This window comes from Apus apus, chromosome 12, assembly GCF_020740795.1.
Source record: "Apus apus isolate bApuApu2 chromosome 12, bApuApu2.pri.cur, whole genome shotgun sequence".
Taxonomy (NCBI): domain Eukaryota; kingdom Metazoa; phylum Chordata; class Aves; order Apodiformes; family Apodidae; genus Apus; species Apus apus.
This window is the reverse complement of record NC_067293.1, coordinates 18,731,495-18,801,506: the sequence shown is the minus strand read 5'-3', so window position 1 is coordinate 18,801,506 and position 70,012 is coordinate 18,731,495. Positions and strand designations below refer to the sequence as shown.

The window sequence follows — 70,012 nt, the reverse complement described above, 5'->3', positions numbered from 1 at the left end:
CAGGTATTTAACAGGGTTTTACACAGGATGCAGTTGCATTATAAAAATGCTCTTTACTGTAGAAAAAAATTAAGCAAAGACACTAAACACCACCTAGAGGAACCTTTCATCAAGCCATTTTTACATTTAATTTTGGCAAAATAACCTGAAAACTTGTATGTTAGAATAAAGACACCAAGCTTTTAGCAGTTACAGACTATGCCCAAGCATGTGCTGCCTGTGCCATCTACTGGTGCAAAGGATTCCTCTCTCCTGCTTCCTACAGACCAGCTGACTCAGGGGTTGCTGAAAAGGACAGCCAGCCTTAGAAGATCCTGGGAATACTGTCTGTTTTCATGGAAACAACCTTAAATCTGTAGTCCTTTGACCCGAATGCCTGCCCCAGCACAAAATTATTTAGGCCAGTTCACAAGCCTGGCACGTGCACACGAGACTCCAGCTCCTTCCTCAACGCAAGAGCACTAAGCAGGTAGGAACAATCTGTTCCTCTCAGTACTCTGGCTCTGTGCCCAGAACATCTTACAGTGTCTTAAGGCACTGACTTAATTTCTTCTAAAACCTTTACCAGACAAAGGTAAGGGAAGCTGTTCCAGGCAATCTGGAAGCAGGTCTGCCATTCCTGGTAGGTACCTGCAGGGAGCCAGCAGGTCATGGCTGCTCAGAGCTGGGAGGAACCATTTCCATTTCTTGTTTCCAGTAAAGGCAAACCTCAAGGCTGCAAGCAGCTGCTTCTTGCTCTTTGCAACCAACACATTTCTAAACCCTTCCACTCGAGACTACCAAAACCAACTAGACAGCAAACCCACCCTCCTTATCCTCTCAGACAACTTGGGGGAAGAGGATGAAATCACCACAGCACTAACTTGCCCAAGCACATGGCAAGTCAGTAGCAGAAACTTGTCAGTGCAGGTGCTTCCCCCCGAACCCCTTACTTGCTCCAAGAAAGCATTCCTAACTCCCAGTGACAAGAACTGGAGCTTTCCACAGCATTCTATTGCAGTAAAGTATAACATGAAATACTCTCCTACATTTACTCTTTTAGAGTCAAGCAGACCAAAGCTCTAGTTTTGGGGCATGTCCTCTGCACTGCATCACTGTACACCCTGGAAGAGATGCCTTGGTTTCCAAGACAAGGGAGCAGAATTCCCTGCTGCCCAGGAGCTGGGCTCTACTCCCGACTGAGAGCAGCTACTCCTATAGACACTTCTCACTCCCTAGTTCTTAGTGCAGAAAGCCTGTTTTACTTCCAGTTGTGTAACTTTCCAGGAAAGCCAGGAGGGCTCAGGACATCCTCCAGCTCTTTGAGCAGCCAGTCACAAATGCCCCCACAGCACTTTGACAGCCTGGAGCCCAGAGCACAGCTCATGGGGGAGTGCTGAAAGGTGTTACAATTACCTGTGGGTCTGCCCTCTGCTGTCCTGGTGCTTTATGATACGCTACAAAGACTCCTCCTTAACACTGCCAGAAGCACACAAAGACAAGCACATCTCTCATCCACACCAAGACTGAAATGGAAGAATGGCAGAACACATCCTTCCTCTGCCACACCACAACAGACAGGAACTGCCACCTGCCAGAACTCTGCTCCATGGCTTCAGCTACAGCACTGATCATCACTGCCCCTTCAGGGATCATTTGCAGCCAGGTGTCTCTTCCTCCCTCTGCTCCCCAAGCTTGTTTCGCACCACACAGCATTTCTACAGCAGCAGGAAGAGGGATTTCAGCTTCACAAGCTGGAAAAGAGGGGAGGGTAAGAGGGCAGAGGGCTGCATGCTGCCCCAGGCCCACAGCCATCACATTCCCCCATGTACCAGAGCACTGCACTCTGACCTCTGAGCTCCATCGAGTGACACAAACACCAAAGTTTTAGAGAAACATTTATTATAGGGTTGCAGAATTTATGCCAATATAAAGTCCCTTAATAAAACTCTCAAGTTCATCAACTGCAGGACGCTAACTCTTCTTTGTCTTTATACTGCAGCTGTCAAAAAAAAACAACAACAAAACAAACAAGGAGCAATGCTCTGACTGCAGCAGTAGTGCTACTTGCTCATAAAAAGTTGATCTAAAAAGTTTATATAAGCCAGAGTAGTTTAAGTTTACAACTACAGTCACATTCACAAGTGAGCTATACCAGAAGAGATTCTTGAAATAGGAAGTTACAGGATAAACCAATTCATAACCAAAAATACTGACAAGCTTTAAGAGCAACTCTATCTGAATCTAACAACTAAATACCACAAAACCAAGGTAGAAGAATTAAACACGAGCTCAGGGAAGGTTCCAAATATACATACGAATTCAATACAGTAATTGCACAAAATGAAGGAGGGTAGTGTTAAGAGGTTTATGATCACTGAGGTTGGATTTTACATGCTTCACACATGGTAGTTAAAATAAACCTTTAGTGATACCAATCAGAAGGTATTTTTTAGTCAGGATACGGAGTGCAGAGCTATTCTACAGAACTACACAAGTTGTGCAAACCACAGATTATTAATATTAATCATTCTGTGAAAGTTAAGGTGAAGAGAACTGGTTCCAGCCAAGGAATTGATTAACATTTTTATATATATATATTTTTCTGCCATTCCCAGATTACACTAAATCAAACACATTCAACAGATAAACTGATATTAACCTTCTAAAAAAACCTTACTCAAATATAAGTTTTACATGAGACAACTAAAAAGTTATACCAAGGATCAAAGAAAGCTGAAATGGTGACTTTGTCTTTTGAAATACAAGCAATACACAGAAAATGCATAAGGCTTTTGATTATCACTGCACATTTTAATTTAAGAAGTCGATGTCTAATGCTCAGACTTCTCAATGAAGGTGTGAACTAGTCACCTCCCATCCAACACCTTTTACTGCTGGCAGATCTTTGTTTCAACAACGAAAGAGTTTTCAAAGTGTCTGATGGAATGACAGTTCTCCACTGAACGCTTCTGCAGACCTGGGGAGGAGAGAAGAGCAGAGTCTGAGTGAAGTAGCTCCAGAATCCAGAAGAACATTTCTTGGGTTTGCACCCTTATGAGCAACAGCAAGACAAAATCATTCAGGACAGTGTTTCTACAGCCAGAAACTTGCCACCAGAGCATGGCATCAGTTTGTTTCCTCTCAGAAAATCTCCCCATTTTCAGAGTGGTCACAACAGAAGAGGAGGCCACAAAAAACACAGGGATAAAACAAGCAGGCACTTCTTTCCTAGTATCCTCACCATCATTTTAGTGATGGAAGAGACAACACTAAATAGATCATTTATGGCAAAGTTTCTCATAGCCCTTCCTAACCACAAAGAGAAGGGAAAGAAAAGCAGATTGAAATTACAAGGAAAGACTTGAAAAACTTAAAGGAGCAGAAAAAACCAACCCACTTCCTTATCAGCACTTTCCCCCACCTAGTATGTACTAACAGAGTGTGCTTCTGCAGAGCAGTTTTCACCTTGATGAGCACCCTGTGAGGATTTGCCACAGAGCACATGATCTTACTGAAGTTTTCCTAACACTATTAAAGTGATTTTCTCTATTCTGGGACATGCCAGCATTGGATCTGACACAGGCAGTTTACCTGTATCAGCTGTGAACCTTCACTAGGAGACACAAACATAGTAGGTCCTGCCACCAAAGACCAGCTGCTCAACTACAGCAGCTTTTATCTAGAGCCACTAGAGAAGAAAGACTTCTAGCTTGTTTAATAAGCAGAGAATTGTTCAGGTGAGCAAGAGAGGCTGCCAGCCAAGTCAAGAAGCTCTTCAACCAAACCCAGCAGAGCACTGCTTTAGTGTATAAACAAAAGGTAAGGCTGTCCTTCAATTCATCTCAGTCTTAATGCCCATTTCTTGTGTGACACCTCCAGGGAACTGCTGCAGAGCATGAGGTCAGCTTGACCTAACAGATGAACTCATGAACTCTACCAAATGTGAGAGCCAATGCAGCACCAGCTAAATGAGAAGACTTCTCCTCACAAGTTACAGGAGTTAATCCATTTTAGTCTAATTATTTACATGTGCATGGCTTGTATACAGAGAGGCGTGCTAGGAATCTGATCTGCGAGGCAAGACAAGCCTTGTCCCTGAGCAGCTCTCTCCTTAGCAGCAGTCTTCCATTTCACTAGATTTCCCACCCCAACCCTCAAGGGCAAACAAGGTTAGTTCCAGAACAAAAACTGCACCAAGAGGCATTATTCATTTACTAAACTCCTTTTGTGCAAGTATGCTGGACAAGTCTTTTACTGTGAAGCAAAGAGGTCAACAAATGCTCTAGTGAGATGATTTAACCAATACCATAAACACTCTGCAGTACTGTCTGCAGACCAGCCTTTCAGTCACAGCAGCAATCAATTCAGACTTTTCACAAAAGCATCTTTACAACAGTCAAGAGGCACATGTCTCTCCCTCCCACAAAGGCAACATTTGCTGTTCCTGCTTGTGCCCTACACTGTCAGTTACACAGGACCCCTGTTATGCTCCCACAGGCAGAGCCTTCCACCTAATGACAGCAGATGTGGCTCCTGATGCTGCAAGCTGTAACTGGGCTGAGGAAACTCCTGCCCAAGAGCTTGGCAGGAAAACCAGGGCACAGAGTTCTGACAAACCAACACTTGCATCCTAAAAGGCTCTATGTGACAAAGGATTAGTTCCCTGTGTGTTTGGTGAGAGCAGCCAACTATGAAATGCTTTAAGAACTACAGTGAACTAAAACTCTTTGCATCAGATTTCTGTACTCCAGGCCTCCTCCAAATCAATCCTGTTCACAGAATGGCAGGGGGGTGGTGTGAAAAGACAGGCCATAAAGAAACAGGGCTCAGAAGTTCCCATGGTGTGTTCTTCCTCTTTCAGAGAGGAAGTTTGGGATGTCCAGAGCTACTTGTTTAATTTTTAATTTATTTTCAGAGTAAGTGAATCAGAAGATAATTCTTTTACTTGGTGCTTCTGTAACCCAATCCTGGATAGGACAGTGACAGACTAAGCTGCACCTACAGACTCACCTTATCAGAGATTATGAGTTCTGGGGCCAAACTAAGTTACACCTCCAACCAGAAGATGGAACAGAAACATGCTTAAGTGCAAACCTGGTTTGTGCATGTAAGCTCTAATTCCATAACTGAAACTCTCTGTGTTCAAAAGGGAACTTCAGATTTTTTCCCTTACTTTGAAAGTAAGGGAAAATACCCATTAGTTCTAGGAGTAGTTTCAGCTCATGTTGAACAGATGTTCAAGTCTAAAAACTCCGAAGGTTTAAGTATTTACCCTTTCTCTGTTCCAGGAATAGCTTTATTTCTCACTGCAGGGAACTTACCCGTGATCTGGTCTCTGCGCTGCAGCCTGAAGGTCTCTTTTCCAACACAGAGCTGGTAGATGAAGATGCCCAGATCAGACACATTCTCTATCTCCTCAGTAACCACCATCTCTTCACGGACTAGGTAGGTCTGAGGCAAGTAAGAGCCAGTCTAGAAAAGAAAAAACCCTCAAGATACAGTACTCTGCTAACAATGAACAAACATCATCACACTTCACTCTCTTGCTTTGGAAAGGCTTCAAGCACTAGATTCCAGCTTTCCTTCCTTTTAACCCCAAAATATACTAGTGGTGAAGAGCTGCATACCAGAGAAGTTAAAAACGGATAAAGGCTAGTTCAAACATCTGCAGTGACATCCAAACAAAGTGCAGTTAGCCTTAACATGGCTGGCCTCACATGGAGCAAACATAAACCTGTTTCAAGTTTATTCGTATACAACAGGAAGTTTGAAGTTAAGAGGAAAGTTTCCATGTTTGAGGCAATATATTTCTAATACCAAAAAAGCAGTGTGACCTCCACAAGTTAAGTCTTCACCAGAAGCTCACAGCACTATGGGAACAACTTCCCACTCCTCTTTACCAACTAAAAAACAGGGGCAGGAAGACACACTTGGAGTTGTGTATTCATGAAGCTGAAGTAAAATGAAACAAGCCAAGCTAAACCAGGTGGCCTCCAGCACTACGGGTAGAGGAGTCATTGACTTTTTTGACAGGTACTTTTGACACACAGTAGTTCAGCATTGCATTTAATTTGAAAGTAGCAGCAAGCTCTATCAACCTGACCCATAAGTCTTCTTGGAAAAATACCAGTTCTAGTCACTGAAGAGTCAAAGTGTTTGTGGGGAGTTCCTAACAACAGTGCTAACAGAAGTACCAGTAAGCATTGTGCTTTTCATCAAAATTCTCAGGGGGCAAGCCAGCTTTCTGGTAGCAACTTGCAGGTTTAGACTTTTAATGATATTTGGAGCTTTCTCAAATTCCTTTATAATAGCTAAATTTAGCCTTATTTGCTAGTTGCTTTCAACTTTCATAAAGCTAGGTATTAATAGGAGCACTAAGCATGAATCTGCTCAACATAATACACACTGACAGCTGGCCTTAACTCCAGTACAGTGACTGAGCCAGGGGATTATGCACTCTGATGGCAGGAGGACTGTTCTAGCAAGAGACTGTAGCTCAGGAGCAACACCCAGCACTCAAAAGGGATCCTGTCAGCATAATTAACCAGGGGGGTTTCCACGTACCGCCAGCTTTGCGAAGAGATCCATCAGATTTCTTGGTGGCATAACTATGGATGTGTTCAGTGGAATCACGTAGCAGTTCCCCAGTTGCAAGTCAAGATAGGCTGTCAAAAGCTGTTTTGAAAATAAGCTTTCAGTTAATCGAGTGTGACCTTTGATGGCTAGAACACAGTTCTACAAGGACTAAGAAGGAAGCTCGACAAGCTGGAGATCATGCACAGATAGTGTCAAAGTGATGCATTCAGTGCCAGAACTCAGCTATTCCCACTTTTGCAAACAAAGTGGTTATAGCTATGGCTTACAAAACAACTTGTACAGCCATCTCATTTCTGTGCAAAAGTGGTTTAAATCATAATTCTAAATCAGTACAGTTCTGTATAAACACAGAGAAAGTACTTGGGAACATGCTCTCGTAACTGAAGAAGTCCAATTAAACACAGTACAGACAAAAGGTATCCAGCTGCTGAAGACCAAACATTCCCTGTAAATAGTTCTTCAGAAAAAGTATTAGTCTCTAGAAAATCCCATCAGCATTATGACTGAGTGCAAGAGCTGCAGACACTAAAATTATGAAGAGATCTACTTGTTTTAGTATGACTTTGCATAGCACTGAGCCAGAATCAACTGAGCTTCTTAAGTTGCCTGAATCCTTTAAGCTACAGCCAAGATTCTGTAGAGACAACACAGATAAAAGCTGCAAATCCTGTGATCACAGGTAGCACAGCATTCCAGGCTGCTGCTGGAGACAGCATGCACAGAGGTCAGTGTCTTCACCATGATTCTATCTGCACTGCCAGGGTTTGCTTTCCAAACACCCTAGGAGAGCTTCCACAGCTGACTAAGGACAACTGTTAATACTATCAACGCAGCTTTAATAAAAAAGGCAAATTAAAACCATCCCCTCATCTTTGCTTTAAAGAAACTACATGCAACTACTAACACAGCATGTTCAACTTCTAGATTTCAGCCACTTTAAGTGATTTTGCAAATCACTTATGCAAGAAGGAGCCACCCACTTTTTTTTTTTTTTAAATTCTACATTTTCCTGTAACAAACTCTGGCAGAATCTTAGACCAAATCCTCAGTTTCCCTGTTTCTTAACTCATGTTTCCTATGTTCTCCTACTCTCAACTTCATTTACATGGGACCAAAGAACCAAGTGTCACTTCCAGATATCCAATGGGCAACAATATTTAAAGCACCCACTTAAGAGTCCCTGTGGGTATGAGCTCCTCTAACACTCTTGTACCACTCCTCCCTGCAGAAGTTAAGCCTACTGCTGAGAGTTAAAAGGATCAGATTTCCTACACTTAAACCCAAAGAGAAGCCTGCACTGGCAGTAAGCATTAAAGGTCTCAAGAATGAAAACCCAGGAGCTGGTATGATTAGCAGGTTCTCCAGTCTCCCCGTGAGCAGCATGGTGAGCTGTTCCTCAGAGCTTCACATGTACTCACCCTGTCAAAGTCATGAACGATGGCTGCGGGATCGCTGTCCGAGAACTTGGGGACGGGCACATCGATGATGGCAATGTTGTCATCCTCTCGAATGTCAGCTTCCTCAGCAATGGGGAGGAAGTAAGGTTCTGCTGCACGGTCACGATTCTCATTTTCAAAGTAACACATCTCACCACGGTACACCTTGTGCTGAAAGGGAAGAGCAAGGCTGGTTATTTTTCCGGAGAACGTTGCTTTCAAACTGCGTTTCCAACACAAAGCTCAGGTTTGTCACCTGGAGCTTCTGTAAAGCACTCAGTCTCCATGTCCCAGTTACTGAAGGTTTGCTATCATAGAGGCAGTCCGTTTTAAATTGCACTTTTTTTGATTCAGTGTGGCTTAAAGAAAAATAACTTTCACATTACCTTAGGCATGAAATACTTGTAGATGCAGGCTCCACCAACAACAACTCCTGCCAAGATGAATGCTAGACCCAGCAGAGTCAACAGACATCTTCCAGATGAGTTTTCACCTCTGTGTGTGGCAACTTCTGGATCCTTTAAACAAAGAGGGATGAGAACTCAGAAAATGTAGCTGCTTTAAATTTAAAGCAAGCTGTTATCTACTGCTTCACTTTGATCCATCATCTTCTGTGTCTTCTATGTGTGCAGTGAGAAATTTAAGTCAGGCACCACAGAATAAGAAAACACATGAAATATTACAGTACTCAAACAGCACTGAAAGAGGGTATTTTCTTAATTAGAGGATGCTTTCTAAACAAGCCTTTATGCAGAAACTATTGGAAGTGTGAGAAATTTAAATAACTGTAAAAGAAGTTATTGCTGCAGCCGCAATAGAGTACAAGGAAAGCAAGATTTGTAGAGCAAGGTCATTTTAAGGTACACAGGGTTTTCAGGCCTCTTCCCAAAAGCCTATTTCCTAACCTTCCTCTTGCTATCAGATGGAACAAGAGAACATAATTTCCCTTACAAAGCCTGACTAACAGAAAAAGCTAAGATGCAACTTTGTGTATTAGCTGGGGAACATCTGATACTCGAGTCAAACATTCAGGTTTCAGGAGTTGCAACACGCACAAGTGGACTCCACTATGACAGAGAAACCACTCATCAGCTTAAACACAACTTCAAATTATGCCAAATAACAAGAAGTCCCTGTGGCACATCCAACCCTGCAGCTTCAAGAACACTCTTTCTTCCTTCCAAGTCCCAAGGAAGTTTTGTTTATAGCAGCCTGCAACTTATCTCTCTAGTTCAAGGACATGTTTTCCCCCCCCCCCACGGTGTTCTCTCAAACAGGAGATGACTGGCATCCAGAGGAAACTACTTCACCATCTGTAGCAGGACACTGACATGGTGGTGAGTCCTACAATATCAGTTGAAAAGTTAGTGGTGGTGTCTAAATGGCAAGTTGCAACACTCAACATTTCTTTAAGTGCCTTTCCAGGCTTCCAGGTGAAAGGTTGGCACAAGTTGAGAAGTGAACAGCAGAAGTACTGTCAAATACTAAGCAATCAGAAGAAAGATTCCCTTTGGGCAAACACACACTGGTCTTGGGGTCTTAAAATAAGAAGTTTAAATTATATATTGGGTCAACTTTGTCCCCTTAATGATTCATGGCTCTGGTATTTAGCAGGTCACTTTCAAGACCTGCTCTTTGTACTTGTCAGGAAGAAAGGTTGGATTTCACAGGAAAAGGCCTTTTCCTTGGTCTTGCTCCTCAAGCCAGTAGCCAAGTTTAGCACAGCAGCTTTCATGGCCTTTCTTTATTTGGGCCCCACTATTTGCACCCCTCTACAGCACAACATATTTAAGTGACCTGCATCACAAGCCACCCAGTATTAGTACAAAGGCTGCACATTTCCATGCTCAGCAAGATACAGCAGTGTAAAAGTCAAACACATCAGTTATGCAAGTACAGAAACAAAACCCAAGCTGTTCTGCAGAAGTCAGTACTCCTACATTCCACTCTTGCACCCTCCAAACAGAAAAACGTTGGTTCAGCAAGACACGACCTGCCACAATTGGCTAAACATTTGTCAAAAAAAAAACGAATAATGCCACATTCATATCCCATTTTGTGAAAACCATCTTTTACAGTTAGCTTGCTTTTTAGAGCAAGACTAATTTTGTTCTCTTCATATTCTGCCACCTTCATTTACCACTCCCAATTAACTTACTCACCCAGCCTAGGACTTGGAACACTAGAGTCTGCAGCAGGCTTTGGCACCACAGCCACCCTTGTGCTTGGATGATGTCAACATGTAATTACCTACACTTGCACTATACATAACAAAGCAAAGGTATTTAGCATGTAAGAAGCATTGCAGGCAGCATGAATCCGAGCTGACAGAGCTGATAAGAGAACACAATAGCAAGACTTGGCTCTGGGAGGTTACCAAGCCTCTGCTCAAAATAAAAATAAAATACATCAAAAACCTGCAAAGAAAGCGCAGTTCTAAGCTGTGCAGCACCAAGCAAAGCAAACGAGGAGTAAGAGGGAAGAAGCAAAATCACTTGTGTTAAGATCTGCAGCTAGCTCAAGAGATACTGTTGACACAGTCAGCTCCAAAGAATCTGCAGGGAGTGTATTCTGCAAGCTCAAGTGTTTTGTGCAGATATTCTAGGAGACCTTCATTGTGCTGTTTCAGCCAACATTAGCCATTAAGCTTGTTTGCTCTGCACAAATATTTCAGCAAAAGGAGACATTAGCAAGCACTAAAGTAAGTTTATCTTGGAGTAAAACTGTGAACTTGAGATTTACATGCAACTCCAAGCTCTGAAGTCAGACTGAAGAGTTGTTAAAAAGCCATGTACACAAAGGTAAACACGGAGAATACTGTGACAGGGACGACAAAGCAGCACGTGTACCTCCTAAAATAAGAGCAGCTATCATGAGAAAAGAAGAAAGGGTCTAAGTGTTTATTAGACCGACTGTGCTCAGAATTTGCACAGTCTAGGGCCAGTAAGAGTATGTCTGCTGCCTCAAGCAGCATACAAGCTGCCTCACGAGTAGCTGATGAGTTTGTCCTACAAGAAACTAGCCAGACTAATGGCATTTTCAAAATGTAAATGAGTCCTCTTTCTACACTGCTTCCCTACTGCATCCCTCTCCTTTGGATGTTGTAATTCAGTGCCACTGTATTAACTGTGCACACACACATCCCCTCCAGCTCGGAAGAGTCCACTGAGACATAGCACTGCTCTGCTCCCCTTCCCCTTTTCAAGGGAGGCTATTTCAGGTGAGGCTCTGCAGGCTGGAAGGCAAGCTTTTTCCCGAATACAGCTTAAAACGGGAAGAAAAAAAAACACAAGAGACACTAGAGTCCAACCTCACCAGTTCTGCTGTTTGCTTTGCTTTTTTAAAATTTTCTTACTCCCCGAGGGCAAATAAACTCAGACCACCCGATATTCCTCCTCTGGAGCTCCTGATTTATTTACCAAGACACTGATCTTCCTCACCTGGCTGAAAAACACCAGCAGCTAAGCAAGACACCTTCAAAATAAAGTCTCCCACTCGAGACACGGCAAGGAAGGAAAAGCCAACCACAGAGTATTTGCGTGGGTTTCTATTTAAAACCCTTTATGGCTGGTTTCTTAATTTAAGCTAGACATACCAGCGGCCCAGGCAGCTTTACCGCAGAGCTGCTCTCCAGCTCGCTGCCTACCAGGGTTTCGGAGCAGCAAGAGGCAGAAGATGCGCCCGAACCTGAACAAGGAGGGAACCTGCTCTCTCCTGAGAGAGCTGAGCTGCAGCCGAGCCGACAGCACTTTCCCTGCGCCTCTCCCCAGAGCCCAGCCCCGAAGCTCGCCGGGGAGCAGGGCTCACCCGCCTGCGAGCTACGGAGGTTTTAAAAACCCCGTCGGGAAACCGAGCCCTGGCACGGGCCCAACTGCGAGATAAACAGCCGGGCCTGCCCCCGGCGTGCGGGCCCCAAGCTGCCCCGGCTCTGCCAGGCCAGCCCGCAGCTCGGCACCGCCCGGGGCTGGGGGGGGGGGGAAGATGGCCGAGCTGCGGGAGCCCGAACCGCAGCAGCAGCAGCAGCCCCGCACCGCCCGGGCCCGCAGCCCCGCACCGCCCGGGCCCGCAGCCCCGCACCGCCCGGCCTGCCCCCCGCAGCGGCCCTGAGGGGGCAGCCCCGGCCCCCACCGGCCCTCCCACCTCCGGGGCTGCCCTCCCAGCTCCCGCCGCCAGCCTGGAAGGCTGCCCCGGCGCCGGAGGGAGCGGCGGGGCGGCCGTGGGGGTCCCCGGGGCTGCCTCCCCCCGGGGCTGCCTCCCCCCGGGCCCGCCGCGGCCGCGAGAAGATGGCGGCGGCCGCCGCCTCCTGCCCCCCCCCCCCCCCCATCCCCCGTCTGCCCCTCGGCCCCGCGCCGCCCGCCGCCGCCCGGGGCCCCGCTCCCCGCCACCTGATCGGCCACCAGCGCCTCGGCCGCCTCCTTCTTGGGCTCGTCCTTCTGGGCGAAGGGGGAGTTGAAGGCGATCTTCACCATGGCGCTGCCGCTGCGCACCGCGTCCCCTCACAGCCAAGGGACGGCGGGGCGGGGCCTGCGCGCCTGGGCACGCCCCCTGCGCCGGGCCCCGCCCCCTGCAGCGGGATGGGGGGGGGTGGGAGTGGTTGGCGCCCCCTGGCGGCCCCGCGCGTCGCAGCGGCTGAGCCCGGGGTGAGCGGGGGCGCCGTGCGGGGGCTGCCCCGGGGTGCGGGTGGGAGGGACCTGAAAGGTCATCGAGATCCAACCTCTGCATGGGCAGGGACACCTCCCACCAGCCCAGGCTGCTCCAAGCCCCATCCAACCTGCCCTTCAACACTGCCAGGGATGGGGCAGCCACAGCTTCCCTGGGCAACCTGGGCCAGGCTCTCACCACCCTCACAGCAAAGAATTCCCTCCTCGTGTCTCACCTCAATCTCCCTCTTCCAGTTTTCATCCATCCCCCCTTGTCCTCTCCCTCCCTGCCCTTGTCCCAAGCCCCTCCCCAGCTTTCCTGGAGCCCCTTCAGGCCCTGGAAGCTGCTCTCAGGTCTCCCTGGAGCCTTCTCTTCTCCAGGCTGAACACCCCAACTCTCCCAGCCTGGCTCCAGAGCAGAGCTGCTCCAGCCCTGGGATCATCACCACGGTCCCTGTGGCAGAGATGTAAAGGGAGGTTGGAGCAACTTGCAGTTGTGAGAGCTCAGACTGTTCAGCAGTGCCTGGACAAGGGGTATGTGCAGCTGCTGACCTGGAGTGTGCAGTGAAGCCTGGTGGAAGGAGGAGATACTGCTGGTCAGGATGGTTTAGATACTGTCACTTGAGGTATCACAGAATCACAGAATGTCAGGGGTTGGAAGGGACCTTAAAGATCATCCAGATCCACCCCCTGCATGGGCAGGGACACCTCCCACCAGCCCAGGCTGCTCCAAGCCCCATCCAACCTGCCCTTCAACACTGCCAGGGATGGGGCAGCCACAGCTTCCCTGGGCAGCCTGGGCCAGGCTCTCACCACCCTCACAGCAAAGAATTCCCTCCTCATGTCTCACCTCAATCTCCCTCTGCCAGTTTTCATCCATCCCCCTTGTCCTCTCCCTCTCTGACCTCCAAAGTCCCTCCCCAGCTTTCCTGTAGATGCCATTCAAGTACTGGAAGTACTTGTTTAATTCTACTCAAGTTGGAATTGAGATACTAATTTTGTTATTTTGTGTTATGTTTGATGATGCTCTGAGCCACAAAAAATCTGATTAAATTCGTCACTGCTAGAAAACTGTTTTGTTTTATTATATATCCCTTCATTTTTTCTCCTCTTAACTGAAAAAACAAGCCCAAAACTAACCAGGTTTCAATGTTTCATACCCCCAGAGTTTTTCCTGAAGATTTTGTAACATAATCAGAGAAGAGTGTCTATCATAGATCAGCTTCTATCAAATATTAACTAGGCTTTCATGTCACAGGTAGTGAGATGAGGATGGCACCCTGCCTGAGGTGATCAGCTCCTTTATTGGGTATGGGATCTACCCACCTCCCTTCTCTCCTGAAAAACGGTCCAAGGGATCTTTAACAGCAAAGGAGACAGACATCACCACTCCTTTAATATTCCCAAAGGGGGAAAAGAATAAAAGACCTGATGCATTAAACTGTCTGAGATGATCTTCGCCTTCATACAGATGAAAGTCTCGGTTCGTCTCACCAGAACTTGACTTACAGCTCTAGGAAGAAGCCTGGATTGAATCTGGTGCCTACACCACTGGCCTCTTCCTCACAGACAGCTGTAATTAAACAGGACTGAACACTATGCAAATATTGCAATAAGTAATTCTTGTCAGTGTAAACAAAATGCACTGTGTGTTCCAGCATTCAAAGCGTGTTCCTGCTACTCTACAGATGCTTCATCACTGTTATTTCCTTTCAAGATCATAGGTTTGATACTGCTCCCTTTCATGTTAGTAAGAATTTTGACTTTGACTTCAGTCAGAGAAGAACAGAGTCTTTTATGTCTTTAACCTGACTTTGTCTAGTAACAAACACTTTTACTTTATTTCACCAAGAAAAAAAAAAATGAATCTTCATACTTCTTAGCTTTAGCTTGTAAAGAATAAGTTAATTCTCATCAAAGTCCCTGAAAACACAGATTTAAAATCAGATTAAGTAAGTTTCCTGTATGACCAATGCAGTATCTGTACTAGCAGTCTAGCAGTTTACCTCTTACATGAATCATTTTATCTAGTATAGTTACTTAATGCTTAAATGAATTGGCTTTATCTTCCAGTTGATCTTCCAATTACCCAATACCTTTACTTGAAAAAGAACACAGAAATAAAGCTGAAATAGACCTTTGCTCTTTATCCAGGCTGGTGTCTGTACATCCCAGCTTGCTCACAATGTTCTGGGCTGTGTTGCAAGGGATGGACACACCTTGAAACACTGTGCTCAGGTAAAAATGCCAAAATGTAAAGTGTCTTTAGACATTCATCTGAATTTGCAAAACTGAAACTCTCCTCAGATTTGTTGTGGGGTTGTTTGGGGTTTGTTTTTTTTTGGTGCAGTTCTACCTGTAGCATCCATGACAAACATTTACCGTGTTCAAAACCTACCTGAAATGTGCAGCATTCAGGGGAAAGTGATTCCAGTGTGATCAAACCATTTGTCCTGCTGTCACACACCCGATAGTCACTGTCAGTTCAGTCACTGCTCCTTCCAAATAAAGCTCCTCCTACAAGAATAGCCTGACTGTGTTTTGTGGAGCAGTTTGCTGTGGGAACTGTCAGGTCTGGGAAGACAAATTCCACCCCGAGATGCATAGACATAAGAAAACTCAGGGATTTTTACCATCCTGAAATTATCCAGCTGTTTGACTGAATAAATATTAGAGATCTCCATGGGTGACTCCACCACTTCACCAGTAAAACACTTTTGAATCAGCCTGACCCAGTTTCTTTTAAACTTGTGCCATGTTTGCTGCAATTTAGGCCTGGAAATCCCAAGAGCTCTAAACAAGTAATATCACTTATTCTTTTGAATTCCATAATATAGCTGATTTTTCTTTCTACTAAAATACCCCGGGTTTAGTTTACTGCTATTTATTCTGAGATCATCTTTATCACCTTGAAAGGCTAGAGATTATCCCCTTACCCTTAATTATCCTGTTAATCCTTCTGGCGTTTGTAATGTTAAAGCTTAAAAGTGGAACAACTATAGGCACTAGATTCTCTTAGAGACCAGAGGAATTTGGCCAAAAAAGAAGGAGGAACTGGCATGCCACAGGGGCTAGGAGCTCACTCACAAAGAGCAGTATTTCTTAAAAGTGACATTAAATCCAGACACCTCCCTGGGCAGTGGTAGGGATAATGTGAGCAGCCCAGACAGCCTAAGAATACTAAAGAAAAAGGTTTGTGAGGTGAGGTAGGATCTTTTATCAGACCAATCAGCAGATAACACCACTTGAAGCACCTTTTTGAGCAATCCTGCGTAGCACTAAACATTATTTTCACAGTGTAGGATTTTTTCCAGTGTTCTAAAGTCCTTTTTAAAAAAGACAAGACTTCAAAAGGCGCTCGCGTTTCCTCTCTCTCTCCTTCTCATGCCTGCCAGGAGAAGACTTCCTCACCTTTTGGGAACAGTGTGGTGTTGTGTTTGTCCTAGTTCATAAAGCATTCTCAGGCTTTGAAGTGGAGGGCACTAGGCAGGTGCACCATCCTCAGAGGTGTGTGTTGTTCTAGTTCAAACCAAGCCATGATCTGGAGAGCTACGCTCTGGCAGGACATGCAGGCTCGTGCTCTGCACTTCGATGGTCACTCACAGCTTCATGTCCAGCAGGTGCTCCAGATTTTTCTCAGACATAATCCACGTGCATGGTGAAGTGCTGGAGAGCACTTCATACCCTCCCTGCACACTGCACGGGTTGGCAGGCCCCTGGGCTGTCCCCTCTGCAGGGCGTTCCACGTGCACAGAGCCCAGCCCAGGCTCAGCACGGGCAGAGAAACAACAATTAATGCATGTCATTAATAATAGGTTTAAATACATGCTCTAGCTATCAAGTGTAATCTTCCAGGAGTAGCATCATTACTGAAAGAAGGCCAACAAAAGGTAAACAACAAGCAGGCCGCATAGGACTGTTAAAACTGAAACTACAAACTTTCTCCTTTCCAAAGGGAGACCTTCTACCAAAGCTGACGTTTCATGTTTTTCCAGGTGTCTGAAGTTCTACATTTTGCCTCCAGTCCTTTTTCCACCTCTCTTGCTCAGATGCCCTCCATCACCACCTTCCCAGCCTGTTTCTCCTCACTCCCCAGCCCTGATACTCACTTCTCTAGCCTGTGACCCTCCAACCTCTGCTGCAGTTCTACCTCCCTCTTTCTCACCAGGCTGCTCATAAGGAATCTCCCAGTATTTCAGCCTACCAAACTGTCACGCTGAGAGCTCACACTGTCAGCGTTGGTAAAGTTTTTCCCACTGGGGGAAACTCATCTCATTTGAGATGAATTTGGGCCCTGGACTGAGGATCTCAGTTTCCAGAGAGCGATCACTGCTCCACTTCCCTTACTGCCCGCCCTGCCTTTCTGTGCTGCAGCAGCATGAGATCAGTATCTGTGGCAAAGCAAGCACACATCACTCCTGCTGAGGGCCTCGTTACAAAAATACTGTAGCAGGAACACCAGTTAAATGGAAAACAGCCTATTTGCATTCAGGGGAAAGTGATGAGTCCGTTTTCTCTGCAGCGACAAACTGGAAGCGATGAGCAGAAAAGGGAGCTTGGAGGAGGCAGAGGAGAAGAGGTGACTACCAAGCAAGCAGCAACATCAAGAGCACATCCTCTAGTGGCAGTGCCCAGACTGATGTTGAAGACTCACTGCCCACACAGCCGTTGCCTCACAGAACAGAATTCCACATGAAATTCCAGTCCTCCGGAATATCTGCCGAGCAAGCAGCACGCCCAGAGTGATCAGCAGCCCAAAGGATTAAAGGGCCAAGTTTGGCTCTGGCGTGACTGCAGTGAGGCAAGCAGAGTGACACCAGGGATGCATGAGGAACCCAGAGCCCAGGCAGGTATAAAAAAAGCACTGCTGAGCACCACGATCAGAGGCACAACAACAAACACTCCGAACTCACGTCATTTCCTGCTGAACGGACCAAATAAGCATTTTTGGACACAGGTTAATGTTTACCTTGGCAGTGAGGGGTGTCATCTCGGGTTCCCCTTTTTTCCTTTCAGGGACACTTCTCCCAAAACCACCCTCCCAGAGAGCATGCCCCAGCAGGTCTCCCTCTGGCAAGGTGGGCTGGCAGAGGCTGAGCTGCTCGGCTCCTTGGTGGCACCGACCCCCGGGGCTGCGCCCGGGGAGGCCCCGGGTGAGCAAGCACTGTGGGCTGATCAGGGGCTGTTCCTTGATAGACACTCTAAATGGGAAAGCACCGGGGGTAACCCCACCCCTCCATGCCCAGCACTTTCTCTGTGTCCTGATCTCTGCTTGCTGGTGAGAATTCATAGAACCACAGAATGGTTTGGGTTGGAAGGGACCTTAAAGACCATCTAGATCCAACCCCCTGCATGGGCAGGGACACCTCCCACCAGCCCAGGCTGCTCCAAGCCCCATCCAACCTGCCCTTCAACACTGCCAGGGATGGGGCAGCCACAGCTTCCCTGGGCAACCTGGGCCAGAGTCTCACCACCCTCACAGCAAAGAATTTCCTCCTGATGTCCAACCTCAATCTCCCTCTTCCAGTTTTCATCCATCCCCCTTGTCCTCTCCCTCCCTGCCCTTGTCCCAAGCCCCTCCCCAGCTTTCCTGGAGCCCCTTCAGGCACTGGAAGGTGCTCTCAGGTCTCCCTGGAGCCTTCTCTCCTCCAGGCTGAACACCCCAACTCTCCCAGCCTAGGAGGGCTGCTCCAGCCCTCGGGTGACCTGAGGTGCTCCAGCCCCCTGAGTTGCAGGACGGTGTCTCCACCAGGAATGCAGGGCAGCAGTGGCAGAGCCCACACTGTCACCCTGCAGACATAACCACAAGGGCCACCCCTGTACCAACAGCAGCAGAACACCCCAGCACTGACCCTGCTTCTGACCACAGCTGCTGTGTGAACTCAGTTTGGCAGCGAGCACAGACACGGGTGCATCTGGTCTGGCTGTGCTGCCCCAAACCGTGCTGAGCTCAGGGTGTTTTCCTACCCGTGGGGTGAAGCCAGAGCTGTAGGTCTCCTGTGCCTGCCTGGAGATGTTCCCAGCTCACCAGAGCTGTGTTGGCAGAGCTCCCCAATGTGCTGTCACACTGTGCAGTGACTGGTGCAGCTTGTCTGACTCGTTGCCTGTGGGTTTGCTTTGCAACGTGGCGATAAGGCTGTGCAGGCAGGGGCAGCTCTTGTCTGGCACAGTGAAAATAGCACCTAGAGAGACCACAGGTACTCCTGAACTATGAAAATGATTGCTCTGCAGTCACACCACCAATTTAACATCAATTAAGGCTTTCAGTGAAGATGTAGTTCCAAAATAAGCCAAGGAAGTGAGAGCTCTGATTGTTTACATCCGTGTGTGTTGCACGCACACGATTTGCATATTGAGTAGCTCTGCCTGTTAATATGCCATTAATGAAGGATCTATAACTGGACAGCATTCCAGTGGCAGAGTTTTCTTGTTTACAGGATGATGTAATTAGGCACCCAGTTGGAGCACTGCACTAAGAGGCTATAAAATGTTTTGGAGCTGGGATACAAAATCACAGGGGAAGCTTTCAAGGGCTTTAGCAGAGCTTTGTCCATCGTGCAGAGATGTGTCAGACCTGGAACTTACAGTATCTAGTTAGTAAAAATCTACAACACGGCTACAGAGACACCTTTCCTGCAAATAACACCCTGCTTTCTGTCACCTTTCAATTTAAATAACAGCAAGTATACATTTTAGAGATCCTATCAATATAACCCACTGATCAGAACTTTAAAGAACAAAATATTTCATGATCTCTACTGAACTTTAGTCTATTAGTGCTAGCAAAAATCAGCCTCACACTCGCCAGCACATCGCTGAGTTTTGGAGCCAGTTGCACTGCCCTTTGGCTTTATTTTGCCTAATCAAATAGTATCAACTTCAGAAAAAGAAGCATCTATGTCAGATGAACCTGCCTGCACCCTCAGCTCCTCCTGTGGGCATTTTTTTTTAGAATACAGGTGTCTCTTTTCATCTGTGTGAAGCCTGTGCTGTCAAAAATAGAAATACCACCGAACACCTGCCCTGACAGAAGCTGGGAGCACAAACATTGTCACTGAAAGGGATTTGGTGGTTTCTTTTCTGCAGATTGTCAGTGAAGCTGTGCCAGGGGGTGCAGATTCTCCGTTACAGAGCAGCCCAGGTGATAGTGGCATCCTGTCATGGGCCTTATCTGTGGGCAAAGGGACGGGCAGCTCCGAGTGGTAAAGCCTCAACAAAGTTGTGGTGCCTGTTCCTGGGTGAAGATGAAAGCTGTGCTGTGAGACACTGGCTGTCGAGCCCGGCTTGTGCTTCCTCTTTGCAAGGCAGGGAGGAAGAAGCTCGTGATAGTAAACACACAAACACACACACACGAGTTTCCTCTTCACTGAGCGGAGAAGAAGCTTGATCCCACACATGCACTCTCATGCAGACACATGCACATACTTAACAAACCAAGTTTAATCCACATATGAAGTTGGTGAAGGGCCCAGAGAATCAATCTGATGAAGAAGGCTTGAGGGAGCTGGGAATGTTTAGGCTGAGGAAGAGGAGGCTGAGGGGAGACCTCATCAGTCTCTGCAACTGCCTGAAAGGTCATTGTAGAGGTTGGTGCTGGTCTCTTCTCACAGCTGATCAGTGACAGAACAAGAGGGAAGGGCTTCAAGCTGCACCAGGGCAGGGTCAGACTGGACATTAGGAAGGATTTTTTCACAGCAAGAGTGGTCAGACACTGGAACAGGCTGCCCAGGGAGCTGGTGGAGTCACCATCCCTGGATGTGTTGAAAGGTGGTTTGGATGTGGTGTTGGGGGATGTGGTTTAGGGGAGACCTTTGTAGAGCAGGGATGATGGTTGGACTGGGTGATCCCAAGGGGCTTCTCCAACCTGACTGGTTCTGTGATTCTATGATTCCATGAAATATTAGGTTGTCAGCACAGACCCCAACAAAATTCTTGCTTTTTAAAAACCATATAGATGAATGTCTCTTGGCTCAGGCCTGGCCCAGCAATCCTTTGAGGATGCTACCACAGACTGTGGTTTTGTTTTTCTATCCAGAATTAGAAGAGTCACAGAAGAAACTCGGCAGGGTTAAAGATGGTCAGTGATAGATCAGATCTTAGAAGCAACTTCTTCACTGGAAAAGTTATTCAATCTTCACTGGAAAAGTTATTCAACAGTGGCACAGGCTGCCCAGGGAGGGAGTTGAATCAGCATCCCTGGAGGTGTTTAAAAGATGTGTAGTTGTGGTGCTGAGGGACATGGTTTAAGCACTGGACTTGGTAGAGTTGGGTTAATGGTGGGTTGGGTTAGGTTATGGTTGGACTTGATGATCTTAAAGGTCTTTTCCACCCAGAATGGTTCTGTCATTCCGTGAGGAGATGGCTCTTGACTGCAAGGGAAAGCTACTACTTACACCATTTTTACAGACTACAAATTTAACTGCAGAAAGTGTTTTCTGTTCATGTGATAGATGAACATCATGGTACAGGAAATAACTTGCTGTAGTTGATTTTCCTGTTCCAAAAAACCTCAGCACACTGGGGAGACACCTGGTGATATCAGAAGTCTTTGATGGGACCTCCACGTGATGCTGGTTTTGAATGTGCTGGCTCTCCAGCAGACAGCACAGTAAATAACCTTTGTGTGATCATAGAATCATGGAATATGTTGAGTTGGAAGGGACCCATCAGGACCATCAAGTCCAACTCCTGCCCCTGTGTAGGGCACCCCAAGAGTCACCCCATGTGCCTGAGAGCATCATCCAAATGCTTCTGGAACTCAGGCAGGCTTGGTGCTGGGACCACTGCCCTGATGAAGAAGTGCAATTAATAGATCCCTAAAAAAATGGCAGTTTTCTTCTCTTGTACCTTTGTATCAAGCCCCAGAAAGAAAGTCTTCTTAGGGAAAGCAATTCAGGATATGTTGAAATCTCACCACATTAAGGTTAAAGACATGTGGAGTGGCCTGAATTTCAGATCACAGAAACATGGGGATGTTTCCTGGAAGAAAATTCTATTGTTTTTTAGCCCACCCTCCCACTCCAAGTAGGACCATCAGGAACATGAGATCATGTTTTGTGTAGCTGCATCTTGAAAAACCCTGAGGATGGAGGCTCCCCACCCTGCCTGGTTAACCTACTCCAGCTCTACCACTACCTTCCCACTGATTTTTTTTCCCCTGGTGTCCAACCTGTGTCTCTCAAGCCAGAAGCTGTGCCCGTTGCACCTCATTGTTTTCTCACAGAAGTTTGGTCCTAGTGTTTCTGTAACTGCCCTTCCTGTAGCTGTGGGTGGCTCTTGGGTCACCCTTTGGACTCTTCTTCTCCAGGCAACCAGCCCAGCTCCACCAGCTTCCCATTGAAGGTCAGGAGCTCTGGGCCCCTGACCATTTTGGTATCTCTTCACTGGGACCTCTCTGGTGTTTCTATGTCCTTGAGCTGCAGGAGGGCCCAGCACCTATTGCAGCAAAGCTGAATTGCAGCAAAGCTGAACAGGAGTGAGCTGGAGCAGCTCTGCTCTGGAGCCAGGCTGGCAGAGTTGGGGTGTTCAGCCTGGAGAAGAGAAGGCTCCAGGGAGACCTGAGAGCACCTTCCAGTGCCTGAAGGGGCTCCAGGAAAGCTGGGGAGGGACTTGGGACAAGGGCAGGGAGGGAGAGGACAAGGAGGAGTGGATTAAATCTGGAAGAGGGAGATTGAGGTGAGACATGAGGAGGAAATTCTTTGCTGTGAGGGTGGTGAGAGCCTGGCCCAGGTTTCCCAGGGAAGCTGTGGCTGCCCCATCCCTGGCAGTGTTGAAGGGCAGGTTGGATGGGGCTTGGAGCAGCCTGGGCTGGTGGGAGGTGTCCCTGCCCATGCAGGGGGGTTGGAACTGGATGATCTTGAAGGTCTCTTCCAACCGAAACCATTCTGTGGCTCTATGAGGAAATGCAGCCTCCAGGCCTCCCTGAATGGAAGGGGACAGTGGTTTCCCCTGTCCCAGTGTAGGATGGGGTCTGCCTGCCACGTGTTTCCTCCCCTTTCTCTGAGGGTTGCATCACAGAGAAACACAGTTCTCGACAGTTATGGTGCAACCTTTCATCTGCTGGCAGTGCTTGGGTAGAACAGGAACCAAACTATGTCCCAGCTTCATGCAAGAATCATCTCCACTTCCATGTGCTGGGAATTCACACGGGACAATTTTCCCAAAGGCCTGAAGACTCTTTGCAGACTCCTCTCTTGTGATTTTTTAATATTTTCCAAAGAAATCAGAGCTGCTTCCACTCTTCCCTGCCTGCTGGCCTTGCTGCCACGTGAAGTGACATCCCTGTGTCTGTCGTGCTCAGCAGGAAAATAGTCTCAGCACTACTTGAGTTCCCCGTGGGGCAGGCAGGAGAATGATGACCTTATTTCTAGGTTATTTTCTTCTACTTTTTCCCAAGTGAATATTCCCATTAGTGAAGGACATGGTGTCCCCTACTCTGTCCCCTTTACTCTGTGTCACATGCCAGAGGCCTGGAGATGGTACCATCCTAAATACAAATTGAACCCTGTGACAAGCAGGCATCAACACTCCTGAAATCCAGCTGCTTTGGGTGGTGTTTGCTGCTGTGAAAAGATGCCACTGAAATTAGAGGCAGCATTAGAAACCCTTCCACTTGTGTCCTGTATCACCTCCTGGGAATAATGGATCCATAGGATGCAACAAATACATCTGCCTTTGGAATTGCTTCAGTGTCTTGGATGAGCTACTTTTTCACCTTGATTAGCAGAACTGTGCCTGGTTCTTTTCAAGACAGTGAAAATTCAGATGAACTGAGGCCAGTTTTTCTTCAGTGCCCATACCAAGAGGATCAGGTGCAGCCTCCACCCTGGTTCCCATCCTGCAGACATTGGACACGGTCATTCCACCAAAGGTATTGCACAGGCTGTTGTTCTCACAGTGGAGTTGCTCACCAGGTTTTAATCAGATGGGAGGGGCTGGGAAAAAGTGCTGGGCATGGGAAAGAGCTGGAGAGGCAAGAGGAGCAAGTGGCAGGAGGGAGAGCTTGGTGCAGGGCAGCAGTAGGGACGGGGGGGAGGGAAGGAAGTCTTGCTGCAGTGTCAAATCCTGCTCTTTAAAAATATTCCCCCCCCCTGCCCCGACATCCGTTTGGATCCTTTGTGCAAGTCATGGCAGCCTTCCTGGGCTGAGGGCAGTTTCAGAGCCCTGTTTATGCCAAGGAAATGTCCTCAGTGTCCTCAAGCAGGTCACTGGCTCCTCAGGTCTCTGTCTTCCCTGACGTTTGCAACTAAGGGACAGAGAAAGGGAAAGGAATTCTTTACAAGGACAGTTTGGGTACAGGTACCACAGAGTTATTGTTTACAGGGTTTTTTTGGTGAAAAGGAGCTGGCAGAAGAAACCACAAGAAAGGGTGTTGGCTTTTTATCTAAAATAGACAAGCCCTCTCCGAGGGTGGAGCTCCTGGGACAGGGATTGCCCAATGCCAGGACCTGCTCAGTCCCTCTGCCTCCTCTTCCTCCTGCAGGCTCTCCAGCCCTTTCCCAGCTTCTCACAGCCTGGCCATGCTCTGGAGGCTGTGTCCTTGCCTTCCAACAGGCATGTTCCATATGGAAAGACTGGCTGGGCAGATTTGCCCCCTCCTGGGCAGGGCAGTGGTCACCCAGCAGCTCTGCTGACAGGGTGGCAGCTGGCTGAGCTGCAGGGTGCTGGGAAGGTTGGAGTGGTGCAACCCAGTATGGGCTTGGCCCTGGCAATGGGTGTGCAGGTCCAGCACCTCATTCTCTCCTCCTAAGCCCCAGAAAGCAGGTGGGGATCAGGCCTTTGCTGCTCTGCTCTGCTCGAGTGGTGCTAAGGGTGGAGTTGGAGGGGGAGACCATTCACAGAGTCATAAAACCACAGGTTGGGAGAGATCTCGAGGATCATCTGGTCCAGCTGTTCTAGATAGAAACACAGTTCAGATGAGATAGCCCAGCACCCTGTCAAGCTGAGTCTTAAAAAATGTCCAGTGTTGGGGAATCCACCACTTCCATGGGGACATTGTTCCAATGTCCAACTGTTCTCACAATGAAAAATTTCATTCTGATGTCCAACCGGGATCTCCCCAGGGTTCATTTGCACCTCTTACCCCTCTTCTTTTCTATGTCACCCCTGGTAAAAAGGGAGTCTGTCTTCTTGGTGGCCATTGATCCATCCCGTTCCACTGGGATCTGTACACAGGAGGAGGAGAGAGGAGACTGGGCAGAGGTGTGAGGCTAACAAGAGAGTCCACAGACCATTCAATATTGTCTGCTGTTGCCTGGGCTCTGGTGGATAAGCTCTGTGAGATGGTGGGCAGCCATGCCCTGATCCTGCTCACCTTTCTGAGGAGGACAGCAGCACTGCTCTCCACGGTGATCCAGGCAAGCCCTGGCTCCCAAAAGAAGCTGAACTTACCCAACTCCTTGTCTGTCCTGACAGAAGAAAGCCCTGGGAGAGCTCAGTGAGCCTTACTCTCCTCCGCCTCTGCTGACCTCTGAGTTGGGTCAGAATTGGGCTCTTTCTCCTCCAACTCTTCTCCTTGCTGGCCCAAGTCCCTGCAGGGGTGGGAGCCACTGGCACTGTGACATCCAAATACAGAAGATTCATTTTTTTTTTCCCCTGCAAAACCCACTTTTAGAGACTTCTAGAGCTCAAATGCCCTCAGAGATAAAACCAAACTCCAATCCTTTTCTCAGTTCTTCCACAATAGCTTCAACTAGAAAAAAACACCAACACAACAAAAGCCACCAGGAAAACATTAACAGAACAAAAAAGTCCAGTCCCTCCAGGGTGAAGGGAAGTGAAATCAAAGGAGAAATGAAATTCATACACATTCTATTTTGGAGAAGTGCCTGGTGACAAAGGTCAGGGAGGAACGTGCTGCTGGGCTGGTTGTCTCCTCTAAATGTTGCTGCTCAGTAAAATGTCTGCATTGATCATTTCCAATCATTTTTTCAGGAAGAACTGGGGGCTATATAACTCGGGGCTTTTGAAGAAGTCAAATGGAACCACGAGGAAGAATTTTGCATCCCAAATTCTTCCTTTTACCCCGCACTCATGCCTCAGCTTTTCCACAAAGTGCTCTGTCTTCTACCACCTCGTCCTCTCCCAGGATGTGACATGGAACTGGAATATGATTCCTCACTGCAGAAGAAAAGCTGCATTGTTCCACATCTGCCTCTACCCTAGTTATGCCAGAGTGGCACCTATTTTGGCAGAGTCTTCAGAGTTCACTCATACCTGCCTAATGAGAAATGATGAAAAATATGACTCATTAAAAAAAAACCAAACACAACACAAACAACCCCACAGATAATCATCTGGGAAAATGAACCAGGCAGCTTTAAGTGTGGCTTCATTTTCTTAAATCTTCACCGAATGGTTTAATCTCAAGGCTCCACCTTGTGGCAAAGCAAAGCAAATTCACTTATTAGGAAATTAATATTCGCCCTTAATTTCTAGGGTCTAGGTCTTCTGCAATCACCTCCTGATGCTGCAGCCCTGCAGGCAGGCACAGAGGGACTGGATCACATGCAGGCATAGGAGGATCCTCCTGGATATTTGTGTCTGATAGTGCTTAAATGCATTTGCATGCAAAACCCCTTGCAAAACATGTAGGATTTGGCCTGCAGTTGTGGCTGGCATCCCTCATCCACCCTCCTTAAGTCCTTCATTTGGAATGGCAGCAATGGTGCAAAGCGTGGCCAAGTTGTTGGCGTTGTTACTGGGGATGGTTTTTGATCAGTCAGCAGAAATTCCAGGTAAAAAGCAGGTTGACAGGTGCCCTGCAGCCTGGCCAAGGTGGGCATCACCTTGCCCACACCTCCTCTGGCCACTCTCCCTGCTGCTAAATCCCTGCACTAGTTCGTTAGTTCTTACAAACCCTGTGGCCCCTGGTTTGGGAGGAGGAACTGGGCAGATGAGGCCTGGGCTGTGCTGGGTGGCTGGGAGGAAGGAGGAGGAGGAGGAGGAGCTCTGCCTTATCTTCCATCCTCCAGCACCCTGTGGGGGTGCCTCAGCATTTTTTCTTTCTGCTAAATATAAAGTGAAGCTGCTTTTTTTTTCATGGAGGATCTGGCAAGGTTCCCATCCTGGGCAGGAGTGGCCAGCAGCCCTGGGTGCTCCCTGCCTGCAGCCCTGGGACCTTCTGGCTGTGCTGCAGAGGAGGAGAAGGTGCAGCTCCTGCATTGGGCTGTCCTGGCCGCTAGGTTTATCCTGGGAAAATTATGATTTCTCGTAATAATAATTATTTAAAATAGTCCAGAGGAGGCCACAGAGATGATCCAAGGGCTGGAGCAGCTCTGCTCTGGAGCCAGGCTGGGAGAGTTGGGGTGTTCAGCCTGGAGAAGAGAAGGCTCCAGGGAGACCTGAGAGCACCTTCCAGTGCCTGAAGGGGCTCCAGGAAAGCTGGGGAGGGGCTTGGGACAAGGGCAGGGAGGGAGAGGACAAGGGGGATGGATTAGAACTGGAAGAGGGAGATTGATGTTGGACAAGAGTAGGAAATTCTTTGCTGTGAGGGTGGTGAGAGCCTGGCCCAGGTTGCCCAGGGAAGCTGTGGCTGCCCCATCCCTGGCAGTGTTGAAGGGCAGGTTGGATGGGGCTTGGAGCAGCCTGGGCTGGTGGGAGGTGTCCCTGCCCATGCAGGGGGTTGGATCTAGATGATCTTGAAGGTCCCTTCCAACCCAGCCTACTCTGTGATTCTATGATTATATCTCCTTTGTGATGCAGGGAGCAAGGCAGCCTCTCCCCAGCTATCTCCCAGGTCCCCATGATGTGGTTCATTGCATTGACAACAGGGCCATGAGCTGAGCAGGAGCTCCCAGCCCCTTCCCCTGCCCACCTCAGAGAGGAACAGCAAATGCCCAGGCAGCCCCATATGCTGCCTTCAGTGCACACCTGGAGCACCCCTGCAGTTTGGGGGGCACTGGTGCTGATTCAGAAGCACTGAACAACCTGAAACCTCCCTCTGCTCCCTGCCTTTTGCTTCTGTGCTGGTTTTTTTTTCCTGTTCCAGCAACGATGTCAAGGAGCTAATGGATGCAACATGGTGTGGTATTGGGTTTAAAGGAGTGTTTTCCTGTTGCTGTTCCTTACATGTTGGTCTCACCCTGAATGATCTTCGTAGGAAATATTTACTTTGAGGAATTTGGGCCTGAGTATGTCAAGTGATCAAAACCAGGCAAGGCAGGATTTGCTTTCCTGTGACTTCAGTTTTTCCTGGAAAGAAATAAGAGTAAAAATAATAATAATAATAATAAAAAATATATATATAAAATTAATAATACTAATAAAGTCTTGCTTTTAAAATGAATCCAGATCAGCTCGAAAATCATCTTGTCCTGATGAGTGAACCCTCCCTTCTCTCTTGGGCCAGCTGATATTAGCTTTTGTGGGAATAGTAACTCAAGGAGGAATGAACACTGGGGAAAAGTGAGGTCTGTGCTGGTGGGGCTGGTAGTGCCTGCATGCAAGATCATGTCCAGCATAGGTACTGGTGTAGATATAGCCTTGCAGCCACCCGTTTTGGGCCATCTGACCCTGGGGTCTTGTCTCTGAGGAAGGGGAAATCACTCCCTGTGCAAAACTTGCTCCTTGGTTCCCTCGCCAGGTTTAATGTCCTTGGGGCTTTTGAGAAGGCAAAGGAGCTGCAGCCTGGCAGATGGGCTGTTGCTTAAGGTGAAAAATTGCCCTCAAGGTGACAAATGACTCCTGTTGCTTCACCCAGATTCCTCACAGGCTGAACTGCAAAGCAAACCAGGCCCACCTGGAGGTCCCTGGGTGACACGGATCTCCAGCCCTGCCTGATGCAGCCCCTCCATGGGCTGTGGAGGCCCAAGGAACATCCTCTTGCCAGGCCAGAAATTTCTCCCCGTGGCAAACCCTTGATGCCTGGGGTTGGCCTGGGAATTGGGGCTGATTCCTCCCTCACCCCATCCTCAGTCTGGAGCTGAGCAGTGCTGGAAATACTTGGACAACCTTCTGTCACTTCGTTTGGATGTTTTTCTTTGCAGGTCTCAATTTATTATGTCAAATACCTTGGTAACCTGAAAATCCCACGTGCAGGGGCAAGGGCTGCCACAATAAACCTCTTAGAATTGATCTACGATGGCTTCTTTTTTTTTGTTTCACACTAAAATGACCCCTCATTTTTTGCAGTTCCCTTTGCTCAGGATCCCAGGTCATTCCTCTGGAGCCTGTCCCACAGTCACACATCATGCCAGAGCATGATACCTCTCCTGGCTCAGCTGCCAGCAGCAAGAAGCTCAGGATCTGGACATGAGAACTTCTTCCAGATTTTTTTTTAGCACCCACAGCAGTGGTTTGGCTCTCTGGGCCAGCTTCTTGATTGATGAATCCAACATGGTGTGTGTTTCAAGGGAATATGGGCACCTTTGGCCTTCCCCAGCCCTTAAAATGAGATGTCCTATTGCCTAAAAATCTTCAAGGATGCTGTCATTACCTTTTAAATTCCCAACTTGTAATGCAGATGTTGATGTCTCTTTGCTCCCACGGTGCCTGGTAATGGCTGAGACCTGGATGAATCCCACCTGGAATGGGTGCAGGTGGGGAGAGGAGAGGGCTCAGAGGAAGCAGGAGGAGCAGCCACGATGCCCTCACAGTGTGAGGGTGGCTGGTGCCTCTCCTGGGAAGGAATAACTTGAGATTCCTCTTGGATCTACCTCGTTCACCCTCCAGCCTGGTAGGAAAACTCACTGAACAAGGAGTCACAGTCTGGACCCTTTGCTTTGGGGAACAAGCAAGCCTTAAATGGCCTTCCTCAGTGACAAACATGCCCTTATTTATACAGGTTCAATAAAACCCTGCAATTAAACATGACCACAGGAATTGTTTAAGGCCAACAAGTGCTGAATTTTGGTTTCCACCAGCAAGGTGCAGTGGCTGGTGGGGAGCTTTGCTCCTTCTTGTCTCCACAACAGGTCAGCTCCTCTGAGCCAGGTTGACCTCCAGCTTTGCTGCTGAATAACAAGGCAAGGAATGTGCTCAAGCTGTGAAGGAAATCACCATCATCTCTAAGAGATTTCCCACCCTTGGGCCTCAATGGTCAGGATGAGTCTTTGCAGGCTTGGCTCATGCTTGGTGGGATTGTGCTGCTCTTCATCTTTGGCTGCTGAGCCAGATGTTTTATAAATCAGGTTGAGTTTCTTTCACTTGTTTGTTTGTTTGTTTCTTTGTTGCTGGTTCCTTATTCATCACTCTTGTGCAAACTGGAAATGTATGTGTGTTTTGCCCATTTATCAACCCTTTAATTCCCGTGGCACCATGTCTGGGGCTTTGTTTGGCTCTGGGCTGTGCTGTGGTGGTGGAGGCTCCAGGGTCACAGCTCCAGGGATGCTTTGTCATCCACCAACACTTCAGGTGCCTGCTCCAGCACTTTGGCCTTGGGATCTGTTCACAAAAAGCTCAAGTCTGATGCTGGGAATGGGCAGAATTTTCCCTGAAGTGTGTCTTTCCTATCCTTCCATTTTTGGAGGAAACCCACCATCCTAACCTTGCTCGAGCTGTCTTCTGCAACTGTCACTCTCCCAGTTTTGCCCTCACAGTGTCACCAAATTGCTGCTGAGCCTCCAGCCAGTGCCTGGGAGCTGCTGAAACCCCTGAGTACCTGCCATATCCACATTTCTTTTGAAGAACAAGAAAACCCCACAACTTGCTGGCAGGTTGGTCCTTTGGTGAGAGGCACCTGGAAGAGGTTCCAGCCACGGGTGCAAGGTTTGCTGGGGAGGCTGAAGCTTGGAGAGACCCCAACTGCCTCACAGCTCAGCAGCTCATCCTGTGCAATCTCAGGTGGCAAAGTGTTGGTGTCCAACCTTGGCAGCTGTGGCAGGGAGCAGGGCATCTGGGTGCTGCAGTGAAGGACCTCAGGTGGTGAGGGTGGACCTGAGCACCCTCCTCTTGGCTCAGCACCCGAGCGACCTTCCCAGCCCTGCTCTGCCTCTCTCAACTTCTCTGGCCCTAAATTCATCTCTCAGTGAGTTTTTTTTTACCCCGTGACTTACCCTTCTTCTTTACCTGCTGCTCCCCGGGTGGAAACATCTGCTATTTCTGTGTGGAGCTTTCCAAGAGACCCCCACTCTATCTGCAAAACAGTTTGCAGTTTGATTGTATTAGATTGTCAATAAACCAGCAGGGCATAATTAGACCCCAAAAATGATCTGGACTTGAAAGCACAGCGAGCACTCCCTTCTCTTCCATGAGCTGTAACCTAATGCAAAACCCTGTGTCATTTTCCATTTTCTGGGTCTTTCATTCATCCCTGCTGAGTAATTAAAAATGGCTCATAAATAAACACTGGGGCTGATTTCCGAAACGTTCTGTATTTACTTGCAAGGCTGGTGCTCCTGTCGTTGGCCCCCTTAAGTGACTTTGAAAGATTGTATACAGGTTCCTTTTACAAGATATTTGAAGTTTGTAATCCTGCTTAAACACACAAAAATAGGAAGGATTAACAAACTGCCAGACTGAGGCCAAAAGAAGACAGGGCTAGAAGCAATCAGGGCTCGGCCTATCGGGTGCACGAAATAAATTGGGGGGAAAGTGGAAAACTGTCAACAAAAATAATATGTTATGGATCCTCAAGCCTTTGTGTTTATGCTAGAGGAAGCCTAAAATAAGCTGTGGTTTCTGATGCTTGATTTAGTTTTCCACAAGCATAATTAACAGCAGATTAAGTTTGCTGCCACTATCGTTTATTGCTGAGATTGACAAATACTTGCTGTTTATTTGTTTTCTAAAGAAATGACTGGAGGCAATAACAGAATGACACAGTTAATAAGCTTGAAAACAATGCTATAATACTCATTTGTATAAACTTGGTCTTTCAGAGAAACCCCCTTGATTTTCCATAGGAAATTCTGGCCCTACAGTCCTTATGAAGGAAAACTCCCCATTGATTGAACGTCCCGTTGATTTAAGGTACAATCCTGTGAATTTAAGCTAAAAATTCAGCCTGTGCTGAAGTGCTTTGGGTGGGACCCTCTGTTTAAAATGCCTCAGGTGCTCCAGGGCTTGGCCAGGTGAGGACCAGCAGCTCTGCAGAAGGGAGAAGCACCAAGCAGGGTATGGTCACCAGCCAGCCAAACCCGAGCCAGCGTGTGCCCAGGTGGCCAAGGAGGCCACCAGCATCCTGGCTTGTGTCAGCACTGGGGTGGCCAGCAGGAGCAGGGCAGGGATCATCCCCTTCTGCTGGGCACTGGGGAGGGGGCACCTGGAATCCTGGGGGCAGTTCTGGGTGACAAGAAGGACTTTGAGGGGCTGGAGCGTGTCCAGAGAAGGGCCACGGAGCTGGGGAAGGGGCTGGAGCAGAAGGAGAAGGGGCTGGAGAACTTGTGAGGAGCAGCTGAGGGAGCTGGGGGTGTCCAGCCTGGAGACAAGGAGGTGAGGGGAGACCTGCTGGCTCTGCAGCTGCCTGAGAGGAGGTTGGAGTGAAGGAAGGTCGGTCTCTTCTCCCAAGGAACAAGTGAAAGGACAAGAGGAAACAGCCTCAGGTTGTTGCCAGAGGAGGCTGAGGTTGGATATTGGGAGAAATCTCTTCCCCAAAAGGGCTGTCAGGCCCTGGCCCAGGCTTCCCAGGGCAGGGGTGATGTCCCCATCCCTGGGGGGATTTCAAAGCCCTGGAGATGTGATGCTGAGGGACATGGGGCAGGGGTGGCCTCGGCAGGGCTGGGGTAACGGTTGGACTTGATGGTCTTAAAAACCAATTTGATCATTCTAACTGCCTGATGATAAGGGGCAAGTGTCAGGATTTAGTGGCTCTCTGCTCTGTATTATAAATCACCCAGGGCAGCAACTCCCTGGCGTGTGGCACTGGGTGAGAGGAGCCCTCCAAGGACCAGCTCACACTTTTCCTCCTGCCCTTGAGAAGCTGAGCTGGCACCTCTGGGCATCCTGCATCAGGTCCCACCTGCAGGATGCCCATCAAATGGATTTTGGACCTTGTGCTCCTGTCTGAAATTCACCTGATAAAGCATTTCTGTGCAGCCCCCAACTCTGAATCACTCTGCCAAGCTCTGGTAGATGCTGGGGTCAGGGGCAGCCCCAGGCCCGCTCTGAAACCACCACCCAGCCACCCTGAAGAGAAGAGGACAGGACTTAAAGGACTGAAATGGAAGAAAAAATCATTTTCTTCTACCACTCAGTTAACCTCAGGCTCACAACCTGACTGAAAAAGCAATCACTTTATTTAAGGTGTGCCTGGGGAGCAGCTCTTGCAGCCCTGCAGTTTATCAGGCCCTCTAAGATGGTTAATTTTGCTACGAAGTGAGTGAGACAGGCTCGGGCTGCAGCACCATTTGGATTTAATAATCCACTTCCAGACCTTCTTAGCCCAGATTTCTTGACCAACTGCACGAGGATTTATCGTTTGCTAAGTGTAAGTGAATTACTCCAGGGGTAACTCAATCCTGGTTGAAGGCAGAGGAGGAATGATGTCTTTCATATGGCCAGGGAGAGCCCACCACAGGCTGGGGCTGCATCTGCAGGTGGCTCCTGCTCCAGGGGACACCATTTCCTTCAAGGCAAGAAATAAAAAACAACACCACATGAGAAACCTTTTTCTGGGTGTTTAAATCATATTGTACGTAAAGGAGATGTCCACCTTCTCTCCCCCAGCCCCATCTGGGGCAGTAACTGGGGTGGTGAGAGCCTGGCCCAGGTTGCCCAGGGAAGCTGTGGCTGCCCCATCCCTGGCAGTGTTGAAGGGCAGGTTGGATGGGGCTTGGAGCAACCTGGGCTGGTGGGAGGTGTCCCTGCTCATGCAGGGGGGTTGGATCTAGATGATCATTAAGGTCCCTTCCAACCCAAACCAGTCTGGGATTCTGTGATAAGATTTCACAGGATGGTGGCACGTGGGGATCCTTTGGACAGGTCTCCCAACCAAATGTCACTTGTTCCCCGCCACCCATTGTACAGAACCATCCTCGTGCTCAAACTTTAATTGCCATGGAAATTTGATAATTTCATCCTAAAGGAGAGCTGAGGAAAACTCAGGAAGAGCTCCGATTACTGAAAACTGGAAAAAATTAATCTTGATTAAAGCACTTCCCCCAGGAAAGTCAGGACCTCCTGAACTCTGCCGAGATGATTGCTCCGGAGCTGTTCTGCAGGCAGCCTCACACTGCACTTGTGCCAGTTTCTCCTACAACCTTGTCATAAAAGAACCTGGGCATCACGAGGGAGAGTTTAAATTCTCTTTAGAAGTGTCATTTAGTGGGCTGTTGGCAAGGTCTTGCCCCAGTTCCCTCCCAAGGGCGTGTGCCACAATATGGACATTGCTCTCCAAGTGCAGAAGGGCTGTGGGGACATCTGGCAGTGCCCCGAGGGCTTCTTAGAGGGAGGAACAGGACTTGGGCATCAAAGATGTTCTTGCCTGCACCAACAGGAGGAGCAAAGGGACCCTGCTTATTTGGTGGTTTTAAGATGAGGAGGCAGAAATCCTTTTGAAAAGCTTCTCGTGTTTTCTGGCAGGTCAGTTCCCTCTCAGGAAAGGGAGGGTTGGGATGGGAAGTGCTGCAAGTCTGCTTGAGCACAGCTGGAATTTGCATTTAAAACCAAACTATTCTGATTTTATTTCATTTCATTTCATTTCATTTCATTTCATTTCATTTCATTTCATTTCATTTCATTATTTCATGTCATTATTTTGATTTAATTGATGTTTTTAAATATTTTACCTGACTTCATGATTTCTCTTACCTTCTTTTACTTCAGTAATTTCCCTTCATTGCTTTCTTCCATCAAGGGTTGTTCTTCTTTCCTCCCAGGCACCCATTTGCCCTGCACTTTGCAGAGCACCCATGGTGGTGGCTCTTCCCATGCCACGTCCCTGCACCATCCAACCTTTCACCCCTCGGTGACATTCCAGGGGAGCGTGTCCATCTCTTTCCACCTCCCTCATCCCCACCCACTCTCCCACTTGGGTCTCCAGATGTTTACAATTATCTGCAGATGCAAGACACGGATGCAGATTTTGTGGTTACAATTTGTAACCCCCTAAAATTGTCCTTTTGAAGACTTGTCTCTGAATTTCTCCAGGCTTTCAACACTATTTATTCAGCAATTGACTCGCGGCACAGGAGAGCAAACATCACCCTTGCTCCCAGGCCCCCTCAGCAAAGAAGATTTATTGCATCATTATGCAGAAATGTGCCAGATTTGCTGGGAGGGAGAGGACATGTTTGGCTGGAGCAACCTCAGGGTCAGTTTGCCCTGGGATTGGGGATGGACCTGTGGAGAGGACCCTGAGGACACGGTGGAGCAGCAGCTGCTTTTCTCCACCAGCCTCGGGAAATTGTGGCTGCCCCATCCCTGGAAGTGTTGAAAGGCAGGTTGGATGGGGCTTGGAGCAACCTGGGCTGGTGGGAGGTGTCCCTGCCCATGTAGAGGGTCAGGACTGGATGATCTTCCAGGTCCCTTCCAACTCAAATCAGTCTGTCACTCTGATTCTGTGACTCTTCCAGGTCATTAATCCAGTTGTTTCTGTCAAGAGCTCCATGCTGCTGCTGGGTATGTTTAGGTAGGTTTTGCTGCAGGACCCTGTTGCTTCTCCTCCTTGCAGCTGTGTTGGAGACCACAAAACAATGGAGAAAAACATGTACAGCAACAGGAGCCCATTTCCATAGCATCAATGAAAAGCCAGAGCCCCACGTGCTCCAAAGTTGGCTGGACTGATGATGGGCTTCATTTGGGTCTGGTTTGGGAGGGATCTGAATTTGGTCATTGTCTGCCACTGCTTCCCAGAAAGATGTTCTTGCATCCTGCTCCTCATTTCTCAAGCCCCACATTTCTCAAGAAGGTTTTGTGGTGTAGGGCATGGATCCTCCCAGCACAACCCAGCTTTGATCTGCAGGGGCTTGACAAGAGTTTGATGTAGGTGAAGCACCAGCAGAAAACCACACCAAGCTCCCAGGACTGCTGTAGAAAAAAGGAAATCAGGGAAAAAGTACAGGGTGAAAGGGACATGTCTGAGTGGGAAGGCTGGAACCTTCTCCACCCCTTCTGCAAGAGCTCTGTCTCTCCCTTTCAACTATCTCTTTCAACATTATTTCCCCCCAGACACCACGAATCACAAACACAGTCAAGTCCACCGCCCCCCCTTTCATGTCCATGACATTGCTCAAGGTCCACAGGGGTGGCTCAAGCTGTCCCAGCTCCTTTCCACCTGGGTTCCTCACCGTGCTGAGGGCTCCACCATCCCACTGCACCCCAAAAGGACATCTCCAAGGGGCCAGGACCACGTCCCCTGGCCTTCATTATTTCATTGACAGGAGTCAATATCCCCCCGCCCAGGAATGTATTTACTTCTAGGCACATAAGTAATTCATTTATAAAATTGAATTATCTGACTAGGGAGATGGTGTGTTTTGATTGTGTAGCAGTACTTCTGAAACCAACTTCAAGTTGATAAAAGCCAGATGGGAAGCGGAAACAGTCCATTTCATGACTCTTTAAATGTTTCAGTTGGTTAACCCTTGGACTGCCCGCTTGTATGAAGTTGGGGTGTAGTGTGGAAGCAATTTGTTGGTGAGTTCTCAGGACGCAAAAGGAGCTGGGAGCGTTTGCCAGGTTGTGGGCTGAGGGGGGAAAGGAGGCTCTGCAGGAAAAAAAGACTCCTGAGAGAGAAGTTTCATGGTAGGAGCTGATGCAGGCAAAAGGATTTCTAGGGGAAAGGGGTAAAATCCCAAATCAAGGGTGTTGGGAAGGCTGCTGAGGGTGTGGGATGAGCAGGGAGTCACCCAGACAGCCCCACAGGGTGACAGGAAGACCCACCAGAGGATACAAATGGAACAAACCCATCAACTCCTTGTACTTCTGTTTGGTCCTTTTTCTGTGTGTCCGCTTGTGTTTTCTCCCTGTTTGCCAACGGAGCTTTCCCCCCATGCCAGGCTGGATACAAGGACCACACGTCACAGAAACTCCCAGCAGGACTCAGCCCTCAACCCAAACCTTCCCAAAATACCTACCAATGTCATTAACAACCTGCCTCAAATCCCCTAATGACGAGGGAACCACACGACACGTCGGGACCATCTTTTGCACCGGGAGCTGAAAGGAAGGTTTGGGTGGGGGTGGGTTTTTTTTTTTGGCACATCTGCAGCAAATCTCTGTTCTCAATAACCTCCACAGGTGTGTTGTCTTCTCCACTTCCCACACCACCCTATCCACCCCAGATCTATCTCCTCCCTCCTGGAGAAATCTCTTCAATTCAAGTGCCTTTAATTGCTTTACAGTTCTGCTCCTGCCGCAACCGCCTGCTGGAAAATGGAAAACCCTCCAGACCAAAATACTTTACGACCTTGGTTTCCATTTTGTTCATATTTTCCAAGCTGGTTTCCTGTTGCCCTGTTGCCAAAAACGCACATCAGCAAAGAAGAGAATAATTCACATACCAAATATTTGAAACCATTCTTTCTGGCCCAGAATTAGTGACAATCTGATGCTTTTTTGATCAGCAGCCCCTGCTGCAATCCTTGCTCTCCCAGCAGATGGATTTTTATCACTATTTACTGGGGCAAGGAGGAAGCCTGGGGTGACCAGGCTGTGGGGTTTTGGGTCCATAACTCAAATTCCAGGGTCTGCTTCACTTTGAGAAAGAATATTCTTCAGATCCAGGCAGAAGTGGAGGGTTCTGTTCTCTTGGCTTCCAGAAAGATTTCTTTGTAGGGCAAAAATACCAGGGAAGCTGTTAAAGGGGGTTCCAGGATTGGAAGATTTTGCTCTGTCCAGAGTTACTTTTTTCAGGGCTCAATTCAGGAGAAAGAAAGGGAAAAAAATGTGGTCTTGTGAAAGGCCATGAAAGGAAAAGCCTTTTGACCAGGGCACAAAGCCAAGGCAACGTAGCAGGCTCCGCATCTTGCACATCCTGACAGTTTTCCAGCTATTAAAGCTGCCTCTGCCCCGACTGCTCCTTCCCCACAGCTCTGGAGATGCACATGTGGCTGTTAACAACTTCAAGTTTTGAAATCTGGTGATCAAAACCTAAGGGAAATCTTGCAATAGTCCCGTTGGGAATTTTTTTTCCTGCAGGGTGAAGCCCTGGAGGAGCATCCCTGGGCGGCGGGAGGTGCTGGGATGAGCAGCTCCCAGGGTGCTGAGGACCTGGGAAAGAAATCCTAGCAGATATTCCTCCAAATCAGCCTTTCAGCCTTTTGATAAACTGCATTTATCACTTTATCTGATGGTGGTTTTTTTTAACTGCAGGAGAAAAGGGAAATTCTTGAGGTTTTCTCCCGGAGTGGCCGTTTTTGTGAAGCACAACCCTGATTTGGAAGGGAATAAGAAAGGCAAAAAGGGTGAATTTTGGCAGCGGGTGGAAATCCTGTGTTTTATCAGGGTGAGGAAAGGGCAGAGGTGGATCCTCATCTCCTGCCTTTCACTGCAGCCCCTTGGACGTGGCTCCATAAAGCCACCAAAAAACAAACCCTTGTGCCTCGGGTCTCTCTCCCTCTGCAGCTCCCACCCCCCTGCAGGTGGTTGGGCAGGGGGTGAAGAAAACCCTCCCAGGGGTGGAGAATGAGCTGCAGCCTGAGGAACAAGAAAATAAAAGGCATACAAGAAAAATGAGAAAATACCAACTCAACTGAACTAAAGAAAAAAATTGAACTCATCTACGGTAAAGTAGAAGAAACCACAAGAAACTACAACAAACTACAACAAACTACAATAAACTAAGCTAAACTAAACTAAACTTAACTTAACTAAACTAAACTAAACTAAAATAAAGTAAAATTAAAAATTATTGAAATAAAAAATTGGTATAATAAAGTAAAATAAAGTAAAAAATAAAATTAAATTAAATAGAAAATAGAAAAAAGAAGAAAAAAGAGAAGAAAGAGAAAAGAGAAGAGAGAAGAAAAAATATAAAATGAAATGAAATAAAATAAAATAGAATAAAATAAAATAAAAAAGAGAAAAGAGAAAAGAGAAAGAAGAGAAGAGAAGAGAAGAGAAGAGAAGAGAAGAGAAGAGAAGAGAAGAGAAGAGAAGAGAAGAGAAGAGAAGAGAAGAGGAGAGAAGAGGAGAAGAGAAGAAAATTAAAATAAAATAAAACAAACTAAAATAAAACAAACTAAAATAAAATAAAATAAAATAAAATAAAATAAAATAAAAAAAACATTGCATTAAAAATTCAAGGAGCAAGTGATGAGGTTTGCTGGTCAGTAGCTACTTCCAACAGAGCCTTAAAATGTAATAGAATAGGTGGCTGATTTGGGACAAATACAACCCAAAACTGATGTGGCTTCACCTCCTGTAGATTATTGTAGTAATAATAATTGCAGTGATAATAATTGCAGGAATAATTGCAGTAATAATGGCAGTGATGCTTGAGGGGGCAAGGCAGAGAAAGTCTGAGCTGGGCCTATTTTGCTTTCATGGTCTTTTGTGCTTCATTAAGTAAATGTGAATTAATCCTAATTCACGTTGGGAAACCCAGAATCAGGGAGAAAAAAAGACATGAAACAAGGTTGGGGAGAGGGAGAAATGGGGAATCATTTTCATGAAGCAAAAAATAATTGGCCAAAAGGTTTTGACAACATGGTTGTATTTTTAGGGAAAATGCTGGGAAATAACAAGAAACCCTTTTAATCACTTGATGTTCCAGGCACTTTGATGGATCAGGAATTTTATCTGAGTATTACAGTTTGACACACACACACAAAACCAAACCAATCATTAAATTGGCTGAAGTCTGCAGGAAAGAAGAAGAAATGAACCAGGTTGTCACGGAGTTTTGACAGAGGGAATGAGGGAGGAGCAGGGGAGAGATGGCTCTTGGCTGGATCAGGGGTCACTGAACCCACGTCCCCTCCCTTTGTCTTATATTAGCCAAAATAGTGTAAATAGTGGGGGGAAAAAAAATACCTGGGAGTAGTTGGATGGACAGCAGGATAAAGATACAAATCCCATCAGCATCATTCTCTCGATGCACCCACATCTCGTGGCTTCCCAAAGCACTAAACCACTCCTTTTGGAAATAAAATCGGGGAGATTTTCTTTCCCCTGTGATTTTTCTATTACATGGCTTAAAACACACCATTTCAGAGAGGCATCCTATTCTTGGTTGTTTTCTCTAACCTGAATTAAATTCGAGCTGGAGTTCAATAAGCCCAGGCAGTCACCAGTGCTTAGAGAGAAACATTTCACCTTTAGACTTCAGGAATATGAATTAGTTTTCAATTTATTTATTTTTTTTCTAGTAAAACTGAAGCTGCAAAGAGACAAGCCCAGCCTGAGGTCTGTCCCTGCTTCTCCTCCTCTGGGAATGTCCTGTCCCTGTGCCAGCAATGCCAGGGGCACTGCTGAGAACCACTTCATTTCACTTTAAACCTCGCAGCTCTGCTTGTTAGGAAATGATAGGAAATAATTTCTAGATGGAGAAAAAAAAATATAGAGAGATGAGAGAAAATTAATTTCCTTCACCCTGCTCCAGTTTCAGAGGAAATTCCACGTTATCACTCTGAAAAGAAAACAGAGGGAAAGGAATTGATCTGTATTTAAGATCATTAAAAGTAACCCAGCTGTGGTGCTGCTTCCTCTCGGCTGAGGAGGATGGACTGGACACATCATCTTTGGGATCCTCCAGGAAACACAATTCACTGGAAAAGAGGAAAACAGAAGTCACTGAGATTTACACCCACCCTGCCCAAGTGTCCGGGCTGGTGAAGGCACATGGTGAACCTCACGAGCAAAGAGCATCACCAGGAAGCAGAGTCGTGGGATCCAGCAAAGCCCCCGGGATGCTGCGGGGAGAGGGGTTGAGGGAGGGCCCGGGGTTTGCCTCCAGATGGCAGATGGGAGACCTGGAGCTCGGTGGGAATCTTCACCAGGGCTGTGAGAAAAACTCCACTGCCCCAGAATGTGCCTGCTGCTGGTACCACCCCAGAGCCTCGTGCCAGCACCTCCAAACCCCAGTGCCAGCACCCCCGAACCCCTGAGCTAGCATCCCCCAAATCCCTATGTTAGCACCCCCCAACCCCACTGCCAGCATCCCCAGTCCCATGCCAGCACCCCCAGTTTCCTGCCAGCACGCCCAGCTCCCTGCCAGCACCCCCGGTTCCGTGCCAGCATTCCCCAGTCCCATGCCAGCACCCCCAGTCCCATGCCAGCAACCCCAGTTCCCTGCCAGCATTCCCTAGTCCCATGACAGCACCCCCAGTTCCCTGCCAGCACCCCCAGTCCCATGCCAGCATCCCCAGTTCCCTACCAGCATCCCCCAGTCCCATGCCAGTACCCCCAGGTCCCTATCAGCACCCCCAGGTCCCTGCCAGCACCCCCCAGTCCCATGCCAGCACCCCCAGTTCCCTGCCAGCACCCCCAGTTCCCTGCCAGCATTCCCCAGTCCCATGCCAGCACCCCCAGTTCCCCGCCAGCACCCCCAGTTCCCTGCTAGCACCCCCAATCTCATGCCAGCACCCCCAGTTCCATGCCAGCACCCCCAGGTCCCTGCCAGCACCCCCAGTTCCCAGCCAGCTCCCCACCAGCCCAGAGCTGGTGCTGTTACCTCCGGGGCTCCAGCACAGCTCCCCCCAGGCACTGCCTGCAGCAAGGGGGTGGCATGTGGAGGTGAGCAGGGTGCTGGACATCAGCTCTGCAGCTTTTTTCCATGTCCCTGTTGTTTTGGTCATTGTCACCAGCTCCAGAACCCCAGGGAGGTGCTGGCTGAGCAGAAGCAGCTTGTCCCCCTGCGTGGACCACAGCCATGCAGCACCCACCTCATCCTTCCCTCCCTGCAAGGTGTAAAGAGGTGACACCACGAGGTGCCACAGAAAACCCTCTGTGTGTGGCTTATTATTTGCCACTGAAATTCTTTTTTATGGTTTAAAAGTTCAAAGGGACCACGAGCATTTGCTTCCTTCTTCCAGGAAACCAGGAGCTGGGTGCTGGCAATGTCGGGCTGTGCTAGGAAGAAGTCACTGGAAGTGAAATGGGTTCATACTGGACCAGAAGAACCTCATTGTGAGTCCTGAAAAGCGTCTTTCCCTCTGGCCCTGGTGCCCCATGAAGGAGGCAGAGCTGCTTTGGGCAGGGGGAGCTCGTGCCAGAGGGTATCTCAGGATCTGGGAGCAGAGCTGGGTGCCCAGGAGAAACTCGGGCACGTCTGCAGAACTCCCAGGAGGCAAATTGCACCTGAAAAATAATCGATTCCAGTCGAAAGTTAAGAAGAAAAAAAAAAAAGACAGAATAAAGAGCTGCTGTGCCTGGAGGGCTCTCTTGAAGCCTCAGAAACTGTGAACTGAGCAGGACGATGAGCGTCCTGATGTCCAAAAGCCCAACCCAGTTTGGTGCTGGAGGATGGAGGGATTGTTAATCCAGGCTCATCCCACATCTCCCTGCGTTTGGAGACCCAACCTCGGAGTGTTGTATCATTTGTTATTAATCACATCCCTCGTGCTCACCCAACTGCCTCTCATTCCATGCGTCCATGGGCATGGGGAGGCCATATGGGCCTCGTTTGAGACCCCTCCAGCTCACAGGGCTCCACGTGCAACTGATAAAGCCCAATTTGGGGTGGATGGGAAGGGGGGGGGAGCACCTCTCTCCAGGCAAACCCAAGAAGGACTCCCTATATGTTTTCCTAAGTGCTAAACCCGAGGGAAATTACTTCATCTAAACCCTCTCCAAAGCACGGTAATGAAGACTGTGATGTAGCCAGTGTTCAACCATGTTGACTTTACAGAACTGGAATGAATCCATCTGCATTGCAGCTCGGTGAAATCATTTCCAGCCCGTCGCAGCTCCGGGGCTGACTTCATCCTTGCAACCCCAGATGCAGAGCCCTGGGAGTTGGGGAGAATTCCAGAGAGGACCGAGAGGGAACGGCTGCCCGTCTTCCTGGGGATGGCGATTTCATCTCAGGGCTTTTTTGGTGGCCAGGGACAGTGTGACATCCACCTGCTGCCATCACCTGCAGGGCTGGAGACAAGGGGGATGTGCTGCTTCTCTCACTCTCTCTCTCCGTGAGGTTATTCCATGTTAACCCCTTTAAAGATTCCTGGAAATCAGACCGTGCCCACGGGTTATCCAGGCTGCCAGTTCAGCCCGACGCTCTCAGAGGTGCTTCCTGGCCAAGCTGCTGCTGCAAGAGCTGCTGTCATCACAGCAACCTTTTTTCTTGTTTAAAGATAGAGACGCTCTGGTTATGTTTGTGCTGTTTGCACCAGAACAATGCAATCCCATGGGATGCCCTCCCAGGAGCTCGTCCCAGCTCCCAGAGCATCTCTCCGGGACGTGTGCTCAGAGAAGCTGAGAAAAGCAGGAATTCCTCCAGGTCTGCCCATGCAACTGCTGCCCACCCCCTTCTCACTTCCTTCCCTTCATCCCCTATTTTTTAAATGAACTTTTTCTCAGCAAAAATGCAATCACCTTTTCCTTGGAAGCTGGTACAGAGCACCAATTCCAGGAAAATAAGGAATTGGTGCAAAGCAAAAAACCACCATCCTGATTTTGCTGGGATTTCTGCAAGGAAATAAACCCCAGACCTTGCAGGGAGGGATGCTGGGCCCAGAGGAAGGTGGTTGAACTCCCCGAGGTCTCCACTGGTTCTGGGGGGCTGGGGGGGGAGATGCCCCAGGGACCCCCAGGACCTTCTACTACTGGGGCTGATCCAGCAAGGTGGGTAGATCTTCACCTGCACCCCATGCACTGCTCCTGCCTCTGCTGCAGAGGGAAATCAGTGGGAATTCATTGATGCTGAGTTTTCCAAGGAGCATCCCAAGCTGTTTAAATTCTCCATGAAAGCAGACAAATATATATGTGTATATATATATATATAAGAGGAAATGCCAAAGGGCTCCGGGTGCTCTGGGACACCACCAGGAAATGCCACCTCCTCCTGGCTGGAAGGCTCCAGGACTTAGGAAAAGGGGCAAAATGTGAGTATATTAATGATTTATCAATCCTTATTTTCTTGCTGGGCTTTCTGCTGTCTTACCTAACCCCTCTCGTGTAATTTAATTAAGTTTGTTTAATCTATTTTTTTTTATTTATGAAAAAAAATGCATGTGGGACTCGTAAACCTAATTAAAAGGAAACATTGTTAAGCAGCCTAATGCAGCTATAATTTGATTTAAAGTGCTGGATGATACCAACATTAGAAATGTAAACTGATATGGCTTTTTAAAAAAATAAAAATAAAAGGCGTATTAAAAAAAAAATCTATATTTAAACAGGGTTTTTAATACTTCTCCATTTGCAGCTCTTTTTTAGAGCTGGGGTTGATTGCAAAGCCCAGTTTCCTCCTGTTTCTGTGGCTGCAGGGATGTTGTTTTTTTTTTTTCAAGTGGGGTAACAAACATTTCATCCTCAGTTGCTGCTGGCTCATCTGTGCTCTGTGTTCTGCCAGGTTTCCAAACCTCTGTCCACCCAACACGAGATCCTGGCTGCCCAGCGAGCAGGGCCAAAGCTCCCTCTGATGCCAAAGGGATCAGGAATGTAGGGATAATTCAGATTTGCTTCTGGAGTAACCTCTTGGATTTCAGAGGAGACGGTTTCCACCCGACATGAGTCAAAGAGGAAGGAGTGACCGTCAGAGCCTGTTTAGAATGTTCTTCTAGACGTGCTCCAGGTGACACAGGAGGATGGAACACGTGGGTTTGCCTGATGAGCCCTGGAATCATGTCTTTTTGCTATTTCATCCTCAGCAAGTCCATCCTGACTGGATCTGGGGGATGCTCCCACCAGTTTGTGCATCCCACACCAAGTCTGGATGTCCTCTACTGCCCCACCAAACCCTTCCTCAATCCCCCTGCTGGGGTCGAGATTCGTGCTCTAGGGGAGGGAAAACACTTGGGAAAAGTGTAGTTTTCAGTGCTTTAACACTTGAAAACACTGAAAACAGGCCCCAGGGTGGTGCCAGGCAGGGCTGGATACTGGTTTCCTTTGCCTGGGGGATGGAGGAGGGTGTAAGGGCTGAGGCTGAGCAGACCTGACCTTCCTCCCCCCTCATCAGCCTTTTCCAAGACTGTTAATTGGACACAAGAGTGAAAAGGCTTTTTTTTTAATTTTTTCCCCAGCAGTGAAGTTATTTGGGATGAGTTGCTCTGTTTTCCTCTTTTGCTCAGAATTATTTGCAGAAACTTGGAAGACCAGGGAGAAGATGGTTGGAGGATGTGACCCAGGACTGTACCTTGCAGGGAAACCCCCTCCCCTCTTGATACTCAATCACTGAAGCTGATAATTGGCTTTGCAAGTTGTGTCTCTCTGGCTCTGGACAAATCCACAGGTGGAAGAGTTGAACCAGTGCAAGTTTTGCACAAACTGCCACCAGAACCAAGCAAGGAGAAGGCAAATAATTGAATAAATGATAAATATTGTGGCTGTCACTGAGTACATTTTGCAGTTTGCTTTCACAAGCTGTGGATGCAGCTCTGGTGAGGCCCCGAGGCCACGGGCACACGGGCAGGCTCCGTTCAATTCCACTTCTTATAATTTAAAATATTAATACAGATAAGGTTGCAGTCATTATCATCTGCCCCATATATATTTTTTTGGCCAGTTTCTTTAGCCTTTCATAATAAATAACAACAGTCCTGTCCCCTCCCTGCTTTCAAATCCAGCAGGAGGGGAGGGAGACCTGGTTGACAGATGCACCCGAGACGCAAGAGAAGGGAAATAAAATGTGAAAGGGAAAAACAGCATTTTCCTCCAGCCACACTTGATTGCAGTGATCTGAAATGCCATGGTAGGCTCAGAAGCCAAGCCAGAAAGCGTTCTGGGTTTTTTAATTTAACTTTTTTTCCCCCCTTTAAACATCAAACTACATAACTTTACGACCGAGAATCTGTCCGAGAGCTCCCGCAGCAACGTCGACTCCGACACGGGTGAAATCCCAGCCTGAGGTTTGCAGCATTCCTGGTAGTGGAAGGTACTTAATATTATTTGTCGAATGAGTTGGTTGATAAAAGAAGGCTTTTCTTTTTTTGTCTTGCAAATCATTCCCAATGTGTTCCTGATTTTTGTGAAAGTAAACAAACTGGGACGGTTTTCAGGCTCGGGTTGTTTCGTGCGTGAGGTAACAGAAGTTTGCAGGCTGTGTCTGCCTTCCCAGCTCTGGGACACAAATCTCATACCTTCTTTTCTATCATTCAGTTTTATTTACCAGCCACGGAGACAGTAATATTTTTTTTAATTAATTTTTTCATCCTCCCCATTTGCATTTTATTGTTGATACGAATTACGCGGGATGAAAAAAAATCCCGGCGTTGCCTCTGGAATATTTATTCCCTCCGATTTGCTGGAGCACAGAATCACTCCTATTCTGGTGGCTATATCCTACCTCATAGCAATTGGAGGGTAACAGCTTTTTCAATCCTCTTACCTCCACATTCCAGTAATCCAAACCCCCTTGAACTGGGCCAGGCAGGGCCACGCTAGGATGGCTGCGTGGCTGCCAGCGGCCTCAGAGCTGAGCCTGGTCTTTCAGGAGGGGAAAAGATCTCTCCCAGGCAACTGGGATTCATCATCTGTTGCTAATTGAGCTCTGAGGAGCTGGAGGGTTCCCATCTGCTGGCTTCCTCCATCGGGCAGGGAGAACTGGCAGCATCTTCTAAGGCCTTTTCCCAGTGGGATGCTCCGACTCGCTCCGAGATGCTGGGAGGAGGGCAGAGGGTGGGTAGTGGCAGGTGAGTGATGCTCACAAAACCCCTCCTGAAAATGCATGAAATAACCCACTTTGGAGTCCTCTGCTCTCCAACAGCAAAACAGTTCTGGATCTGGAGCCTTCCCAGCTCCTCAGTCGTTCCTGAATTTGCTGTTCCTGGGGTCGGTCGGGACGGGGAGCAGCAGGACGTGCAGAGCAGAAGGGTTTGGTGCCATGGGTGCTGAGCTGTATCCCACTGTTCAGTGAGCTGCATTAAATCTGGTAGATGTGGAAGTGCTTGAAGTTTGTGGAATGTGGGACAATAAAAACGAGCAGATGCACGAACACAGGCAGAAATCCAGATGAAAATCGAGTCCATCTCTCTGCAGCTTAGAGAAACTCCCCTGCCCCTACATGTGCTGTCTGCTAAGGGGTCTTCCTGTCCTGGGAAGGGGGAAAGAGGGGGGAAAGGAGAATCCCAGCTGTGTGGGAGCCCATAGGGTGTCCCCAAGGGGTGCTGCTTTTGGCTGGGGCTCTGGCCACACTGGAGCATCTCCTGTGTCCATCAGGTCTGGGGAACCTCTGCAGGACTTTGACCCAAATAGAAAAGGGTTCAGGACGCCTCAACATCAGTGGCACGGGACATGGTTTATGTTCTGGGGTAAGATGGGTGTTTCAAAGGGGTTTTTCTCAACCCAGACCACTTTTCCTGGTAGTGCAGGAGCCAGCCAACCATCTGCCTTTGGTAGCCCTGTTGTAGAAGAAGCAGAACCTGCCCTGTCGCTTGGCTTAATGCCACGCTCAGCCCAAAGCCTTCAAACAGAGGATTGCTGATGAATTACCAATTATATTTCAATATCAAATGTCCACTGAGTTCCCCACAGAGCATTTCTGCAGATATTGATTCTCAGAACTGATGGGCACAGGCAGACCTGAGCAGCCCTGAGAGGTAACATCATCCCCAAGCACAACCAGATGGGCAAAAAAGACACAACTTTGGGATGGATAAAACTTCCTGCAGAGCCAGAATCAGGCTCAGCTGCTGGTTCCAGGCCCTGAATGTTAAGGAGAGGCAATTTTTGTGTGCATGAGCTCCCATCAGAACTCAGACTTCTGGTCAGGACTGGCAGGGGAGGGTGATAATGAAGGTAGATGCTCCAGATCAAGGGCCTGATTGGGGTTCTGGGGGTCACGGTTCCTGGAGGCACAGCAGTTGTCAGGAATTCAGGGCCCTACCAGGGTCTCTTCTGCCTGCTCCTCAGGGATCCTACCTCCATCCTCCAAATTTGAAATTGCAGTCTCTGTAAAGAAAAATAAAACCATGGAAATGAGCTGAAATCCATGCGTTGCACAAAACAAGGAAACCCCTTTTGATCCCTTCAAATCTTCCCATTCTGCAGCATGAGCTCCAACCAAGGGTGGAAAAACTCTCTGCAGATCCTAGCAAGCCCAGCTGGAGCACAGGATTTTACATTTCAGATAGGAAGATCATTCCTCTAACACCAACAAGCTTGACTCACTTTGGTCCTGGAGACCTTAGACAGACAACTCCAGCTGGTAAGCACTTGTCCAGGTCCACGATGGCTCTGGTGAACCCCAAGAGTGTCCACAGAGCCTTGGATGCTGGATTGAGGAAGGCTGATGGAGAAAAACTGCAGGGATGGGGTGGGGTGGGAGTGGCAGACCCTGGGGAAGGACTCAGAGACCTCAACCATGGGATGGGGCACCAAGAGCTGGGGAGGGGGATGCTGAAAGTCAACAGATACTTGGCCAGAGCCAGCTTCACTTCCCAGCTCTCCCACAAGCCTTCCCCATCTCACCTTCTTTTCACATTACTGGGAGGATGGAGCTTGTTTTGCAGAGCAAATGCCCTGCAAATGTTGGCTGGGATTTGAGTTGATGGCCACGGGAGGTGCTGAGCCACCAGGCCAGATGGTTGGTTGTTAGTTGTGATGGTTTGGAGTGGTTCTTGGATCTCAGCAGGACCGTCCACATTTGCAAACAAGAGGAAGCCACAGGTTGAACTGTTGCACGTATGAAATCATTGCATGGTTTTCTTCTTCCCTCACTGAGAAAGAAGGTTTGGGGTTGGACTGTGTAATTGACAGTCCACAGGCTGTGACCCAGTGCAGCCAGGAGGAAACTTTGGAAAGGGAGATAATACCATGGAGACAGATCTTCCTCTTCTCTGAGCTGAAATCCCTCCTGAAGCTGAAGCTTGTGGACCCGTTCAGCTCAAGCTGGTTTTCTTCTGCTCCCCCCACACCCACCCGTGGGCACCTTGGGCAGACTTTGTGCAGCACCCACCTGTACATGGACGTGCCCAAGGTTGTGTCTACTTACTCTGCACGGCTCGGTGCTATGGGGTGGCAAGTCAATCACAGTTATTTATGACTTTAAAATTAAAACCAGAAAATAATATCCCTCATCCCTAAGGGGAGGCTTGAAAAGCAGAGTTTCACCCAGCTTTGCTTAGTGAGGTCATGAGGTTTTAATTACAAATACAAAGAACATAAAGTTTGGTTGGGGGGGTGACATCACCCTCCTTAGAATATTTCGTGTGATTCTTTTCCTTGTTTTCAAAGCTATTATTTTACATATCTGCTGACAGATATTTGTATTGGCAGATCTTTGGAAAGAGTAAGATTGTATCTTCTCTGGTTCGCTTCAGAAGTCGCTTCCCCAACCCAAGCCCACGTTAAGAGCTCAAAAAAATGGGTGCTCTGAAGCTGAGTGAAAGCTTCTTTGCAAACCTTTCCATTTATTGCCCTTCTCTCCACTGCATCACCCCTTCAAACTTTGATTTTTACCCCTCTCTATTTGCATTTATGCAAATAATTAGCCACAATCGATGTGGGTGGCATCAAGCATCATGTCTTGTCTGCACCCACCTTCTCCAAGCCCAGCCATGGAGGGAGAAAAGCTTGTTGCAGACATCAGGATTTGGTGAGGTAGAAGAAAGCCCCCAAAGCCTACAATTTCTGCATGGACAACAGATACACCTGCAGCTTTCAGAGCAGCTGATGTGATGGAGGCCACCAAAGGACCTTCCCCCTGTGCCCCAGCACTGAGGGGCTGCCTCAAGGTGCCAGTTACTATTTCAGGTGGAGCAAACCAGAATTTAGGCTGCATTTTGTAAAAACAGAATCACCTTGCTCTTCAAAAGGGCTCTTTGCCTTCAGGTTGCTGCCTTCAGAAGAGCTCACAAACCCTCAGAAGGGTCCCCAAGCCCTGGGGATGCTCCCAGTGCTGAGAGGGGAGCACAGGAGACACAGCCCTGGCTCTGTCCAGCTTGTCCTCTGCTGGGGAACATTGAATAATCCAATATCAGCTTCCCCAGAACTATGATTAATTTCACTTCTGTGAGGTTTTCCTGGCAGCTAAATGGAGAACTCAGGTTTTTCCCTCCCTGTTCTCCAGCAGGGGAAGAGCAAGGGTGGCCCTGGGGACAGGGAGAAGAACAGGGGTGACCTTGGGGACAGGGAGAAGAACAGGGGTGGCCTTGGGGACAGGGAGAAGAACAGGGGTGACCTTGGGGACAGGGGGTCCCACACCTCACACAGCTCACACAGGGTCACCCTTCCATCCCCCAGAGCTCTTCCCTTCCACAAAGCTGGAGAGGCTACATTTTGGTGGCATCCTAAAGGTTTTCTGCTTTGTCCATGTGGTTAATTTTGCTCTCTCTAAATCCTCAGTTATCACACATTCTTTAAGTATTTTCTTTAAGTATTATGAGAAAAGTTCAACCCGGCAGGAATTTTTTCCCTTTACTTAGAGGAGGAAGGGGCTGGGTCTTGGCCTTATATCTCAGCTCTGGAGAAGCCACAATGAAGGTGGGAAGGCTGGTCAGTGGGATGGCCAGGCTGACAAGGGAAGAGGCTGGAGAAGGGATGGATGGAGCAGCTTCTCCTCACTCTCACGCCTCACACGCAACCACCAGCCAAAAGGCAGGAGCAGGGAAAGCTGACCTGAAAAATGTTCCTCACAGCCCAGAGCCAAGAAATCTGGCTTTTCCAGGAAATAAGTTGAGGTTGCAGGGAGATATTTGAGAGAAGCCCCTGTTAAGCAGCCCCAGCCACGTTGGCAGGGTAGGAAAGCCCTCCACAGGGCACGTGTCTCCAGCCAGAGCTGCTGGATGGGGGTCCTTGTGGTGTCATGTCCCACCTTGGCACTGCAGATACACGTGGTGGTCTCATCCTCACCCCACCAAGTGGACATCACTGACCCTTCCTCGACTTCCCCAGCTGTGGTGGAGAAACCCACCACCCCCCCTCTTCATCACAAAGTGATTCCAGTCCTCTAATTTGATTTAACTCTCCCCAAATGCTGTTTATGTTGGTTTTACTTTGCTGAATCATTTCCTTCAAGTTTAATCCTATTCCCTGTGCAGCCTTTTTTGGGGGGACTTAAGTATGAAATAACATAACAGAGATTTATTTTAATATATCTTTAATTAATACAGTGCACGTTGTGGTGAAGAACCTCCTCAGGAGGTCAGCCAGCTCAGAGACTTCAACACCAGCTGTGCACAACTATAATCTGGCCTTTCCTTCCCCAAATCTGTCCTTTTTTTTTGCCATGAAATGAATTTGGGGTGTTGCTGAGAGCAAGGATGGGCTGAGCTTTGCCATCACCTCCTGCTTCGGACGCTGCAGGAGGTGCCACAGCCCAGTGGGGACAGAAAGTACAGGCTGTGCCACCACGTTTGGATGGAAGAGCAGAGGTTTCCCAAAGTTCATTCTGGGGAAAAGAAGGTGGAGAATGAAATGAAAGCTTTGCTGTGGGACTGGACATCTGAGAACTTCTGGGAAACCAATCTCCTGAGGGCTGCTAGGAGCTACCATGGGCGTTTTCTGCCAAGAGTTACTTTGTCTTCAGGAGGTTTTTTTAAGAAGTTCAGGTGTTAGGAAGAAGAAATATTTGTTAAGCCGTTCATAAGTCATTAGCTAATGACTCGACTGAAGTGGTAGTTACGTTTACAGGAATTCAGCTAGAACATTGCAAATTCCAGCTCCCACAGCCCCCAAACTGGTTTGCTTTCAGCCCACGGAAGGGTTATTCAGCTGAGGGTCCCATCCACTCCAGTTGCAGCCTCTTGTCTTAGCCAGAGCATTTATAAACTGGTCTATTTTAACTTCATCTTGCTCCTCTAACAAACTTCTCACCCTTTTCCTGTGTTGCTGGTGGCAGCTGTTTGTGTCACACTGTCTCATCCATGCATTTATTGACTTGTTTTCTTCCTAGAAACTGATCGAATTTGCACACTGGGATATTAGAGCTCCCATCTCTCCTGTGCCAGGCTTATCCCCAGGAGATGTGAGGCAGCACCTTCGTTTGTGTTTCAAACAGGACAAGCAAATAGGCTGGGATTTGAAACAAAAAAAGAGATTGTTTATTTGCTAACAAGTTGTGAAACAAAGAACAGACAATCCTTTGAGCTTCTCTGTTAGAACTGAAAATGTCCTTGCACCAAATTTAGAATTGTAGCTTTAAATCTATGACATCTCAGGTGGAGATATAAAAAAAAAGTATTAAATGCAGAATGAAATGCTGATGATATTAAAATACTAGCCCTGATCCACAAGTCAGGTTTGGTTTGCTTTGGGCTTTGGTTTTGGTTTGGTTTTGTTCTGCTAAATGCAAAATAAATCTCAGCAAGATCTCGAGCAGCTTGAGCACGATGAAATGTCCTGGAGTCTGCCCCAAAAAGTGGGCAGGAAAGCCTGTGTTTGGAATTTACCTGTGTGCTTGAAGAGATTAATGGACGGCATTAAAAGATGGGTTTCAAGTTAAGCAAACATTTCTGGCATATTGTATAACACTTGCTTTAAAATTGAGTTAGTTATTCTGAACTTCATGCCAAATGATTATTTCCTCAGTCTTCTGACCACGGTAATAAGTGACACAACCAGCACATCACTGGGTAAAGACCATAAGATTACAAAGCCCAAGAAGGGTCTGAGTCAATCTTGGACAGCTTAAAGCCCTGCAGTCCCCTAAAAACCCTTCTCTGACATATTAATTCTCCCTAAACCCTCAAAATGTTCCTGATTAGATCATCTCGATCGGACTTTGGTTTTTGGGTTGTTTGGTGTGTTTCTTTTTCATTGTAGGAAATGAAAAAGGCTCGGTTGATCCCCGGCCAACTTCTTGAAACGTGTTGGGATGCAAAGGAAAGAAAAGATGACTCAAAATGCTTTTTAATAATATGTCATGTCAGCAGAGATAAAGGTTCACACTTCATGGCCTCAGCTGGCTTTGATCAGCGCTGGGCTCCAGGAAGGACCCCCCGGTCACCTTGCTTTTAAATCATGAGCTTATGCTCTTATAATTATGAACATGTTCATGAAATTTGTTTCGTTTCTCTAAGAAGAAACAATGATCCGTAGAGGTGGAGCTGGCCCTGCCTGGGGGTGAGGGTAGAAGAAGATAACCTCCCAAACTGTCTTCTCCTGCCCTGTTTTCCCTCTGTTTCTCGCCCCAGCGGGTGGGAATGGCTGTGGGAGAAGGTTCCAGAAAAGCCCCTGGAGTGGGTCAGGAACCCATCCTGTCTAGGTGCTCAGTGGGTGCATCTGAAGGAAAACTCATCAGCAGGGGCTGGGGCTTTGCAGGGCCCCCACGGATGGACATCAGTGGAAGGGTGGAGCAACACGGGGACGAAATCTCCATGTAGTTCAGATCATGGTGTTGGAGCTGCTCTCCAGATTGAGGGACACCCTCTCCAGATTGAGAGACAAGGCACAGAAGCACCATCATCCTTGATAAAATTAAATCTGAAGTTAATCAGCTTCTCTGAGGGCCACGCTAGGAGATGCCTGCACTCCTGCCAGGGTTGGAGCTGACTCCTCCTGGGTGACCCCAGGTATGTCCCACTCTACAAAAGCCTGGGGAAGGAAATTCAAGCAACACTCTTCCATATGCTGATTTTACAGCATCTGTCCCAGCTGCCATTCTAAACAGCTTTGTTAGATTCCCCCCATGATTTCAGCTGGAGCTCAGCAGGAGCTTTCAGAACCCCATTTGCAGACAAGGCCTTTTCCTTAGACAAACCCCTGTCCCAGTGAGGTATGTCAGGAGTTTGGTGTAGAAATGTGTGTAAAAAAATAATGTATGACTGGTTATAAACGTATAGAAATGTGTAGAAATCCACAAATGAATATCCACATGCAAAGCCCACCACAAGCTGAGGAAGGAGCATCCTTGGGATGGGGATTTGAGGACAATTGGATGAGTCTGGGACATTTAAAGCACGTGTTTGTCCTGAGTTCTGCCAGGTAGTGGCTTTCTGACCCGTGCTTTTTGGTGTGTCCACAAAGCCCAGGCAGTTTTCACCCTGCTGCCAGCCCAAGGCTTGGAGGAAATGCGTGCACCAGGGCAACAGGCTCTGACAAAATGGGCAAGAAATCCTGAAAAGTGAAACTTTGGAGTAAACCAGTGCTCCCCTGGCAGCACAGCAGCTCTTGGAAGTGGAGCAGGGAGCTCTGCACCCCATCCCCTGCCCACCCTGAAGCTGCAGGGCCCCTCAGCAGCTCCTACACCCTCCCCTCCCACCCCCCTTCACCTGCTTTCTCAGCTGGCCTGTGAATTTTATCCCTTTCCACGTTTTTTTTTTTTTCCCCGTTAAGGCTCATCTATCCCAGCTGCCATCCCCGGGGCGAGGGGTGCCCTGGGGATGGGTGGGGGAGGCAGACACCCACCCTGCTCGGTGGGAATACGGCTGTTCCCTCTCCCCCCACAAGAAAAAGAAAAGCAGACAGGCCCCCAGGATCCCCTTTGGCTCTGGGGAGGGTGCAGGGATGGGAAATAAATCAGGGCGGGGACGTCCCGGCTTGGGGGACAGAAAATCGCCGCGCAAAAAAGCAGCTCAAACCCTTCCCCGGGCACCTGCGGGACCCCCCGCCACCCGGAGCATCCCCTCCCTGCCCCAGCCCCGGGGGGAAAACCGGGATTTCTGCCCCGAATTCAGCGCATCTGCCTCTGCGGGGACGGGCTTTGAAGGGGAGGGGTGGAAAAAAAACCCGCGGGTGTTGCCGGGGGGGGGGGCGGGTTTGCTTCCTTTAGACAAAAAAAAAAACGGAACCAAACGAACCGAAAAAACCGAACGGACAAATAAAAAAACCCACCCACATCAAAAGCGAAGAAGAGCCTCGGTCCCTGCCCGGAGCGGTGACAAGCAGGGGGTGACACCACCCGCGGTGGTGCCGGGGACACCGGAGGGGTCGGGGGTGAGAGGGGCAGCCGGGCTGGAGCAAAAAACCCCCCCCCGGCCCCGCAGCTCGCCCGGGGGTCCAGCACAGACACGGCTGCCCCCTCCTTTATCCCTCTCTCCTCGCTCCCCAACCCCCTCCTTGCCCCCTCGGACTTCTTTTTTTTTCTTTCTTTTTTTTTTTTTAATTTTTTCTGTCCCCTTTGTGCTGGTTCTGGTTAAACGTTATTTGCAGTTTTGTTGGAAAAGTGGCCCCTAGTGTGCAATTATGTCAAATTTCTTTGAGTTTTACAATTTAATGGAGAACAGTAACTCTTTTATTGATCCTAGACGGGGCCGGCTCCTCTTCCCCCGCTCTTCCCCTCCACCTCCAGCTCTCCTCTCCCTCCCCCTTTGACTTTCCTCCCACCCCCCCCCCACCCCCCCTCTCCCCGTTACTCCTATGAAATGTCACTCAATGTTTCTTATGCTCCCACCAGTTTCCAAAACAAACAGTGGAGGCTGCAGCCGTCTATTGACTCAGTTGGATGCAAGAGGATCCCGCTGCCCCCCGACGGGAGCGGTGCCGTGGCCGGGCGAGGCTCGGGGGGTCCCAGCCGGGATGGAGCCTCCGCCACCCGCCTGAGCCCCTCGGCAGCCCGGGGGACACCCCGGCCCTGGGGAAGGGATGGCGCTCAGCTCCCGGGCTCACGCCTTCTCGGTGGAATCCTTGGTGGGACCCTCGACCAAGAGGAAAGTGCCGGATGGTCACGACGAGGAGCCCGGCAGCGGCTGCAGGCAGAGCCGCAGAGCCCCGGAGGCGGGTTGGTAGCCCGGAGAGGAGGCTTGGTAGCCCCGAAGGGACTCGGGGCGGCGGAGAGGAGAGGACAGCCCCCCGCTTTGCCCACGCAGCCTTCCAAGCCGTCCCCTCCCGTTTCTCTTCCCCGCAGAGAAGCGGCCCAAGGCGGGCGCGGAGGGCCGGGCGGCAGGGCCCGGGGTGCAGCTGGAGCTGCAGGGCTCCGAGCTCTGGAGGAGGTTCCACGAGATCGGCACCGAGATGATCATCACCAAGGCCGGCAGGTACCGGCTGCGCATCCGGCCCCGCCGCCTCCCTTCCCTCTGCCCCTCCCTTGCTTTTTTTCTTTTCTTATTCGTTATGTTCTTTTCCCCAATTTGCTTTTCTTGTGCGGGGAATTATTCTTCCTTCCTTTTGTTTTGTTTTCCTTTTTTTTTTTTCCCCCTCACCCGCTAAATGTATTGAGTTTGATTTTTATTTTTATGATATTTTTTTTTTTTTTCCTCCCCGTGCTCCTATTTTTTTTTTTTCTTTCCCAACCCCTCTCAAGGGGCTCCGGCTCAGCCCCTTCCCCTCTGCCCGCAGGAGGATGTTCCCCTCGGTCAGGGTGAAGGTGAAGGGGCTGGAGCCGCTCAAGCAATATTACATCGCCATCGACGTCGTGCCCGTGGACTCCAAGAGATACAGGTACGGGGGGGTGGGCGCCACCCGGGACAACCACCCTCACCCCCCCTCTTGTCCCCCCGACCCCCGCGGGATCCCTGATCCGGGATTGATGTTTCCATCCCGCGCCCTGATCGGTCCCATCTTCATTTAGTGCGTGTATGTGAAATAGGGGGTGAGGGGCCGAGGCGGGGGGGACTACCTATAGATTCTATAGGTATCCGTGGGCGTGGGAAGGGCTCTTCCCCGCCTGACCGCGGCCCGGCCCGGGCCAGGTACGTCTATCACAGCTCGCAGTGGATGGTGGCAGGGAACACGGACCATTCCTGCATCACCCCGCGGCTCTACATCCACCCCGACTCTCCCTGCTCGGGGGAGACCTGGATGAGACAAATCATCAGCTTCGACCGGGTGAAGCTCACCAACAACGAGATGGACGACAAGGGGCACGTAAGTGTGGGGCAGCCCCGCCGGGGGGGACGGGAGGAGCCGGAGCATCACCCCGGGGGGGGGCAATCCCGGGACGGTCCCTCTCGCCCGGGGCTGAGGACACGGGTCCTGGGTCCCAGGTCCCATCCGACTTCCAGGAGGTTTTCTTCCTGCCCTTCTGCCCCTCGGGAGGGCTCAGCCTGCTCTCCCCCCGCACAGATCATCCTGCAGTCCATGCACAAGTACAAGCCCCGCGTCCACGTTATCGCCCAGGACTCTCGCTTCGATCTAGCGCAGATCCAGTCGCTGCCCGCCGAGGGGGTGCAGACCTTCTCCTTCCAGGAGACCGAGTTCACCACCGTCACCGCCTACCAAAACCAGCAGGTACCTGGCGGGTGGGGAGCCCCGACGGTACCGGAGGGGGCGGTGGACGGACAACCTCGGTGGTAGCAGGGTGTATCGGGGGGATGAAGACACCCGATGGTACCGAGGGGGATGGAGATGGTATCGGGTGGTCGGGAGGCTGCGGACCCCCGACGGTACCTGGAGGATGGGGAGCCCCGACGGTACCGGAGGGGGCGTTGGATGGACAACCTCAATGGTGTCAGGGTGTACAGGGGGCATGGAAACCCTCGACGACACCGGGAGGAACGGAGACGGTATCGGGTGGTCGAGGGCTTGCAGAGCCCCGACGGTACCGGGAGGGTGGGGAGCCCCGACGGCCGCGGAGGTCGGTCCCGACCCCCCGCTCCCCCCGAGCCCCGACAGCCTCTTTCGCTCCCACCCATCCCCAGATCACTAAGCTGAAGATCGACAGGAATCCCTTCGCCAAAGGTTTTCGGGACCCCGGGAGGAACAGGTAAGGGCTGGGGCCGCCCCGCCGCCCGCCCCGTCGCGCCCGCCGGCCCCGCCGCCGCGCTCAGCCCGGTCTTCCCCCGCAGGGGGGTCCTGGACGGGCTCCTGGAGACCTACCCGTGGCGACCCCCCCTCGCCCTGGATTTCAAGGCTTTCGGCGCAGACAACCAAGGTAAGTCCCGTTTGCTGCCTTTCCCATCCCGCCGTCTCTGGGCTGCGCCGTGACCGCACTCCCGGAGGTCCCCGCGGGGGGGGATTCCAGGGTCTTTAACCATTAAAATAATAAGGTGGGTCCAGAAAACGAACCTCCGGCTAACGGAGAGTTGTGGGAAGCCAATTCCGCGTGGTTTCGGCAAGGAAAAAACCCAACACTCCGGTTAAAATCAGTTGGAGGAGCTGAGGGAAGAGGAGGAGGACGGCGCGGTCTGTCCCAGCCCCGGCAGAAATCAGATGGAGATGAGCTGAAAAAAAATATCTGAGCAGGCAGGAGGTTAATTTAGAGCCGGGTTGGGCCGGCTTTGATCCTGTGACACTAATTGTTTCCAACCCGTTGGAGGATAACGACTCAAAACGGGGTGATAACGGCGGCCGGTGCCTCCTGCAGCCGGATCGATCCGGGCGGACAAACGCTTTTCTGCAAGAGGAAATAAAATGATCGGCTCTTTAAGATGTCGCTTAACTCGGCAAAAATGCAGGGAAGAGTGAAAAAAAATCCGGGGAAACGGTTTCAATCCGTTTGACAAACACCCATCGCTCTTACGGCCCTTTTCCCGAAAAAAAAACCCCGCCGGCTTCTGGAAGTGTTAGTTGAAAAATCATTCTTGATAGCGCAGAAATTAAAATAACTACCCCAGCGTTTGCACGCTGGAGGGCTCCGGTTTGGGTTTAAGGTCGGCAGTTTCATGTGCGTTCATGTCAGGAACTCTTCAGAGCATCGAGGTGCCCCAAATCGTTCCCGTCTCTCTGTAGGGAATGGCCGCAAAAATCACAGCAAAAATCCACGCCGTGCAGGAAATGGAGAGACATCCGAAAAAAAAGCAGACTCGGGAGAAAAGAAGTTTACCAGGCTGTAAAGAGAATTAGATTTAAAAAAAAAATATTAGTATTATTAAGTTTAGAAAAGACGTTATGCAAAAAAAAGTGATTTAAAAACCCTTTTGGCTACTGGGGAGAGAAGCTGGTGGGTGCTGGGAATGAGAGACCAGCAATTGCAAGAATTACCGTGTAGATGCTAAAATATTAGGGCTGCCTGAGATCGGTTTAATTCAATTTTTTTTTACTAGTTTTAAAGGAATCGGTATTTTTCTTCAGAGTTCATTTCCTGGGCCAACGTCAATGCAACAAAATCTCCAACTCTGCTACTAATCGAGCTGCAGAAAAGCTGAAAAAGAGAAGCACTGAAGCCCCCAAACCTGCTGATAAATTATTTAAAAAGCAGGAATAATGTGCTGGGAAAAAAACTGGATGTAAACCTGGGGGGGTTTAAGCCTCCTAGAAATGGTAGGAAGCACCAGCTCTTGGAGCTGCTCTGTCCTCCCCCCTGGGATCCCCCTTCCCAAACTTGTGCTGGAAGTTGGGGGATGTTTCTGGAAGAGAATATTAGCTCTCGTTTGCTCTGCTAGAGCAGATTAATTCCCTGTCTCACCCTCATACAAATGGGCTCAATCGCAGCGTTTTCCATGATCCAAAGTCGCCCAGTCCTGGGAGGACATCAGGATGTGTCCATGGGGAGAGGAGCAGGTCCCTGCCCTGCAGCCACTCCGACACAGCCCCTGGCATCAGAGGGGGGAGATGCCCGAGCCCTCAAACATTCCCAGATGAGCATTCCCAGCCTGTGGGATGCTCTGCTTGCTGGGAGTTTGGAAAATTAATTTGCACCACGTTCCAAAAAAAAACCACGTTGTGCTTTGTAAAAGTTTGGGTTGGTTATAGAGTCGGTTTTGTGCTGCTGGTTTCATGTAAGGTCTGGCCAGGTCACAGCTAGCTAAGATATTAATTGATTGTAATGTAAATAGAGAAAAATACTAAGATATTAATTGAATTGAATGTCAATAGAGTAAAATATTAAGAGATTAATTAAATTGAATGTCAATAGAGTAAAATACTAAGATATTAATTGAATTGAATGTAAGCAGAGAAAAATACTAAGATATTAAATTGAATGTCAATAGAGTAAAATACTAAGATATTCATTAAATTGAATGTAAATAGAGAAAAATACTAAGATATTCATTAAATTGAATGTAAATAGAGTAAAATACTAAGATATACATTAAATTGAAAGTAAACAGAGAAAAGTACAGAGCAAAAATGGATGCACGTTCCCTTCCTTTCCCAGTGACTTTGATAGGAACTGGAAATAAAGAGTGGGGAAAAACCCCTCTGGAAGAATGTGGTAATAATGAAAGTGCAGCAGAGACACACGGCTCTTAAATGGTGTTAGATGAAACCAGCAGCTGTGGAGGATCAGGGCCAGCAGCTCCAGAGCACCAACCCCACCCCGGAGCAGTTGTAGCTCTGGATGTTGCTGGTGCTGAGCAGAGATGTTCCACCCCTCACGGGTGTGAAACGAGCCAGTCATCACTTCCCTGATGAATTATGAAAGTGCTCATTGATCCATTTCAGAAAGGAGAAGGTTAATATGACACGTGAATTTGAAGTTTCTGGAGACACTTCTCATTTTCAAGGATACGTTTCAAATTGCCTGGGAAGTCAAGTAAAATTGGTTAATTCCCGTGAGCAGGAAGGTGCAAAAAAAATGTCTCCATCAGGCTGAATACATTGTTTTGTTCTAATGTGTAAGAGGGGGGAGAAACTGCCTGTAATTTGCAGGAAAAATAGGGGAAAATGGTGTATGTCTAAGAGGAGAAGGTTAATGGTCACACAGAGAGGCACAGACTCAGCAGGTACCTGGGTTTGTGGAGCTGAACCTCGTCGTTGTCCTGGTAAAATGAATGGGATTAGCCAGGTGGGAATATTGTTCTTAGATAAGTGCCAAGTAACAACACAAAATCATTTATGGACAAATCTCCCCATTTTCCAGGAGCTGATATTTGAATCAGGTTTGTGTTGGGATGGACATAGCGGGCAGGGAGCTGTGGAGCAGAAGTCCTCCGTGGGTTCCTCAGCTATCAATGGTGGCTGGCCCATCCCGGACCATTTCTGCTCTCCATTTTCAGGTGGGAGCTCCAGCTCTTCGCCGGTGACCTCCAGTGGTGGGACACCTTCTCCTCTCAACACCCTGCTCTCTCCATCCTGCTCACCTCCTACGCTTCACTTCTCAGCCAGCGGCATCGGCGTGTCGTGCCCCGAGACCTACCTACACCACCTCAACCTGCCCCTCTACTACAAGATTTGTCCTACCAGCTTCCTAAGGCAACAGTCTCTCCTCTTCCCAAGCCACGAAAAGCTGGGAAGCACCAACCCCCATCTCCTGCCCCACTTCATGGTGGACGTGCCAAAACTCTCCTCCCTCGGCATAACCAACCTGAAAAACGCCAAAGCTGAGGACTTGAACGGGCAATGTCTACAAGTACCCAGTTCTGCTGGTCAAATGCTGTATGGATTACATGCATCTGGAAACATTTTCCCATCGAGTCCCATTGCTCGGGAAGCACTTAATTGTTCTTTACATCCTCCATATGGCTTGTATGGTTACAACTTCTCCGTGCCATCGAGGCTGATGGCTGCAACCAGCCATTTCAAAGTGAGCGACGGCGTCTCCGCTTCCCTGCGGGACAGCAGATGTAACCACTCCAGCTGGCAGCCCACCATTAACCACTGCCTCTAGGGGAATTCTAGGCTGTTTCCAGGCAAGCCTTTCCTTCCCTCATACCCCAGGGCTTGCTAGTTACTGACTCTGAACCCCTGGGTGGTACAGGAGGGGCGCGTCCAGGCGTTGAGGGGTCGTGTTGTTGGGAGGGCGGCGGATGGGGGAGCGCGGAGGGTCTGAGGTGATCCACAGCAAGGTGATACCTTTTAGTGATATTTATGTTGTGGTTTTAGGTTAAGAGCAAACTGTACAGTCACCTTTTTCATATTTGCACTCTGAAGCAGGAACGTGGACGTATACTTTGCTATAAAGATGTTTCCTTGGAACTGTCTGCCCAGCCTTTAGTTAGCTCCAAGCCCCGGTGAGCTCCTGCTCACCCTGCTTGAGTTTTGCCACTGATTTCATAGGGACGATTGAGATTCTGAGTCAGCAAGGTATCCCGAGTTTTCTCACGTCCTTGAGAATGTTCTCAAGTTCCCTGGGGTCCTGATTCATGACATGAAAGTGCCCTGTTTCTCCAGGACCCAGATGACTCGGTTATCAGAGTTGGGATGTAAATTCAAGTATCTGCTGCCAAGGTAAAGACAGATGGGATAAAGGGTGGATGTGTTACTGCCTTGTGGGATGAGATGGCAGAGCCCAGGGCAGGGGTTCCCCAAGAGTCCTCTTCTCCATGCTCCTGTTTCCAGAGGTCTCCAGGTGGTGGTGCAGAGCAGCACCAGTGTTGACAACACGGTGGGAAGGAACCAAGGAGGGGGGTGACACATCCGCCCCGTGGTGAGCTGGATCCACACTGGGGACATGGTAGATCCATCTCAGAGAGCTGTGTGGGTTGAAGCACCTCCAGGAGCCCTGCAGGACACCCCTCCTACCCAGCACTTCCAGCACCAAGAGACATAAAAGATCCCCCTGGGATTGCATCCACCAGCCTGTGCCCGATCCCGTGGAGAACACAGACCTTTTCCAGAGAATTACAGCTCTACAGGCCCTGGAACAGGAGATTTTCAGTCCCTTCCTAAAGTTTTGTTTGTTTTATTATAACCTGTGGATATTCTTGTTATTCCTGTAAATAATCTCTAGCTCCCAAGGGCACAATGTAACTCGCAATAAATTGGGCACAGATTTTACTCTTTATTTGATTGATGCTCAGTCCCTGCTTAAGCCAATTTTATTACTTGATACATGAGAGAGATTTGAGAATCCTGTTTGATGAAACCCAGCCACATTTTGGGATTAAAAGAAGACAATCCTGTATTTACAAAGACAACCCATCACTATGTAGGGATTGAGTGCACCTTGAAGGATCAAAACTGGTATCAGAGTCCTGGCTTTATTTCCATCCATAGCAGACAATGATTTCAGGGAACAAGCAGTATCAAAAGCTGTTGAAGTAACAAAAAAGTCACAATTTTACTTTCATGAGACTTGGCTAAAAATCTGATTTCCTGAATTTCACTGCTTTGAGTGTCTGCAGAGCCCCCAGCAATGGCAGGATGGAGCAGGGGGCCAGGCTGGCCTTGCTAAGTGGTCTGTACCACTGCAACAATGAGCAGATCTGCTTTCTGGTGCTGTCACTCAGCAGTTCATCTCACCATTTTTATTAAAAAAAAAAAAAAAAGGCTTTTTTTTTTCATCAGGGAGTCCTTATTCCCAAGCTGCCCCTCATCCCTGGTGGTGGGTGAGTTCTGGGATGGGCCCTGCTAATCCCTGCAGATCTCTGCTCCCCGTGGGTGGGGGGACCAAGTGCCAGCCCCCACGTGCAGTTCATCGTGGGGAGCTGGGAAGGCTCTTCTGGATCAGTCTTGGGTTGGTGGGTGGATGCAGTGGGTAACTTCCAGTTTTCCAGATATTTCTGGTTCCATGAGGTATTTGGGAGTTGCCAGCCATGAGCTGGAGTTTTGACAGATTTGTCTAGTTAGGAACTTGACTGACAATGACTAGAATAGATATTTCACTTGCAGACAAGTTTGCAGTGCCAGCAATCTAACCTGAGATCCCATAAGTTCCTTCTCCTGCAGCAGAGCAAACGGCCTCTTTAACCAGACCCTCTTCATTCCTCCTTGGAGCACGTGCACAGGTGGGAACAGGGCTTCCCAGAGCTGCTTGTTTATTCTCTGCTTTTTGCCATGAAGCTGCAAACCCAGCACTGGGGTGACGGGCTCCAACAGCACATTTATTCCTGGGAAGCTGGGGGGAAGGAGGTCAATATCCCAGCTGGGGCCACGTGCCTCTGAACACACGTACGTCACACGCCTCTTGGCGCTTCTTCTCACCAACATTATCTGGAAACCTGTGGCAACTGCAGAAGTTCACAGTTCTTTACATTTGGGGGGTGAATATAAGCACAAATCCAACATTACAGTGCTGTTTTAAAATGAGAGCAGGGAGAAAATTAACAGGGTTTTTTTAAGATTCAAACTGATGAACAATCTTAACTATTAGTCATTTGACCTTTCCCAACAGGAGTTTGGAGTTACTTGGAAATATTTGTATGATATAGCATAGAAGGGTTTAGGCTGGAAGGGACCTGAAAGATGATCTAGATCCAACCCCCCTGCGTGGGCAGGGACACCTCCCACCAGCCCAAATATATGATTTAATATATATCATATAATGTATGCATATGATATGGTGAGACAGCACTTGTCTAAGAACAATCTTAGACATGATTGTTCTATAATCTTACATATATTATAGACTTAGACAAGTGCTGCCTTTCTATATCATATATATGATATAGAATATGTAGAATTATAGATATCAATATGATATATATATTATAGCATACATATCTGATCCCATTTCAAGCACCAGGGAAGCAAAGATGGTTGTGCCAAGGGTGCTGCGTCCTCACTCGACACTGGGACACGGGATGGGCTTGGTCCCCAGACACAGGGAGGTTGATTTAAAAACCAAAGAGACAGAAAAAAAAAACCAAGCCCCAGCGATGATGTTTTTAATCAAAGTGCCATTTCCTATCCAATTCCACCCCGATTGAACACATCTACTGGTCAAGCCAAGGCACAGAGGGAGCGTCGGATGGAGCTTTTCAGATGGAAGCCCCTTGGTTTACATTTGATCTTCTGAGGTCTGGTCTGTAATTAGATGATAATTTGTATCACAATTATGCAAAGCAAACGAGGATTGGCTAGCAAGGTAGACCAGAACAAATAAGCATCCAGACCATTTGAAATGCATCCAGGATGGAAACGATGTCCATGTGTGGGGGTGGGGGTGGGAGGGGGGGGGGGACATGCTGTTCCAATCAAGCTGCAGAAAGGGAGAAGGTTGGTATCGGTTCCTACAAAAGTCTCAAACATTCATGTTTACAAATTTGTATTGCACATTAATACGTAAACACGTGGGATTGGAAACAGATGCTCCACAAGGTTGACGTGTCCTTTCCTCTTGGTTTCGTGTGTCCGTCTGTCTCCTAGAAGACACAAACTCTGCAGTGACTCTTACACCAGGGATCAGGAGGCTAGAGAAGAGCTAAAGCAGAGTTTGAAAACTGCCAGACCCACAGGAGCTCTCCTGGCCCCTGGAAGGGTTTTGGCTTTGGGGTGTGGGGGGGACAGGTCCCCCAGCTCCTCCCAGGTTGTCTGACCAGCATGGGATGGCTGGAGCCAAGCTTTGCTCTGCTGCCAGGGCTACCTCCTCCCTTGGCACTGGCCCCTGGATGGATTTCCCAGTTTTCTCTCAGATGTGTCTCTTGGAGGCACCAGAGCTAGGGCAGCAGCCCTGACATCTCCCAGCCACAGCAGCTCCCTTCCCAACACCCCCACCTCATGAATCAGCCACAGGGAACTGGAAAAAAACAGCTTTTAAACCAGAAGGAGCTCTTTTTGATCAAGTAATTTTGCCAAAGAAAAGAAAACAAGAGCCTTCTTGCAACCTGCAGAAAAGCTTGGGGCTTGTTAATCCCCTTTTCTTGATTAGCATTTTTGGGATGCAAGCTCTGGGCACCCCTTTTCATGGCTGTGCAAGTCCCAGGGTTATGGAAGTGTCAAGCAAACTGGATGCAGCAGCTGGGGCTGTTGGGAATGGGATTGGCTCCAAGGACTTTTGCAGGTGCTGGGAATTGCTCTGCAAGTTGTTCCTGCTGAACAGGGCTCTGGTCTCACTGGGAGCTCCTGAATTTTATAGTTATTTATAAACCCACTTCCCTGTGTCCCTTTGGTGACGTCCACAAGAAGGACTCACCATCCACTTCCACATATCAACCAATTCCCTTCTGGATTGCTTATCCTGAAGTGCCCAGTTGGAAGTTTATTGCAGCAATTAAGTCCAAGAAGTAGTGCAGGTTTTGTGCTGGAGCCCTCAAAGTTATAAATCAAAGGACACAAACCAGCAAAATACAAGACCTTTCTGGAGAGGAAAACACCAGCAACAAGGGAGAACCCCCAGGAGAAGTGACACTTGCTGTCTAAGGAGGCAGATCCAGAACAAAAAGCAAGGGCTCAGGATGGCTCTCAGCCCTCTGAAGTCTGAAGATACATTAGAGGTACTAAAGAGGTTTTCAGAGACTTTCTCTTCTTTTTAAAGCCTCACTCTTTCAGGTTTTGGAGAAATTCACCTTTTTCCTCTTGGCGCCAGCTCCAGACCTCCTCTCTGAGCTGGGTTCCAGCTCCAACAATTTCCTCTGGGCCCAGCCTGGCAGCTGGGAGCACTTAGCAGCTCATCTGCCTGCTCTGCTCACCTGCCCCAGCCCTGACAGGTCCATCTGCTTCCAGTCAGGCCCACAAATCACACAGAGCCTCCACTCCAAAAGGAAGAAGAGAGCTATGGGCTCTCACTGTTCCTTGGAGTTACTCTGACTCTTCCTCAGATGATGCTCTGGGGATGGATGCTCCAACTGCTGGTCCTTTGGCATGAGCTGCTGCATCCCTTCTCCACGAACCTGCAGCCTGAAACCAGCAGAAATGCTCTTTTTTTTAAGCAGGTCTGGGAGAAGCAGCTCAGTGTTATTGCCCTTGCTGGGAAGGTTTCAAAGTCAGGACATTCAAGCCCAGCTGGCAGGGCTGTGGGAGGGAAGGAGAGACCTGGGCACAGTCAGATGCTGCCCGGGGTACTTTTAACCATCATCTTCCACCCTTTAAAGGCTTTGGAGACTCTACTTTTGATGGGATGCTAAATCCACTGCAGCAAAAATCCTGTATATTCATCCTCTGGCAGGATTTGGGGTTTAGGGGCTGGAATGAGGGGGTTTCTCCCTAAGACAAGAGTGGGTTTCCCTACATTTTTCCCTGGGGAAAAAAGCAGGACCATGAGCTACAGGCACCACTACCTGCAAACAACAGATTGGCTGAAGCTTTACACCAAGATCTTAATTCCTCCAGTCTTGCAGTGAATCATTACATATGAAGGTGTTAATAAACTTCAAGAGAAGAACTTATGGCCTTAAAAAATTATATTTATTACCATTTTTCTTCCATGGAGTGAAACCCACACTGATTCTCCACTGCCCCGTGCAGGTACCACGTGCCTCCACTTACCAACAACACTTTTAGCTTCAGCCCTTTACCCAGTTCTTCTTTTATCTTAATTAAAATCTTACTGTAAAATTAATGGAAGTTGATAAGCCATTTCCTGTCTCGTATTTCTTCTAACTTTATCAATATTGCTAATAAACAGATAGATTGAAACAATCTGGTGCAATGGCCAGGATAGAAGCCAGATTCTGCTGCAGCTCAAATAAATATGAATTTGGCCTTTGGCTTTCATAAGAGCAGGAGAATGTCTCTGTCTGGGCTATCCTAACCAATACCATCAGCCCCTCTTGCTTCTCTCCTCAATACTATCAGAATTTAAACATTTGGACTGGTAGAAGAAATGGAATTGCTTTCCTGGAGAGTTTCAAGATGAAACCAAATCAAAGCAAAACAAAGCCCCAAGCTTCAGTTCCAGGTGAAGTGGACCCCAACATCTCCAAAGCCTTCTTGCTTTGGAAGTGCTGCCATGTTGGAGTTGGAGAAGATCTTGAGGCAAGGGGTGTCGAGGACAGGGATGAGTTGGTGGGGATCTGGCCAGGTCCAGGTGCCTCATTCCTGCTGCTGTCCTCCCTTTCTGAGCTGGTTGTTGGTCAAATGGATTTGGGTGGCCTTTGAGAGCCACAGGTGCCAGTGCTGATCTCTCCCCCCTGACTGCTCCTCTCACCACTTTGAAGACCCTATGGAGAGTCAGGATTTCTTCCATCCAACATCTCGAACATCCATAAATACAACCCATGAGCTGCTGAGCTTGGTTGGCAGGTCTGGCTGGTGACACTCCCTGCTCCAAACCTGAGCTTCCCAATGAACTGAAGATCACTTGGTTTTTAAGCTGTTTTCAAGTATCTTTGGTGCAGCTGGAGTTATGGGAAGAACTTCACGGGGTTGGTCTCCTGGACACACAACAGAGGGTGGAAAGGAGACCCAGCTCTGCTCAAGCCCATGTTTTTGAAGGGCAGTGGTGGGTACCTCTGCAAGTCCTCATGCACCAGGGGCAGGGATGGTCCCGCATCCACCAGCAACTCCTGTCACCCCGTGCCAGATCCAGATCCTCCCCAGGCTCCTGGTGGGAAAAATGTCTCCAAAATCTGGAAGCTTCAGGGTCTCCTCAGGGATTGATCCCTCAGCAGACACAGCCATGGCTCAGAGGGAGCTGGGCAGGGGGTGTGTCCCTGTGGATTTGTTTTGCAGCAGGTGAAAAAGCAGATGAGCAACTTCCAGAGAAATTGCCTCTCTCAAAAAAGACAAACACAAACCACAACCAAAACGTCCCTGGGGTTGGGGAAAGGGTTTCAAGGGGGGTTTGTTTGCAGAAATTGGCCAGTTTTGATCCCAGCATTTCTGCCCTCACAGCCACACTCACCCCAGCACAGCCCCCACCTCCCAATTCCTCTTTTCTTTTCTTTTTGTCCTTAAAATAGGACACACCTGCAAGGAAGGCAAGTTTCTTCAAGACATTCCTGATCTGGAGCATATTAAAACCGATATTTTTGTTTTGTATTTTTGATGATTTGCTCCAGTGATAACATAATAGCATGATATTTTGCCTGGGACTGATTAAAACATTTCTTTTGATCAGCGCAGCAGATTGAACCAGTTGTTTATTACTGGACAAAGCTCTGAGAAAGAGGAGGAAAAAAAAAAAAAAGAAGGGAAAAAGAAAAGGGCTTTGAGTGGCTGCTGGGTCTGCCTGCTTTTTTTTTTTTGCCCAGGGGTGATTTCCTTCACTTTGGGAAAATCCTCCGTTCTGGAGTGAGGGAAGGGAAGGGATGATCCATCAGGTTGATGGACAAGGGCTGAAAAGCTGGGCATTGGCTGCAGAGCCACACGTGTGAGGAGTGCAGCTCAGTTCTCCCCCACCAGCCCCCCCAGATCACAACTGATGAATTTCTTAGAACCAAATGTGATGCTTCCTAGCAGGGTCGGCCTCTTCAGCTGCATCGGTCCCTGCACCGTTCAAAGCTACTTCAAGGTACGACACAGGACTTCAGGTAAAAACACCTTCTTGGTTTTCTTTGCTTTCCAAACCAGAGGCAGCATCACATTGTCACAAACCAACAACATCTGCATGTGAACGTGTTCGTTTGGTTTGACTCCAGTTCCTACAAAGGCTTTGAAGAGTATAGATTTTAATTACGTGAATATTTTTAATAAAACCCCCTATTTAACTGCTGGCAAGACTGCAAGGGGAAAAAAAAAAACCCAATAATATCTGGCTCTGCCTCTATGACAGACCAATTCTTCAAGTTACACTCGCCACATTCTGGCAGCTGTGACCAATAACCCTGCTGTCTTTATTATTCTCCTACGATATGAAATTAAAACGAACTGGAAATGTTTATGCCACGACTGGCGTGCAACACATTTCCCAGATAACACCAGCAGAGGTTTTGCAGGGTTTTCTCCTCCGGCCGAGCTGCTCTGTAACCTGATGCCCCCTTTTTCCCAGGCGGCAGAGGTTGCTGCTCTGCCTAAAGCCTCCAACACAACAGCATCTTCATTAAAGAGGAATTGCTTCCATCTCGCCATCCCCAGGTGCCACTGCAAGCAGAGCTTTGCTTCATGTGGTCAGTCCCAATCCCTGTGTTGATATCAGTGGATTCCTTGGCTTCACAGCACGTTGGGAGATAAATCTATTTTGGGTCTTGTTTGCTTCCCCTTGGCTTTTCCCCACAGCCTGTTTATAAGCTGCACATTCATTCCCTGGTCATGCCTTTGGTATTTTTCACCCCTGGAAAAAATAAAAAGAACCCACAACAAACAAGACCCCGTCGTGTTCAGTCATCTCAGCCCAACCCACTCTGTGCTCATTTGCACCCATCCACAAAGGGAGCTCCAGCAGATTCTTCTGGGTTGTTCCTAAGGGTGGTGAGGAACTGGGATGGGTTGCCCAGGGAGGTTGTTGATGCCCCATCCCTGGAGGTTTTTAAGGGCAGGTTGGATGAGGTTTGTGCAACCTGGTCTGGTGGTTCCCTGCTCATGGCAGGGGGGTTGGAACTGGATGATCTTGAAGGTCCCTTCCAACCTTGATGACTCTATGATTCTATAGGGCTCACTCCCAGCTCCTGCACCTGCCTCATGTTTCCCTGGCCAGGGGATCCTTCTCCCTGGCAGCTTGGCTGGGAAATGGTGAGGCCACTCACTGATGTGTGGCTGCAGATGGACTTTCAGGCCCTGGAGAACCCCGTGGTGAAGCCAGGAGGCAGAGCTGCAGCTTGGTCACTTGTTCCATGTCTCCCCGCGCTGCAGTCTGAGCACCACGAAGGAACAGCATGCACTGGATTTCAGAGAATCACACAATGGTTCTGGTTTGAAAAAGACCTTTAAGGTCATCAAGTCCAACCATAACCTAATTCTACCAGACATTACCCAACTCTACCAAGTCCAGTGCTCAAGCCATGTCCCTCAGCACCACACCTATACGTCTTTTAAACACTTCCAGGGATGATGATTCACCCACCTCCCTGGGCAGCCTGTGCCCTTTCACAGAATCACAGAATCATGCAGGTTGGAAGGGATCTTCAAGATCATACAGTTCCAACCCCCTGCATGGGCAGGGACACCTCCCACCAGCCCAGGCTGCTCCAAGCCCCATCCAAC

General features: G+C 48.7%; 2 protein-coding genes and 2 long non-coding RNA genes across 4 annotated transcripts; 1 reads left to right on the top strand and 3 right to left on the bottom strand.

Annotated features, from left to right (window-relative positions):
- Positions 1–1,864: 1,864 nt before the first annotated feature.
- Positions 1,865–12,589, bottom strand: ITM2A (integral membrane protein 2A). The gene is made up of 6 exons (XM_051630695.1): positions 12,401–12,589; positions 8,402–8,533; positions 7,998–8,186; positions 6,547–6,657; positions 5,304–5,454; positions 1,865–2,959 (listed from the first exon to the last, which is right to left on the bottom strand). Exons 1-6 carry the CDS (start codon positions 12,482–12,484, stop codon positions 2,871–2,873), a joined length of 756 nt encoding a protein of 251 aa, XP_051486655.1. The 5' UTR covers positions 12,485–12,589; the 3' UTR covers positions 1,865–2,870.
- A 15,154-nt stretch (positions 12,590–27,743) lies between these two features.
- Positions 27,744–29,178, bottom strand: LOC127389831 (uncharacterized). The gene is made up of 2 exons (XR_007890713.1): positions 29,091–29,178; positions 27,744–27,847 (listed from the first exon to the last, which is right to left on the bottom strand). It is a non-coding gene; the product is annotated as an uncharacterized LOC127389831 (long non-coding RNA).
- A 3,633-nt stretch (positions 29,179–32,811) lies between these two features.
- Positions 32,812–34,744, bottom strand: LOC127389826 (uncharacterized). Its single transcript, XR_007890708.1, has 2 exons — positions 34,343–34,744; positions 32,812–33,158 (listed from the first exon to the last, which is right to left on the bottom strand). It is a non-coding gene; the product is annotated as an uncharacterized LOC127389826 (long non-coding RNA).
- A 20,352-nt stretch (positions 34,745–55,096) lies between these two features.
- On the top strand, positions 55,097–60,941 carry TBX22 (T-box transcription factor 22). Its single transcript, XM_051630679.1, has 8 exons — positions 55,097–55,232; positions 55,359–55,488; positions 55,790–55,891; positions 56,143–56,317; positions 56,516–56,680; positions 57,091–57,155; positions 57,238–57,323; positions 60,331–60,941. The coding sequence occupies exons 1-8, from the start codon at positions 55,097–55,099 to the stop codon at positions 60,939–60,941; spliced, it is 1,470 nt and encodes a 489-aa protein (XP_051486639.1).
- Positions 60,942–70,012: the final 9,071 nt, after the last annotated feature.

What these genes read in the sequence shown, in the direction of transcription:
- TBX22 (XM_051630679.1), top strand. Translation starts at nt 55,097, where the DNA reads ATGGCGCTCAGCTCCCGGGCTCACGCCTTCTCGGTGGAATCCTTGGTG. An exon ending in ATCATCACCAAGGCCGGCAG is followed by an intron (nt 55,489 to 55,789) that starts GTACCGGCTGCG and finishes CTCTGCCCGCAG; the next exon opens with GAGGATGTTCCCCTCGGTCA. An exon ending in TTTCGGCGCAGACAACCAAG is followed by an intron (nt 57,324 to 60,330) that starts GTAAGTCCCGTT and finishes CTCCATTTTCAG; the next exon opens with GTGGGAGCTCCAGCTCTTCG.
- ITM2A (XM_051630695.1), bottom strand. Translation starts at nt 12,484, where the DNA reads ATGGTGAAGATCGCCTTCAACTCCCCCTTCGCCCAGAAGGACGAGCCC. An exon ending in TCGTTCATGACTTTGACAGG is followed by an intron (nt 6,658 to 7,997) that starts GTGAGTACATGT and finishes TTTTCAAAACAG; the next exon opens with CTTTTGACAGCCTATCTTGA. An exon ending in GCGCAGAGACCAGATCACGG is followed by an intron (nt 2,960 to 5,303) that starts GTAAGTTCCCTG and finishes TCTCCTCCCCAG; the next exon opens with GTCTGCAGAAGCGTTCAGTG.